Consider the following 61,434-nt stretch of genomic DNA (forward strand, 5'->3'; position numbering starts at 1 on the left):
ACCAACAGAGCTATCTGGTCACCCTTTTAGTTGTTCGAAAGCTCACTAATTAACAAGTTGTGTATCGTTTGTTTAAACCGCACAAAAACCCAAGAATAACCACAATTCTTACAACCCCTCTTGGGAGAGCCTTTAGCTAAAAGACTTCCAAATAAACAAATACAGAGAATGTGTTCAAGTCTCAGTCATGTGAAATGTTAAATTTAGACATGCTCCAGCTTCATCAACAGCTTCAGCCGCATTTCTCAAAACCACAAGGGGCTGTGCTATCATAGCTGGACAGCTGAGAAATATGTTCTCCTTCTGTCCTAAACACTGTGTGACCTGAAACTATCTCAAACTTTAACAATATGTCTGCCGCTGAGGTCATGGCAGGTTGAATAATTGATCAAGTTTTTTCCTTCTCTATTATATCTACCAGTCCTGAAATAAAATGCCTGAGTGTACAGTCTGTGGGGATTTTGGCAAGCCTTGAGTCAGTCAGCGCTGGAACAAACAGACAAATACCTTCAAGTGTAAATAGGCCATTTAGTGGTAGAGAGGACTTTGTTTTGTACTGCTGCCAATAAAAAGGTTAGCAAGAGGAATAAGTTATGGCCCCGTACTGTAATACCATACAAAAACAAAATGTTCACATGACATACACAGAACAATCAGCCTGGAAATGCTTTTGGTTTGTTTTATGATAAAATACTGGCTGCTGAGCTGCAAAGACAAGCCAACAGCTACACAGGAAATGACATTACAAGGCGTTTAACTTTACTGCATGCAATATTATATTAAAACAAAAACATTGACTAACCCAAAAACAGACAATCAAGTCACACGTGAGTCCTCTAACATTATCAGTTTGTATTCTAAGTAGGTTTTGCTTTTTGAAAAACAGTTCATATCTCATTTGGACTTTTGATTGTGCAGGATGCTGCGAGTGCTACCGCGAACACTTCCATTATAATCAAGTTCACGCACTGTCTCAGTGAAATACCAGCCTCAGCGGTGTAATTCACTATAGTGCTATTAAAATGATGAGATTTGAGCGTAATCATACTTGAACCTTGGGGACGGTCGTGTAATTCAACCACAGGGCAGGAAAAAGTATCCGTCACATCTTTAATATCAGCACAAATCTAGCAAGTTTGAACACTTTTATCAGCTCATTAACTGCTCAGCCGCTCTCATTAGATCTTTGCTCCCAGCTCAGGATTTTAGAAATGCTTAATACAACCCCTAAAGACACTTTTAACTTTCTTTTTGCCACTTGGTGGCTGCAGAAACAAGCTAGAACATATTAGCCATATTATTGGATATTAATGCCCTGTCTACATGTATACTGATATTTATGAAAACTGATATTTTATGTTTTGGCCTCTCGTCCATATGCAGCCTGAGTTTTAGGTCACTAAAACAAAGATTTCTAAGGTGCAGATTTTAAAAAAAACTGCGTATCCGCCTGGCTATGTAAAAGCGTCCTGTGTTTGTGTTTGGGAAATGATGACATCATCTTTTCAATTTGCACATGCCCATTGTAATGAGCATGTGCCAACAATGGCAACAACAATGGCGGACTACCGGTTTGTTTGCATTTGTTACAAAACTAACGGAAAACAACTTCTTGGCCGAGGTAATAAAAATACAGATTATAGCAGCTTTAATAAATACTGAGGCCATGGCAGAACTTGAATGTAAATACACTTAATTGCAGAAAAATAACGACCGTAAAAAATTGGTTTTTGAAAGAGTGTAAATCTTACGGTTTATACACAGCTGTGCAATTGTAGAATAAAGTGTCTTCCTCAGGTTGTTAAAACCCCCGAATTGTCTGAACTCGGTGTTCCTGTTCCACACCACAATCGGCAGCCCTCCCCCCACACCGTCTGAGGATGTTGAATCACCTTCATCATCATCACCTCGTGTCCAGCGTTGCTCTTTTCAGGTTAACTATTACAAACTCAAAGATGAAAGACTTCAGATTGGTTCCATTACTCAGATACATTTCGTATTCCTTTCAGAGCGACAGGAAGAACAATCTGCAACTTAGCTTTTAGCAGTCCAATCAATTGTCTTTTTCAGTCCTTGTTAAGTCCCAAAATGCAGCTGGCTGTAAGTCTTTGTCTCCTATTAGGCCAGACCTACTGGGCCTGAAGTTTTAAACTTTCATCTCCTCTGTGTCAGCTCCTCTTCGGCACTTTTGTTGCTTTTTGTCCTGCTGTTGTTTTGCAAAAAGCTCTTTGTGAATAAAGTTGCTTTGATCTGCCTGCTTGCTCCCTGCACTTCCTCTTCCCTCGATGACTTCAAGTCCGACTGGATAATGTGTTGCAGCTCCTGTTGGTCAACGGGGGCCCTCGTTGGCTAAAGCAGGCTCCTTTTAATCACTGTAGTTGACTTGGTAACCCCATCTGCCCTCTGTACACACACACACACACACACACACACACACACACACACACACACACACACACCCCTCTATTACTCTCCACAGCCGCCCTCCTGCTGGCAGCAGTCCACCCAGGTTAATGCTGATTGAAGGAGAAGAAAATAAAAGTGGAAAAAAAACCTTGACGCTAATGATCTGGCTTTCTTTCTGTTTTTCCAAATTATGACTCCTGCTAAATACATATAACAGCTCACACATAGCCAGGCAGTGCAATGTTCTGCAGAAAGGATAAAAATAGATTTGAGGAGAATTTTTCAGTGAAATTTTCTTCAACATTTGCGTATTCATTTATCTTAACACGTTTCTTGTGGATTCTGGCAATATTTGCAACATTTGGATTAGAATCTTCACTTCAAAGCTATAGTGCGTAATTTCTGTCTCCCCCATGAGGAATTCAAAGTAATGACAACAAAACTGTTGGCGCATCCACACAATACAAGCCACTGTCACTCCACAATGCTCTGACACAGACACAACACAACATTTGCTTTTCAGGCGCTGAGCTGACACTTATTATCCAGAGTGATTAACGGCGTCCACATTTACAGACCCACATTTAAACTAGGCCACACCCGTACACACACCATACTCTGATTATGTTGGTGAGATTATGCTTTTAGCCCGAGTGAGTGTAATTGCAACATACTGTTGCTATCAGGCGATTTGCATGTTTTAGCTTAGACAGAAGGATCTAAGATAAGAGAAATGCAAAACTCTTTGGTGAATGAAAGCTGTTCAAAACTAAAACAAACAAACAAATAGACCATGTTTTAATGGGCCAGTCAGAACCTACTTACGTATATTCTGATCTAATCCTTAGTATAGGAGAAGAGCCACTTTACAGAACCATATACTCACCTTGTAATTAACCGGGAAATAGACAGCCAACACACTCCTCTGATGGACACCTTGTTTTGTTCTAATTGATCTTGTGACCTGATAACAATAAGATGGGGACAATGTGTGCACCCCTGACACCGGCTACAGACTTCACTCACTGCATTATTCCCCTAGAATGTTAAACACGTTTAGTCTTCAAGTCTTTCCCTTAAACTTTACCTGATGCAAAAGAAAAAATAAAGACGTAGTAATTGTGCATCTTTAAGTGTATTTCATTGATGCACATGGCAATTAATAAAAAGTAAGGAATGCTATGAATGCTTTAACTGCTTCCTTATGTAACAGGGTGAATTTGCATTGAATTACTCATGCGGCCTTAATGTTACGAGTTGTGTGTGTTTTCTGTGTTTGTGATTTGCACGCCTTGTTTTCACTTACGAAAATATGCACATATATCCAATGTTTTATAAATTACAATTGTAGATTCTATCTTTGGATTGTTTTTTAGGGGTTGAGCATCGCCATGGTACATTGGCAAGAATGTATGAAGGACAACAGGTTTTTTCTTTCACGCACAACCATAGGATTTTGCCTCTGAATTGTGAGGACAGAGAGCCCTCACATGCTGCCTCATGTTGCTGCCAGCCAGGACAAAAGAATAGGGGTAGGCCAAGATTAGTAGTGAGTGAAGTCAGGTGAGTTTTGACCATGATTGGGAATGAATGAAGATAGGTGAGAATGGTTGAGTCCATGCCATGAAATTGGGCGGAGGGTCACTGAATGGTATGGCTCTATTCTACAATAATGTTTCAGTTCACGTCCTTGTGCACATCTGATCTTGTAGAGTATGAGTCCTTACAAGTGCCTCATTTCATTTGATAATCACGATTGCATAATATAAAATTGAGAAACTGAGGCAACTATTTGCTTTCTTTTCTCTGCACTCAGAAATGTGAGTTATACATACAATCCTCTTACAACTTGCTGTGAAATCTGCATGTTGATTTGTGAATCGGCCTGTACTTTCTATTTCTACTCTGTACCTTAACATTGTAAAATGTATTTGGCATAAGGCTTTTGTTATCTCATCTTCCCCATTGTTCTCGGGTTACACCCTTGCCTGTATAAATCTGCCAAGCACTGCTGAGACACACACACACACACACACACACACACACACACACACACACGTGGATGCATCCCTATCAAGCCCTGATTAAAGACAAGTGGATTTGTTTGATGCTAAAAATCAAAAGGATATCAGAAATAGCTCCACTGCAGTGAGCGGCGCAGACGTCTTCTTTAGCCCCATCTAAAGAGGCTTTGGTGAGAGCTGTTGTTTGTGGGAGGAAGCAGGGGGAGGGGACGAGGAAGGAGAAGGAGAAGAGACATGAAACAAGTAAAACTTACTAGATCTCCTCAGGGATTATAGTAGCATACTGTTATTGTCAATGTCGGTCTTTACAGCAGCATGGATGTTTGCATGTGTTTGTGTGTGTCTGTGATTTGAGACAGCTGCAGAAAGGGAGGTGCAGTTTTATTTTCCTCTGGCAACGGACAAGGGGGGTGTGTCCCTGCACGCGATTGGCCCAGTGGGCCCAATGTAAGTGACATCACAACTTCTTACCTGACCTACTTACAGTGTGATGTCACCGCTGTCTCTTTCACTCTGTCTCTCTTTTTCTCTGTCCCCTTCATTACTCGCTTATCCAACTCCTTTCTATCTGCCTTTTTTCGTCTCAGTTCTTTCTCTCCCCTCTTTCCAATTCCCATTAGTTTCCTCTTTTTTGCATTCATCTTCTCCTTTTCTTGCTAACAACCAGAAATATAGAATACAGCGAGAGGAAAGAGAGCAAAGAGGCAGAATCATCAACCGTTGCCAATAACCCGATTTTGATGAATATTAATGTGTTGGAAAGCAGCACTGGCCCCGACGACGTGACAAATGGGAAGACAAGCGTCGACATATGGTCAGAAAGGCCCAGTTTAGATGTGGAAAAAGGTGTCTGTTTCACTAAATTTAGAACATGCAAGCTGCAATTTGCAACATGAGATAATTTCCTTTTGCGTTCATGTTGACATGTTTCACTAATCCAAAAAAACACCATACCTGTACTTGCGCTTTTGTGAAACAAACCCCAGGTCTTTTAAATGCTTTAAAAAAAAAAAAAAAGTGGTTATATTTAGTAACTCTATTAAATCAGGTAATAAAGATCTCTTCTTTCAAGAGGGATTACAAGAAACTAAAAACAATTAAAGTCAGACAAGCATGCAACCAGCATACAGAAAAACAATCAAGCAAATGGAACTAATTGAAACAATTACAAGTCAGAGACATCTAATCATTAAAGGTCCTCTGACATGCTGCTTTTTGGATGCTTTTATATAGGCCTTAGTGGTCCCCTAATACTGTATCTGAAGTCTCTTTTATATAGACCTTAGTGGTCCCCTAATACTGTATCTGAAGTCTCTTTTATATAGACCTCAGTGGTCCCCTAATACTGTATCTGAAGTCTCTTTCCCGAAATTCAGCCTTGGTGCAGAATCACAGCCACTAGAGCCAGTCCCACAATGAGCTTTCCTTAGGATGTGCCATTTCTGTGTCTGTAGCTTTAAATGCTATTGAGGAGGAGAGAGGGGGGGCAAGGTGGAGGGTGGGGGTGTGGCCTTGACCAACTGCCATGCTTTGCTTGTTTTCAAGCCATGATGTCTCTCTCTTTCTTCTGGGTGGGCCAAATTCTCTGGGTGGGCAAAGCAGAGAAAGGGGAGGTAACCTTCCTCCTTATGACATCATAAGGAGCAAGATTCCAGGTCAGCCCATCTGAGCTTTCATTTTCTCAAAGGCAGAGCAGGATACCCAGGGCTCTAGTTTACATCTATCGCCATTTCTAGCCACTGGGGGACCATAGGCAGGCTGGGGGAACGCATATTAATGTTAAAAAAAACTCATAAAGTGAAATTTTGATGCCATGGGACCTTTAAGCTTCAACGTCTGTACGTGGGTAGTGAAAGCTATGTGCCGTTCCTTTTATTTCAAATGTGCATAGCACCTGATTCCAGACCTGTTCAGCTTAGAGGCAGTGTGCAGTATATATGGGATATCTAATTAATGAATCAGATGGTTACAATATTTAAATAGGAGAAAGATAGTGAGGTAGTTGGAAAGCTTTAGAGCTTTATAGATGATGACGATGTAACCCAGTCATCTATAACTGTTGTTTTAGATTGGTATCAATCTTCTCATTTAACTCTCAGCAAGAAAGTGAATCAGCCTATTTCCAAAAATGTTAAATTATTCTTTTAAGTGAGATTTTGAATGCAGGATTTGCACTTCTCATTTAGTATTTTCACATTATAATATTGTTACTAGTACCACTGATGTCCCCCACACAGTGCTCTCAGCCACAAGCAGCCGCATCATCGCGCTGTGCATGTATAAGTGTGTTACGGTGGAAAACAGATGCACTGGCAGATCTTTTTCTGTTCCTGAACACAGGCAGATTATCTGTGCGAAGCAGACACGCTGAGGGCTGATTACAGCCGCTGGGTCGGATCTAATCTGAGGCTACAGTCAGATCAGACAACAATCGCTCTGGAGCGAGAGAGGGGCAGAAGCAAATATTGGAAGGAAAGTTAAATGGTTAAGGAAAGAGTGGAAGAAGGAGAGGGACAGAAATATGGAATGAATGGGGAAAATGGAAGGACACAGGGAGAAATAGTAACTGGGTGATGTAGGGCGAGATAAAGCCGAGAAACAGAGGGAGAATAGTGGATGAGGATGTTCAAAGGATGCACAGATTTAGATAAAAAGAAGACAGAGAGAGGGACTTGTGAGAGAAACGAAAGGGAGGGAGACAATCCAACTTCTCCTTCCTTTGGTGACATGGCCAAAGGGAGAAAAAGAGGCAGGAGGCAAAACAGCCTGAAGCAACAATTCCTCCTCTCGACCTCCTCCTCTTCTCCCCTTTTGTGTTCAGTGGTGGAAACCCTCTTTCTCACTCATTTATATTCACACCAGCTATGGGGGCTAGTCACAGGGAAACCGCTACACAACACACACACACACACACACACACTAAATTGCACTAAATTAAGTGCAACCAAGTGCAGCCACAACAGGCTCAACCAAAAAAAAGAGGAATGTTTCTTTCATCACAAACATGCTTGTGTTAAATGGTCTGACAAGAGGAGAACTTTTTTGTGTCCCACAGCTCTCACATACAGTATGCACTGCAAAAAGAAAAACAAAAAGAAGAAAATCAAATAGGCCTTGGCCTAAATGAGCAACAGGGATGGATTTTCAGGTAGCCAAAACTGTTTCATTGCTACTCTATGAAAAAGCAAAAATGCCCAAAACTGCTATGAACCAGAACTTTGGGTTTTGGACTGTTTGGTGCGACAAAATCAGTTTGAAGACCTTATGTGTTTGGGAACTTCATGGGCATTTTAAACTACTTTTGCACATTTTAATAGAGTAAATAATAAAAACATCAAATGAAAAAAATAATGAGAGATTAATGATTAATAAAAAAGAATCACTATATTGTAGCTACAGCCCCATCTGGACCCAAATAAACTAGCACTGTCCCAAAGCTCAACTGCTACTAAATGGTGCTGACATTTTTTGTAGCCACAGCCACTGTTTTAACATGTAGTTAGTATCCTGTTCACCTCGAAATACAATCTTTTATATGTTATATTAATAAAGTGTTATATGTACACTAGACACCTAACAAAGCCCAGTTTTAAGATGACTTCTGGATGTTGTTTTAATCACCAAATCAATACTTACTGGATTAGCTTATGATTAAAGGAATAGTTTGGCATTTTGGCAAATACACTTATTTACTTTCTTGCTGGGAGTTAGATGAGAACATTGATGCCAGAAGCCGGTTAGCTTAGCTTAGCACAAAGGCTTGAAACTGGGGGAAACAGCTAACCTGGCTCTGACAAAGAATAACAAAATCTGCCTACAATCCAGTCTTTGTGCCAAACTAAGCTAACTGGCTGAAGTGATGAAAAAAAAGATATGGCTCATACTCTACAGTATATTCATAAAAGTGACAATTTGTCTAGTTGATGCAGCACTAATTACAAAGTATTTTAAAGGGACAGTTCAACCCAAAATAAAAAAAATACATATTTTCCTGTTTCCTGTAGTGCTATTTGACATCATGACTTTGTGTAAAGCCATGATTTTCTAAAGCCAAGTGGCGTGTTATCTGTACGCATTTTGAGCTATCCGCGTGCATGTCTATGCTGTATTGAGAATGAGGACATACGTCATGGTAGCTTGCTGTCACATGACGATTTGGGAGGTGTCTGAGCCCGCCCACTATTTTGGGATCCTACGCTATCGGTTGCTAGGGGCAACAGTGTAAGAGTGACACAGAGACGGAGCAGGAAAGACAACTCGAGGAATTACCATCACGGCGAACGGGTTGGGTTTCGGAAAAGAAGAACGGGACGGTTGGGTTTAGGAAAACAATAACGGGACCCGGGACAACAACGGCCCGGTTGGGTTTCGGAAAAGAAAAAAGCAACGGTTGATAACACGCCAAAGTGGCATACGAATTGGCGTGTCATACATACGCCACATATTGAGATCAGTCTGCTACATGAAATTGCTTACAACCAGGTCTGTGGATTATCTTGAGTAACCGGGTCATAATTTTTGGAAAGAGACATTGCTGTTAAGTTTGGTTGTATTTTTTTGGCGTTTGAGGACCACAAGCCAAGTGCCATCTAGTTGCATTAATTGGAGAGAGAAGGAGACGTCTCTACGACTGATATCTCCAACACTGCGCAACTCACACCAAAACAATCTAGATTGATAAATAGCACTACTAGTAAATGGAATAATATGTATTTTTGATTTTGGGGCGAACTGTCTCTTTAACAATTACAAACTGCTCTCATGGTGGACATTTAGACTTGTCACACAACAAGGCTGCCATTAGTAATGTTATTTGTCACACAGGTGTAACTAATAACATCTCTCGCACAGGGCTCAGCTGGCAAACCTAAATGGAATGCAGCCATTATTAATGTCATTAAAGCTATTTCCTGCCATGACATGACAAAGTGACCACCATGAGTTCAGGTTTGCACCTGTTGTTTTGTTGCTGAGTGATTTTGACCTGTACACACTGTTTCTTAAAGGGTGACTACCGTTTTTTTTTTTCAATCTGGACCCTATTTTCCTATGTTTTTGTGTCTAAGTGACTGATGGGAACAACAATATTTGACATTGGCCCAGTATTAGGCAAGATCACTGCATTCAGCAGCGGCGACACAAGCTACAATGTAAGTTAATAGGGCAATTGTCCAGTTTGTATTTACCTTCACAAAAGTGCTCATTTTGCCACTGACAGGCTCAGATTAATATTCTAAGTGTCTGCACGGGCTGTGCAATGTTTTCCCATATAACTGCCGATGCGTGAACCTCCCACTGCACTGTGCTTTCTTTAATTTCATTAATTTTCATTTAGCTAAAGTCGTGCATGCATTTACATCTTATACAGCCTATTCGATGTGAGCGAATGTTTCAAGGTCAAATGCCTCGTCTGATTTAGATTTGTTTGACGGCTTATTTTTAAAGTGCTGTCATTCATTGAAAAAGAATTAAAGAGCGGCAGTGTTTCAGGCCTGTTGTGGAATGGGAATAAACTATACAATCTGTTCATATGATCATCTAAACGTAGGCCTATCCATATCGTTTCTTTGAAAATGCATACATATTTTCAGTGACAAGCAATACAATCCAATAAAACATTGCACAACAACCACAAGTGCTTAGACAACATTTAACCAAAAGGTACTGCTCTGCAATCACTCAACTGTTCCACACCATTTCCACTGTTGTGGCTTGTTCACTCTATATCCTTTCATTATCCATCCCCCTCTGTCTGTTGTTCCCAAGTTAATCACAGTTCACCCTGAATACGCCTGCTTATTGATTATCCATCTTTCCTTCCTGTTGATCCCTGCCGGCTCTCTATTCTTGCCTTCATTACGGAGCTACAAGGCCTCAGCAGACTCCCGGCAGGATGCATATTAATAAGGAAGCTGTGTATTGATTGCCATTTGGTCATTGGTAATGAAATTTTGGACGAACAAGCTTTTTCGCTTGTTCAAGTAGATGTTTACTCTTCCAGAGTTTAGGTAAGAAATGTGTTTTTGATTAGGTTCAAGTAACTTAAGGGGTCAGATCACCTAAATTACAAACTAAAACATATAATTTACTTACTTTAAATGGTAGCCTATTTAGCACATAGTTTTTTTTTAAAGATTATTTTTTGGGGGCTACTCCCTTTATTTGTGGTGACAGTGGATAAACAGGAAAGGTGGGAGAGAGATGGGCGATGACACGCAGCAAAGGGCCACGGGTCGGACTCAAACCCGGGCCGCTGCAAAGGACTCAGCCTGGTACTCCGCTTACTGGGTGAGCTAGAGGCCACCCCATGCACATAGTTTTTGTTGCACCTGTTCACTAAATAAAACAGATGATTTTAAACTGTGAGGCTCAGAGGAAGAGACTTAAGGCAAAGATCCTGCATGCGGTTTAAAAAGCAAGGTACTTATAAGTGCAATTATCAAGTTTTTTTTACAGGTGTACTTTGAGACTACAAAGCTTTGATTTTGTGTTTTTTAGCGCCGATTGCCAGAATTTGCAATGTCATTCCTTTTTGACATAACTCAGTCAACTATGAACACACATACATGATACACATATGTTGACGTTCAGTGTGACTTACACTTCGAGGTGGTACCATTATATCCGATGCCCATCGCGAATAAACGTCCATAAATTCATTTAGAAATCGTAGGAAAAAAAAAAAAAGACGCTCCTAAAACTCCAGAGCTTGCCTGAGAATCATTATTTTAAGTTTTCTTCAGTAGGCTATTAAAGTAATCAAGTGATAGTACAGATGTACATACATGCATATAGGTGTATTCCAAACAGGAATTGGTAACAGCTAATTGGGCATACTTTTAATGGTGGCTTATTTGCCAAAATGTAAACAAATATAAGCAACAAAACGGTGCTCAAGTTGTAGCCCACATCAGCTTACATACTTCCTGTTTACATCTCCCAAAGCATTGTGGGACCTGTGCTTCAAAAAGTTGAGCATGATTATCCCCCAAATCGAAGAACCAATGTCTAAAATTTGTCTGAGGGGGCCCACAGTGTCAGACTTTGAAAAAACTGTTTTGATATATCCGTCTTTTAGACTTTTGCCTTACCCTGCTGACAGAGTTGTTGTACAAACATTTTTAAACACATATTTCAAAACCTGGGCAAATAAAAGCAAAACTAAGCCTGCATGACTCCATCTAAAGATACATGAGAAAATACCAGCCCAGCAAGAAGTTTTGTGAGGTAATAACTTCAAGTTCAAACCAGCCTCAACCTGTGTGCTCTGAACTTAAAAGCTACACCCACCCAACATATATTTTAATAACACTCTCATTCTATTGCACCACCCATAATTTATTTTTTCTATTCGCCATTTATAAAGCTCCACCTTAATTGCACGCAAACGACCCACAGCATGCAGCACCATGGTAGGGTTCACATTTTGTACTACATTGTAATCTGCAAGTGATTTATCATTTCAAGTGGTAATTGTAAAAAGAAATGTTACACTGCACCTGAATGCGTCCATGTAGGTTTTCAGAAAGAGTTCGTACAGGTTCCAACTTGGAAAACATGTTTATTCACTTTGACTAGTGCAGTCGAATGACAAACAAAACATCAACAGAAACCGACAAACATGGATAACACTGCATTACATAGTCAAGATCAGTCAAGGCTGCAACACCTCGGCGACAAACAAAACTATTTTTCAGAGCAATGGGGATTTTGTCTCAGCATTTGCGCAGCCTGATGCGAGGTTTTCTACATGCTCTTGTTATCTGACAAGCAGAAGGGTAACAGAAATAAGTCCTCCTGTGTGGCCCGTTATTGTGATACACTGCCACCTGCTGGTTAGGGGCAGCTGTACAGCAGCTAGATCAGGAATATATTTCAAATCTTATACATTTTCAAGCCTAGACTGTAGTACCATGTCTGGTATTTTGTCTCAAGCCTGACTTAAATTCAAACCGAAAATCTTGTCATGTCAGCTACTGCCACGTGGTAATTTGTTCAATTATTCTTTTCATTTTTTTACATCAACTAAACGGTCATCTAAAAAAACTATTTCTCAGTCAATGTTACACTGGAGTGGCTTATAGCCCTGAATTAAAACATACAATGCTATACAATGTTGCATTTATCCTCAACTGAAGTTACATTTTCTCTACACGTAGCAGAAAATATCCATAAAAAAGTTGAATAAAAGAATGTCAGAAAAAGTAGGAAAAATCAAATTACCAACTTCAAAGAAAATTGGAAAATCCAGAAACAAGTAATTGACATATTTATGAATGTGTGTGTGTGTGTGTGTGTGTGTGTGTGTGTGTGTGTGTGTGTGTGTGTGAAAGCAATAGCTACAATACACTGTTTATAAATGTCCAGTCAATTCAGCAGCTATGACATGACCACTGTGTACAAGTCTGGTGTGGAGATACACTCAAACACAATCTGTGTTATGTATGTATGCGTTTGTGTGCCTGTGTAATGTTTAGGACTCGTCTCCGTTGGTGCTATCTCCGTCGTCCTCTCCTTCCTCCTGCTCGCCTTCCTCCTCCTCTCTCCCTCTGCATTTCATCTGCACAGCAGAGAAAAGTGGACAAACACTTTATTCATCACACACAAGTTCTTAGCTCTTGCCCTGGTTCCCTCATCAATACCCCCACTCCTCACCTCGTCTTCATCGTCCAGCAGATCTCCCTCCTCGTCTGAGTCGTTCAGGCCCCGTTTCAGGCTCTCATCTTTCTTGCTGGAGGTGGAGGAGTTGAGGGGGGACACCTCACCTGGTTCTGGTTGGCAGCTCTTCATCTCTGAGTAAATGGAGGGAGACCGTGGGAAGAATGTGATGAATAAAGCAAGGCAACTCTTACAGTAACCTCAAAGCTGGTTTACAAAGGTTTTTTTTCTGATTGAACTAATCTCTGCACTAGACATCTTTTACATTTTCTGTCTGTCTTTCATGCGGGTATGAACTGTACGTTACAATCAAGTCATTGGGGCCCACCTGACTTCTTGCTGTGGTCCTTTTCCATGCACTCTAGGCTCTCCAGCAGGTAGTCCACCTTGTGTTTGATCAGTGTGAGCTCTCTCTTGATGGTCTGCAGATCATCTACCTTCACTGTGGAGGAAAAGCAGTAGAAAAGTCATTACAACATTAGCCTATATCCAGGACGTTCCACTTCCAGGATTGCTCCGGTGCCGCTGGAAATTCCACTTTTCGGCCGGACGTACGGTACCTTCCACTTTCTTTGTGTTGGAATTTTAAACTCCAGTCGATTTTTGAGGAATATGGTTAACTGCTCCTCAGATCTCTGCAGGGTAAATCCAGACAGCTAGCTAGACTATCTGTCCAATCTGAGTTTTCTGTTGCACGACTAAAACAACTTTGGAGCGTACACCTTCCTCCGCAGCGCTGTGGAGGAGGGTCTGGCAAAGACAGACTATTACAACATGGATGCGGTTGTGATGGGAGCGGCACGGGACAGCTGACTTCATAATTGTGCTACCTACTCGCTCGGGAGGTCCTCTGGCTGGTCTTGGAGGAAGAAAAGCTGGTTTTGGTTCGTCGGCTCCCTCCACCACTCAGACTGACCCTGGGACGCTTTGTGGGAATGACAGCACGGGACAGAGGTGGAGGGGGAGGAGGCACCCGGGGCTGGTAGGAGTACATCCTGAAATACAGAGGTGCAAAAATATAAAAGGTGCCTCAGAAATGTGTGTGTGTGAATGTGTGTGACAACGGACAGAGAGACTGAATAACAGAAAATGTGTATCCATCTGTGTGAATACTACATCTGTGTGTGTGTGTGTGTGTGTGTTTCGCTGTCAGCATCTAATGTTGATTTTTCACAAAGTATTTGGTTAGTAAAGTACTAAAAGTAGCCATTTGAGTTTGCACATTGACACATTAAACCTTAATTCAAACACGGCATTACTGAACAAACCCTTAGCTGACCCAAACTATAAACTGAAGGTGTAGAAATTAGGATTATTCATAAATAAACCATAAAAGCCAGGGTATTATACACTCTGGACAATAAGGACTTCAACAACAACAACAGATAACAGGTATATAGATAACACACATGAGCAATCATTCCTAAAAATATAAAGAATAGACAGCTTACCTATCATAGTAATCTCTTTGAAAGTCATAGTCCAAATCAACAGATGAACTGTGGAGAGGGTAGAAAGATTAACTACAGCAAAGGGCACTCATCTTTGACATGAAGTTATACTTTCTGACTTTGCGCTTCGAGACCTGTTGGAATACGGGATTACTGGAATTGTAGTTGTGAGAATAATCGAGTGTGTACACACCTGTACATGTCTCCTGCAGAACGCTTCCCTGTCTTCGATCTGTGAGGTTTCGGCTCGCCTGCCAGGTTGATGTCTGGGGGAGGAAAAACACAGAGTCAAGGAGGAGCTAGAGTTGCAAGGAGTAGGAGTAAGAGCCCAAAGCATGTTATGAACCGAAAGTGTGGAATTTCAATCAACGCATTTTATCACGCCTTCCCATCGATGGTATTTCATTTTGGAGGACAAACGCAGGTTTTAACCCCTACCAGGTGGTATTTGCAAATAATTACTAGGGCTGGGACCATATGCTTTTGTCCCGATTCAATACTTGGGTGCCGATTTGATTTGTATTGCAATTTTTATTTATTGCGATTTTAGAAGTATTGCGATTTGATAGTATTGCAATTTTAGTTTCCTTCTTTAACACAAACAATATATCATGAGACATTTCTGAAACCTAATTGTTTTCTGAAAAGAATGCACATCCCACATCAGTCAGTCAGTCTGACATTTATTTCATTTGTAAAGAAGTACATAACATGTATTTTCCTCTTTTTTATGCTTTTGGTCTGTTTTTTTTTTGCTGGAAATGGATATAATGACGTCAGTGGTACCGTATAAACAGATAATATTCAAAAAAATAAAAATCGGCTCTAAAAATATCACAATGCATACGATTTTTTTCCCCCACCCCTAATAATTACTCACTAATATGGACCAGAAAACAGCTGTTTCTTTGTCTTTACTTTATGTGAGATGTTGATGTTTTTAAATGTCAATACAATCCTTTAAAGTTTTCCATTCAGTGTTGTTTTGAAATTCCTTGTTTGGAGCACTAGAGGGCAGCTCGGCTCCGCTGTCTGTATTGCTAAACAGAAACTTAAAACTTTAAAACTGCGACAGATGTGTCTGTGAGAGTGAATAAATGTTCTAAAAATTCTGTTTGTGTTATGTAATCTAAGAATTGTGAAGCCTTGGTTGACTTTCTTCTTCTGTGGAATGTTTTTCTCTAACTTGTGTGGACAAGAAAAACAGTCGGTTTCTGACTCAGTGAGCTCATATTTAGTTTATCTTGCAAACAACATCCTGCACACAGAGCCGTCTGTGACATATTTGTATTTAAAACACAATGTATCTGAGCACTTATCTTGTCATTCAAAATCAGCATAGAGAAGGGCACACTTTATTTTATTACCAGGTTGATGCCTCAGAGAATATTGAGTTAAGAACATGTGACTTTAGACTATATTTAGAGAAAAACATTTTCTTAGACACTTCTGGTTAGCCTTTTTTTCCCTAGACAAAAACAGAAAAGTAATGTAATAAAAAAATATGTTATTTAAAAATATGTGGGTTTGATAAGAAAGTTGCACTTCTTTTCTCAATATCGTTTTCACCAAACTTTCTTAGAACAAGTGACACTTAAACTCTGCACATCCCCAGTATTAACATCTTTTGATTAAAATTTTTCAGAATAATTCTTACAGCTCAAACAACTCAACATGTTTATCTGTGTGTCTTTCTCTGTCTTAGAGAAAAACATTTTTTTCTTCTACACTTACTTGGTTAGCCTTTCTAACAATTCGAATTTAAATGACTTTTTCTTCTTTTCATGTTTTCAGAGTCCAGTACTGAATTTAAGGCCCTGCGTGCCAATACCCATATAACCATACTATTTAGTATGCCAGAAAAAGATTTAGTCCCAATGCATAGTCTGTCAAATTCAGTATGCCAAAAATACCAGGATGTCCTACTGCATTCCGATAGATTTTGCAGTATGCAAGCCGGCATGATTTCCTGGCTATTCTGACTCTTCTATTCCCACAATCCCTTGCGCAGCATATATGAGCAAGAGGGTCAAAGTTCGAGGTGCAATGTTATGAAGATATGGTATGTCCCTATTGTATGCATACTGCATGCAACAGTATGTACTTTGTAGGGGCAGCTGCAGTACATTCTAAAAAGTCAAAATGTAAAAAAGTATGTGATGTGGAACTCAGCCTCACTACTGGACTCCCTGACTCCATCCTTGCAGCTCTTATTTATCAACCACCCCCCTCCACCTCACCTAGCACCTGTCCCACGATCATGCGGCCGTCCTCACTGACCACAGCGGCCCGGGCGTTCCTCTCATTGGCGTACTGGACGAAGGCGTAGCCCTTGTGGATGGAGCAGCCTAAGACTTTGCCGTACTTGGAAAAGATGGCCTCCACATCGGCCTTGGTGACCAGCAGGGTGTTGAGGTTGCCGATAAAGACGCGGGAGTTGAGGGAGCGAGGGTCCGTCTTGTTGGTCACGTTGCTGGCCATCGGGCTGGCGGATGACGAGGGAGGTGAACATGGAAGATGGATAAGGGATGAAGAAGAAAAAAGAAATATGAGACTTTTTTGTTTTGCACTAAAATGTGTAGATCTCTGCATCCAGCACTATGTGAGTTTTGACCTTGTAAGTTTTGAAGCTCTTTTACCACAACACTTTGAGCATGTTTAATTTAAAGAAGAAAGGTGGGCTTAAAGCGGGTGAAAGTCTGCAGAGAGATGCAGCTGTTACTGAGTCTATAAAATGTCAGAAAATGGCCATCTTCAAATTGCTTGTTTTTATTTTTACAACCAACAGTCTAAAACAAAAATACATACAATTTAAAGTCATGTAATATAGAGATGAGCACAATTCCTCACATTTAAGAAGCTGGAATATCTGCTTATGAATCACTTAACAGATTAATCATTACCAAAATTGTTGGCAATTAATTTTCTGTCAATCAAGTCAATAAATTGACCAATTAAATCCCTTAACTGATAATAATGTTACAACCACTTGTACCAATCTTTATATTAACAAAAAGCCATTGTAATCATTGATATACACATTACAAATATTCAAGGTGTTACTTTCTGCCTCCTACGATACAGGTGGATTCAGAGAAGAGGGGTACTTTTGTATATTACACACACACACACACACACACACACACACACACACACACACAGTGTGTTTGCACTTTCAAATGGGAGACAGGAGCCTCTAAAAGTGGATATGAGACAGCAGAATAGACAGTTTGACCAGGTCATGAAGCAGCCAGCACTCACTCCATGTCTGTGTCTGTACTCGGGTTGGTGGAGGTCTGCCTGCCTGTCTGACTCTGTTGGAGAGAAGAGGGTTGTCCAGGAACTATGAGAGATTTAGTCAGTGGGTAGACATCTACACCTCCAAAAGGTTTGCTCTTTTTTCTCTTTCTTGGATTTTTGGCAAACCCAAGAAGTGCTTAAAAATGACAAGTGGTCGGTCAGGAGGTGGTAGATTATAACATGTTTTTAAAAAAAAAATGGAGGTGGCTATAAAAACCTGTGGGATAAATGGTTGTTTGTTATGACAAAATATTTGTGAAACTGCTAACTTCCTTGTTCTACGACTCTACAGAGGGTGATGAAAATAATAAACACTCTGAAATCTCCCTGCAGTAAAGACCACTTTACTGAATCCGACAAATAATGTCACACAAGGCAGTGTGTTTACAAGGACATGAGTATGCCCTAACCTTACACCGAAAAATCGTAATTCATATCCCCGTAGGCCTGTACATGATAAACACTAGTATCCCGGTTACTGCATGTTATATGCGCAGGCGCCTTAATCATTCCTGCTTCAACTTCCAGACCATGGTCGGGAAGCACAGGGCCGAAGTTGATATTCAGCCTCTTTCATTACCGAGAGAAAAAACTCCGTTTCTTCATCGCTGTGGAAGTGCGACGCTATCGCTGCCGCCATTGTTTTTGTTTATTCTGTTACGTCAGTTGTCTGAAGCCGCGCCTGCGCAGATGGTCGGCGGGGCAAGTAACCTGGATTAACCCCACGGCATTAACCCGTAAGAATGCTCGTGTATTACGGTTCGGGGATTACTTCAACCAGCATATGGGGGGGAGGGGTGTCTCATTAACAAGATATGATTTGTACATGCTTAAACATAAAAACGGGATAGGCTACTTAAAAAACCAGATCATAACCAGTTTACTTATGTCAATGTAAACCAGAATGGGGCCCTTTGCTGCTGCACGTCATGATCTTAAAAAAAAAAAAAAAGCATACCAGAAAGCTTGTATCAATATTCGATAACAGCTCATGAACCTATGGTTTTTATAATCCCCTTGAGTTTTTTTAGTCAGTGAGGGTCTACTGGTAGCAGGAAAAAGAGAGGGGGTACCCAGCTAGGCATCTTCCCTGTAGTTTTTAATCAGGCAATACAAATGTTCAGGTTCTTGTTCCTGCCTCCTGATGATTTTTGAGACATCTCTGCTGCTGATCCACATAAAACGGCAACTCCTGCACAATCAAGTCACATTAGCGTGTTGCACAATTAGCAGGGTAAAGTAGCCTATGTCAGATTTAATACGAGTAGAAAGAAGCCAGATTGTCGCTGCCCTGCAAAGTTATGCAACATTGCAGGGGACAGGCACTAAGGCACTTATTTGGTATTTGTTTACTAAAACTACTGACATAGACAATGATCATCATGCAGCCTTGGAAATAAAATATTCGCTTAGCCTAGGCTACTGCAAAGTGTTTGTTATTTTGTCCACCCCCTGTCGATTACATTATTTGCTTTTTTAGTTGTGGGATTTTCTTTTCAGCATCAGGACACGTAAACCCCACACCAACACTGACTTTAGTACTCATAGACCTTTTGGGTGTCTATCTTGTATTTTCCTAATTCCCTCTCACCCTGCGAGTATCTTATTCAATGAACCACTTCAGCCATTACCAAGCCATATCTCACCTGCCAAAGCACAGCACTGCTGCCAGCTGGGCTAAAACTGTGACCCAGCAGAAGCCTCTCTCTCTGGCCGGTAGCTACTAGCAGGGGATTACATGGTTTGCAGCGGCTGCCTGGCCAAAGCTTATAGTGCTCTGCTCTCCTCTACATGATTTGGCCGGGATGTTTCTGTTGCTTGGCAAGCTGACGGAGTGGCCACAACATTGGGTGTGTTTAATAGGGACTATCACAGGCAGCTTAGCGGGTGTTTCTAATTATTTGTGGGATATTGGGGTTCAAGGGGGAATACCCAGGGTTTATATACAAGCCAGTGAGTTTCATGACAGAGACTGATGCTGAACATAGCCAGTAAGACTATGGGGGGAAAAAAAAAAAAATAATTCATATTACACAATAACAGGAACAATTAACATGTAAAACCCCTGTGGATGAAACATGCCCATATATGGTTTTTGTTTGGGTTGTTAAGAGGTGTTGATTTAACATCATCTATCATTTTTCTGCCAGTTATGATGATCGACCAACTTTCATACGTTTGGCACATGCAGCCCACTTTTTGGAGACTTTTTTTCTCCATTTAACATATGATTTGGCAGCGTTTGGGAGCTGTCTGTAAAACATAACTATGTTACAGTATGTTGGCAGTATGCATCAGCTTTAATAAGAGTTTGACATTCACCATGCTTATTGAGTTTCTTTGGTAACCTCCTGGCCGAGAAACAAGGCCATCAGTTTGAATGAAAACTTGATATTCTCAATAAACTGAACAATATAAGCTTCATAGAGGTGGTGCTTATTGCAGGGCTATTATATTGGATTGCACTATACTGTAAGGGCTCCCTGGTATTTTCATTCCAAATTAGACATCTTAATTAGGGGCTAAATGCTTATTGTGGCCCCTCATATTAAGAGTCCATTCATGGTATATTACATATTTAGTTATAACTGAGATAACTGTTCCTATCCTCTGCCTCATCTGGGCTTTATTGTGCGACGGCCTGTAGCTGAGACTTCCAGACATATAATGGTGTTTACTGGAAATCTTTAGTTTAATTTTGGCTGGCAAGTGGGTTCCATAAATTCGATCAGTTAAGTGAGTGAGCTTTGGTTTAATGTTTGTGCTTTGACTGTGAAAGACACTGCAACTGCAGCCGTCAGGACTCATGCTTGAAGACAGACGAGACAAATCGACAGAGAGCAGTTTGTATAGATGTGCATGGAGCTTAACCTTTGAGGTTTAACAAGGTTTTAAAGGCTCTTTAACTGAGAATTGCTTGTGAGAAATCCTCAAAACTGTTTCCAATGAAAACATCTGGATTTCATAAAAACTGTAAGAAAAAGGCATTTTAGTCAAATACAATCATGACAGCGATTACTGAATATGTTAGTAATTAATGGTATTCAATAGGCATGCTTATTTTAATGGATACAAACTTACTATAGGGGGTGATAATGTTGACATCATTGTTATTATCAAGAGCAGGTATCTTTTGTCTGTGTGGGCAATAGACCAGATTTGACTCCATCAATGGCATGCAAACTAAGGAAAAAACACATTACAAAGCAAAGGCAGCACTTATTTCGCCTTTGCCAGTGCAAGTAGTTAATCCAAGGACTAGATGCAGGAGGGAGTTGAGGGAGTGTTGAGTCAGCAATTAGCTATAAACTGGGCTTCTCATAATAAACAGAGCATTATGCAATAGATTAACATAAACTGGGAACATGTGGGAAAAGCTCTTGTAAGAGGCCACTAGTGTCAACAGTCTGAAAAATTATGCAGTTGATTTTCTATTTTCACAGCACATAAAAACTACATGCTATTTGCAAAAGGGGAAGAAATGGGCTGAATCACAAAGGGGTAAAAACTAAAGTGGAATATAAAAAAAAAAGAAAAAAAAAAGTGATGCAAAAGTTGAGGTGAAAAAAAAACCCAAAAAAAAAGAAGAAAAAAAAAAAAGTTTGAGACCAACTTACGATTTGCAGCTGTTCAAAAAAGTGGCTTCAAAAACTAAACAGGGGGAAACAAAAATGTAATATTAGAAAAGAGGCCATTCTAAGAATGAAATAGGAACTATTATTTCCACAAACAGGGAGGGAAATGTATGGAAAATGAGTTACAAAAAAAGATTTGCAAAATGATAATGCCCACAATCACATTTGAATTTGTTCAAACTAAACAGCTATAATTAAACATTCATCTAAAACCAACATAATGCATGTGTACATCGAACGATGTTTGACAAAGCTATCAGCCAGACTTTGCAGGCAGGCTACTACAAGACGGAACTCATAATAAAGTAAAGAATAATAAATGGATGTTTATTACACTTCATGACACTGATATTGATACTGGCTTGTTTCCCCTCTAATGCTACAACTGCTCCAGATAGTGATGTTTAAACTCTTTATAAACTACTAAATTATAGTTTGCCTGTGTAAATCTTAACCTGCATATTTGTGTACAGACATGCAAACTGACATCAAACATTATGAGCAGGACAATATCAGACAGACACTGGTGTCAACTTCAAAGTGCACCTCAGAACATCACCAGTCTGAGGGAAGTGGTGGCTCTGCACTCTTTCCCCCTGCCTACTGCCCTCCTCGTAGGGGCCAGAATAAAGGGTCAGCCACAGAGTAGCGCCCCTGGAGCCTGGAGGGACTCGTACTCAAGGACACTTCCAGAGGACACACTCGGAGCCAAGGGGAAGGCGGGGTACAGTAGGGAGTAAAACATGGATCTTGCAGTTTTGGGGGCCATCGTCTACTGCATGTCTACCCTACCTTTCCACTGTAAACCTTTGATGCAAATCTGATTATAAGTTGTTCACAGACATGTGTAGGCCTACAACTGATCAGCCATAAAGCTACAAAATTATCAATTCAAGAAAGGAACAAAAACAATTTAGAGGTGTAGGCCTGATTCCAGCTCATTGTAGGCCCCTCTTTAGGCCTCCCTCGTGGGTCTAAGCAGCTCCGCAGCTCAGAATAAACTGCTACTGAACGAATGGGTTTCTACATCTGCAAATAAACTTAAATGATTTTTATCAGATTTACCGAAGGCACACATTCTCTCACACCAATGCTACAGCAATCCCAGGTGTTAATGTTCCTTAAAAAGCCGCCCCAGCTTGTCACTGAGGAAAAATAACATCACTCCTGAAAGATTTGCTGCAGAAAATATACTGTCTCAGCACTGCCAAAATCAACAAAGAAAACAGGACAAAAACACTTCTTATGAGTCAATGTCAACGACTGCGAATCGAGTTACAGGTGAAGGCAAAACACCGGACGAGATTAAAAAACCTTTTAAAAACATATTTCCAGAAAAAGGGCGACCCGTTTTGAACACTGTCCAGAAAAGACTGGAACAATCTTCCATCTTTCTTTCCTCGAAAATACGACCACAATCAAATAAACAATGAGGTAACACAGCAGCCCTGAAAAAAATGAGGTTTTGAAATGTCTCATTCGAAAAACAAAAGCAAAAATCTTGTTGAGGAAGCTACTTAAAACTAGTTTCTGCGCAGCTCAATATGCCAACACAAAATGTACGCCACTAAAGCCAACACAGTCTCAGGAATACCAGCCAGGAAAAGTGCATAAAAAATAAAAACAAAAAGTCCCAAAGAGGTTCAAAGTCAAAAAACAAAAAAAAATATAGGGGAAAAAAATCTCTCGGTTAAAAATACTCACCAGGAGCTTAATACTAAAAACGAGTAAAATTCAACGCTGTTTATACTTGAGTAGGTAAAGATCCGTTAACGGCTCTGCAGGATGATTGTATCACCTTGAAACCAGTGGACACGAAATGGCGTCGACTCATACACACAACAGAAGCAGGGAAACGCCCACTGCTGCGTCTTCGTTTCTGATTGGATATTTAAACCGCCCTGTGTGGTTTATACCCTTCAGGGATTGGCAGATAGGTTTGCCAGTCCGGCTCGCGAATGACGACACACGTGTTGTGTAGCTACTCGATTGATTTGAATAACGCTCCCAATACGTTAGACTGCTGCCAACACAACGAGTGCTACCCTATTATTTCTCAGCTTTGAAAAGTTGATATCGATTCATTATTATTTTGTACACGTAAACCATGACAAAGAGCGAGATGTGCACGCGCTGCGTCCGAACACGTGCTTTGAAAGTGAAATAGCAACAGAACGTAGGGAGGTGAAAACAATGTAATGTAGCACAATGTACAATTATGAAGTGGAGGACAGCTATCAGTCTAAAACAGATTTTTATTTTCATCATGTTTTGAGGATTTATTTTGATAAAATGCTTGTGTTAATGCACACTGTTAATGTTTTCTTTTTAAATTACTTTAATTTACATTCACACACACACACACGCATACACGTTTGATTTAGATTTTTTTTTATCAAAACAGACTTTAATGCATCTTTACAACTCAAACATGATTAATAAAAATTGAATGGCATGTGAAATCTCATGCATCTGTCCATTTTCTTACTGCGAAACAACATCGTGCTGCAAAAATGTCACTTTTAACAACAATGTCATAACATTTACAAACAATTTTGTTCAATCACACCAGTTGGTGAATGGCTTTTCAAAGTATATCAGCAGGGTCACCACTTTATTTTCCGTGAGATTGGACCTGAGATATAAACAGATGTGGTTTCAGTATGACACATTTGATCAATAAAGAGAGAACAAAAATGGAGTGTATAAAGTACCTTGGATGTCAGCCATCCTCCTGCGGTTTCGTGGCAGAGTGACATCCAGTCTTGAGATGGACTCAGCTGTTCTCAGCACTTCCTCCAGCCTACACTGCTCCTCATTTTCCTGGTGGATCAACACATAACGGGTTAACAAAATCAGTCAATCATTTTGTCCTGAATGGTGCTTCACTTTAAAAGCATCTGAGAAAAAAAAGAAGAAAAGAAAAACCTGTGTTGAAGATTGTTGACGTTTCCTCCTGCCTACGGCCGTGTTAGGGCCTGGGCTTTCTGCTCCACTTTTCTGTCGTTCCCTCTCTCTCTGCAGGACGATGACCTGCCGTGTGGTCCTGTACTCCAAAGAAAAGTTGCTGATGGTTTTACAGAAGTCTTCCACTTTGGTGTCTCTCACCATAGCTCGGGAGTAGCCCAGGAACAAGAGGAAAGAGTGGAACCTGAAGGACCAAAGATGAAAAGGAAAACCGAAAGATTTACTCCATAACTAAAACTTAACAACAATAAGAAGGACAACTTTTGGCCTCACTCTTAAAAAATGTACAGGAAAAGACAACACGGTAGCAACCAGGGGCGATTGTAGGATCAGACCTTTAGGGGGGGCTCAGCCCCTAATGAGAACGTGGCACGGATATAGTGCATGCAAAAGTGTTAACCCCCCCCCCCAGCCAAATCAGTAATTTCATTAGCCGATAATCTCTGAGCTAGCTACTGAACAACAACATCAGCTAACGTTTTTTGACACTATTAACACTATGATGGAACTAAACCTGACACTTTATAAGTCACAGTGATAATGACCAATTTGACACAATGTTCTAACATTCAGCAATTTTAGTTGCTTACGTTTCAATTTGGGTTCTAATCTGCGCCATTAAATTACCCACTTCTTCTCTGGGCACTACCAACGTTAAACTTCACAAATGCGCTACTGCTCTCCCTCTGACAGATTAGATAGAGACTCGGCCAAAGCGGGAGTCTGGCACAACCACCTCCGATTGGCCAAAACTACGTTTCTGTTAACCCTTTCCTTAACTGGGTTATGGCGACAGCAACACAGGATATTAAACCTGGTTCAAGCCCTTTGAACCTGTAATTGTTTCTTTGTCACTAACAGACAAGTTCGTAAACTCTAACTTGAACCCCTAAAATTGATTAAAAAAACATGTCAACAAAATGAAATAAACCATGTCCTCGCACCTATTTATAACCCGACGATGGACGGCTCTCAGGACCTTCAGCCGTTCCTCGCATTCTTTTAAAATCTGTGGCAGCCGGTGACGAAGCGAGCCCTCCGGGGCCAAAGCCTCATTTCCTCCTCCTCTCCTCTTCTCTACCTTTCCTCCTTTCCTCTTCTCCTCTGCCTTGTCTAAAAGCTTTAGCTGCTCCCATGATGCTTTGCACAGGGCCTCTAGCTGGGTAAGGTTGGACTGGACTAGGGAGTAGTCGAACTGTAAAGAAGAGAAAGAGTTTGTGCATTTTGGAGTCAATTCACAACGGATTGTTACTTAGATTCATTTTGAATGAATTAACATAGTTTATTGTCTGTTTGAAATAGGATTACATTAGTTTTAGTCCCAGGTTTGACTTGGTTTGCATTCCTTTTATACCTGATCTTGAAAATGAGTTTGAATCAATCGTGATCTTTTTTTAAAATCTATTTGTTATAGCCTCCCCTCCTACTCAGATGCAGCATAACATACACACTTAGGAGACTAACAAACACACACACACACAGGCTCAACTACGCACCTTGCCAGCTTTAGTAACAGCAGTGATGTCAGAGTAGAGGTCAGAGGATTGTGGGTAGAGCTGCAGCAGCAGCACACAGACGTGGTGCAGCAGGGGCTGGCGAGTGTGTGTATCCCTCACCTGGGACAGCTTCCCCAGGTAGCTCAGCTCAAAGCCACGGGCCTTGACATATTACAATGTATTGTGAGAATTTTGTGGGAAAGAAAAAAGTGCATTACAGATAAAGATTGTGATCACTCACCTTACATCCATTGAGAAAGTTACCGATCGCTAACACCGTTGCAAGAATACATCTAAAGGTCTGGCTGGCTGCGAGCTGTTCCATGGCCAACTTCAGATGGAAGAGAGGTTCGGCAATTTCCTGTCACAAGGAGGGACGCATTTAGAGTAGGTGAGCCAGCAAATTAATGTTTTATTTTAAGTCTGGTGAAATATTTGGTGAGTGGAAATCATTATGGTAATGTATTTGTACTGCCTATAGGGTTTACTTGTCAATCAAATGGTAGATTTGTTGATGATGTAGCTTGTGTAAGTGGCACCATGGTACTACCATGATGGTAGTCACACCCATGCTAGTCCCGCATTGCGAGATCTACCTCCACACACATTACAGGGAGGGAGAAAAAAAATGCTCTAGGTTGTTTGCATTTCTTTAAACCAATCACAATCATCTTTGGGCAATGCTAAGTTCTGGACCCAGCGATTGTGGCTTTGCTAAATGGTCTCAGTAAGGAACTTGTTTTGGTGGAACATTTGCACCCTGAATAAAGAAAGCGCCACATAAAATATTATATGAAGTTAACTGTTCACACAATACAGTAAAGAGAGCTATTTAAATTAGCTAGATACATGGTTAAATGTAATTTGCAGTGTATCGCGGTGTGTATTTTGTCTCTAGCAAATCCCTGCCAATCGGTCCCAAAACATCCCAGTTAAATAGAAAATGCCGTAAACATATTCTTTGTAAATCTTTACAAGCATTCCCCGAAAGAACCAAGCAGGCCTGCCTTGTTGCACGATCCAAATTTTCTTCTAAAAGGTGCCTTTTTCAGCGTGTAGCTTGCTAGCTCGAAGTTTGTTGTTGTTTTCCGAAGAGAATGGAGTTAGACAGCCGGATGTTCCGTTGATCCAGACTACACTCATGCTAACTACATTTTCAAATACAAATGAAGCAGTTTCTACGTGAAGCGTGTAGATTGAATCACTTTTGCATCATTTAGACGGTAGCAAAACAAGCATCCATCTTTACCAAATACATTTTCAGTGGCATGTTAATTTCACTTTAACTTACCCTTTCTAAGGAGTCGTAGTCCAGAGCAAAGGCCCACAGCTGAAGCCTGGCGTTCAGATGTGGGATTTCCCCCAGCGTGAGCAGGCAGAGCTCGGCTGGGGCCAGAGGGGAGTGGGGGTTCTGGGCCTTGGCCTCCTTGATCAGACCCAGTTCCTCTTCTGTTGGGATCAGTGCTTTAAGCCGCTGTTTTAGAAGAGAATGTGGAAAAAGATGAACTCATACTGCACTATCCACCCTATCCAACAAAGGCAAACATTCAATGTTAAGCAAATGCTGAGGACTTGACCTCTGCTGTACCTGAACGTCCTCTCTGTCCAGCACACTGCTGTCCATGCTGTAGATAGCAGGGGGGAGGAGGCGGGGAGGGGGCAGGCTGCTCAGGGCGATGGTTATGATGTTACTCCGCTTCATCCCCAACACTGAGACTGACGGCTGTTTCTGTGGAGGGATACAAAGAAGTATATGAGACAGTTTAATAAAGTTACTATAAGTATTTCTCTAAGTGCATTTTACGGTTGAATTGATCATAATAATAATTTGTCAAAAATGTAAATAACATTTCTCATTATGAGAAATCATAATCATCATATTTTATTTAATGAACATTTTAAAATGTTTTTGTCACTATTTCCCCAAAAGTTTACATGTTAAGAAAAACTGACATGGATTGATCTAGTCTCGCATTGCTAGACCTTCCTCTACAGCGCTGGGATGGGAGAAAAACGTGCTCTGGTTTATTGGCATTTCTTTAAACCAATCACAATCGTCATGGGCGGCGCTAAGCACCGGACACAATGACATTGCCTCTGCAAAATAGCCTCGGGAAGGAACTCGTTTTGATGGAACGTGTTCGTTCAAAAGTTGTTTTAGTCGTGCAACAGAAACCTCAGATTGGACAGATAGTCTAGCTAGCTGTCTGGATTTACCCTGCAGAGATCTGAGGAGCAGTTAACCATAGTTCTCAGAAATCGACCGGAGTTTAGAATGCCAACACAAAGAAAGCGGAAGGTGAGGGTAATCCGGCCGAAAATGTGCGGAAATGGCGGATCTTCCAGCGGCACCGGAGCCAGCCCCTAAATGAATCGCCGTCAATTTATAGACTAGGATTGATCTAATGGGGTAAAAATTACAATTGCTTCATACATCTGTATTTTCCATAAAAGAAAATAGATACTGCAAAATGTAGAAAAGATATTTGTTAACACAGTTTCACTATATTGCTGAGGCATCATCCTGCCTCATTGGTCTTACCTGCCTCCCAGAAGCCACATTAAAACTTGTGCTACTGCTCTTAGATTCAAACAGGTACTCCAGTCGGTTTGTGTCCAAATGAACTGGCTCAAGTCCGGCCCAAATAGTCTGAGTCCCAAAGCGGGTCATCCTGGGAAGGGGAGCTAAACTCTGCAGTTCCCTCCAGTGGAGCTTTAAGGTGCGGCATTTGATGGCTGCACCTTCATGGGAGGCAGAGGGCAAAGGTGATGCAAGCGGAGGAGGGGGAGGAAGAGGAGGGGGGGCTGGAGGGGCTCGGAGACACGGCGACGATTCATTGGTTGAATGAGTTCCCTCGTCCTCTGTACTGTCTTCCTCGTCCCACAGGTCTGAGAAATCCAAGGTGTTGAGGCAAAGACGTGCAGCTGGTTTTAAGAATGAATTCCAGGATTGGTCAAAATCCCAAGTCAGGGGGTTATCCTTGGTTTGGTCCGATTCCTTCATTGGTCTTTCAGAGCTGACTGAAAAAACGGTTCTGTTGATATTTAGTAGCATTACCTTAACAAACCAGGTTATAATTTCTGCTTTGTGTTTGAGAAAGAAGCATGCTCCTTCCTCATATTAGATAAAAATGCTTTTTGGTTCAGACCAGATTTAGTGCATATTTGCTTTTGTCCTTATGTTCCACACAGCAGCTAAACTTGATCCCTTCCTTGTCTCTTCTTCTCACTGTGCAGTCCGCAAACCCATCAGACACTGTATATGAAGTGCATCTGAATGTCTGTGATGCTCAACCTCACATGTCGACCACAGAAGCGCATAACTCACACAACCAAATCCCAATCTTCGAACCACCTGTGGGTGTTCTCACAGCACCGTAACCTGCAATTGCCTCGGGTGCGGTGTTTGTCCATCAAATCTAAAAATGACTAGCTGAGTCTGATGCTTTGATCCGAATGTCCACTGTGGCCTCAGTCAAAGACATAAGAATTCAAGTGAGTTCTGACAGGCTGTGTTTAGTCCTGCATCCAATTCTGATGAGAAAATCCAAGGAACGCCTTTCTGAAGTGCTTCCAGAATATCCAAATGATGTGCTTCTGCAGCTATCCCTTGACTCTCATCTGTCTCTCTCTGATTCTCTTTCTGTAAGTGGCAGCGAGTGAGAGTTTTGGAGAGAAAACAGAAAGAGAGAGAGAGGTGCATTGGTCCGTTAGTGCATCCCTCTTGCTTTATTTGAGTTGCACCCTTTCCCTTAATTTCCTTATCGAGCCTGCATCTCCTGTTTGTATTGCTACTTGTGTATACACAAACTTCTCTATCTGCCTCTGAAGATCTGTTACTTCCCTCCCCTTCTGCCTCCCCAAATGCATAAAAGAGCACGATTGACCAAATGTTGCCATGCATCCCTTTTTTAGTTACGTGCAACTTTGGGGATGACACATCAGCAAACATTAACGCAATCATCAAAGCTGCCTTGATAAGACAAGGTATAACGTTTTTAGTGTATCTGTTGACACACATGGTCCTAAATAGGTCATTATGCAGCAGAGTGATTATGGACAGCAGTGCCAAAAAAGGAAAAAATATTCCTCAACAAACATTAGCCTGCAGTTCAGCAATTGCAATAGCATCACAGCGTAACTGGGTGAAACTAATTATAATCAAAAACATTGTGAGAAAGCGTCTGCTGAATCCCATACAGTATATAGTTATGTTCACAGGGGGCATTTGCATGGTCGACATGCAGCCATAATGAGGATCCCTTCCTCGGCCATTAGGTTGCCCCTAATTATACTTTATCTCGTTCAGTTGCCCCGCTGTCTAGAGGCGGCAGTAGGCCTCATGGGACATTTAGGCCAAAATGAGCTCTATTTGGAAAGCTTAAGCTCTTTTTAACATTTATTTATATATTAAAGTGTTTTCAAGCCTGCTGCAAAAGAGGATTTAGAAAGTAAATGCTCTTTTTCAGCATCTTGTTTGTCTTATTTAGGGTTTTGTAACTGACTAATCTACTGAATAATGATAATTAATATGTGTTCCATTGGATTTGACCAAGATCCACTTACTAGACACCACCATATCAACTGTTCTACTGTAGCTGGACAGTATTTTAGTGATGATGTGGCGCAGTTACTGAAACAGACAGATTTCCCATGGGGACAGACATTTCCGGGTGATTTTCTTTGATCAAACTGGCCTGGGACTTTCTCTGTGTGTCTGTGTGGCAGTGGCTGTCTATAAATGTGTGCATCTCTTTTCATCTGTTTCTCTGTCTGTCCCATCATAATAACCACTTACTGAACTCTGTCGCTGAACTCTCTCAGGGCCTTCACAGCACAAGATAAAGATCAGGGCAAAAATGACAATGGAATCACTCCCAGTTTGCTTTGAGAATATTAAGTGTTTTTAAGTTGTGAGGGCCAGGAACCAGAGCTTGGAGTCTGTCACGTAAAGGTCATTTTGAACTGGGACATGCATATTCATGAATCCTATTAAATGAAATGGATTTTACACTGGCTTTTTTGTATGCTAATATAGATGATGACTTAACATTATTATGATGTCTGTGAGCCAACAAGTTCTTGAATTTATTGCAAAAATGTAGCGGAGTTGTGCTTTGAGCGAGATCTTAAATTCAATTCAAACCACGCAATACACACCTTTGAATGTGCACCATTTTTCTCTAAGCAACTAAACGTCTCATTTTCCTGAAAGACAATACCATACCGGTGTGCCACACAGTACTGCTATGCTGCATAGTTGCAACAATGCAGTGGAGGTTGTGAGCGATGAAGGTATGTACGTTGCCTCCCTCCTTTGGACCAGATGATTGGTGGGTTCACAAAACCACTTTCAGATTATGATCTAGGGGCGAGAACCCAGCCAGAGGTAGAAGAAGACCAAAAACAAGTTTAGCTTTTCTGAAAGTAGACTATGCAAGGCTGGATAACCAATTGTAGGAGAAATGTGAATATGCACTGCTAAAACACAGAATCAAAAATATGATATGCTCCTAAAGGTCCTGAAAGCAGCTCAGTTTTGTCATGGGACCCCATAACAGATCAATCCACTGGTATGATGGCGATGGTAACCTATGATTTATATTTGTTGCTGTTTGCCTATAGGGTCAACTGTAGTTCACTTGCATTTATGTTTTCATATATATATATATATATATATGTGTATGTATATAAAAATACATTTTCACAGCATATTCATATATATATGAATATGCTGTGAAAATGTATTTTTGAGAATAAAGCACTGTATTTAATTAGCATTTTTGTGTTCAAATCCAATATTATGCCATAAACATAAAATACATGCATAGGCTACATAATAACACAATACATGTATGATGAAAATAGTGATTTATATATATATATATATATATATATATATATATATATATAATAGGCCTGATTGCATGCATATTATTATATGCATATTATTAAACAAACAAACAGTATATTGAAACCCCTACCTGTTTGACTTAAATACTGACTTTTATTTCGAAAGTCCCGAACGGAAGTCCCTCCTGCCGTTTTCCGCGCTCCCGCGTTGCTTTGGGAACATCCCGGTGAGCGCGCGCTTGCCGGACTGTAGCTGCCTGTCATCGTTTGGGCTGACATCACACAGAGGATTTGCTACAATGTCAAACATTTACAAGCAGCGCGAGCTCATGGCTTCCCCGCGTCACGATGAGAAGCATCGCCGCGTTCTCCTCCTCATCCTCTAAATACAGATACCGAACTCCATTCACTTTTTGTATGGGTTTATTTCATGTTCTTGGACAGGATGCGATTGAGGTAAAATGGGTTACTCTGTTCTATTTCATTGTCGCTTAGAATTAAGAGGGTTTTTTTTCTCCATACGTGTGTGTATAATAATAAATGTAGCATGTGTCTTTGAATATCATTAAAAGACACGATCTCTTAATGTTGACAGCGTCTTTTCCCCTTAGCATCTTTATCTGAAAAGTTGTCAGCCTTTAACGTTGAATGTCGTAGGTTATTACGTAATGCGAGTGCAGATGTTACTGTGAGGTTGACTGCGTAAAGACAGCATCATCTGTAGGCTGTACTAGCACTAAGTTAAAAAACTAAAAACAATTCTAATTTCTTTGCTTTAGAGAAAAGGAAATTGAAAATGTGCACCATTATCATTGGCTCAGCCATATGGGAATTGCAGGATTATCAGTCCTATATTACCAGTGAAACTGTACTGTAGCCTATATAAAGATTTATCAATCAAAAATAAAGCCATTGCTCAACGAACTCTTTATACAGAGTGCCTTATTAGAACCCGGTACCAATTAGAATAAATTAGAATTTGCTTCATATTATTAATTGGGACGACACAATTTTGTAAAATGATTTAATCATGATATGATTTCACCCGTGATATTGAATATTGTATCCTTTCTATCACATTTTTTACTAAAACGTTCATAATGTTTGTAAAACAAACAACAAGCCTCCCAAACCTCAAATCTTCAATTTCCAGGAGGTAAAACTTCCACAAAAATGATTGATTAATGTTACTGAGCTACTTTCTCTGCTGTTAATGTGCCGCAGCAGGTCTATGTGAGTGTGTGAGCCAGGTCGGAGGTCATGCTACAGAGGGAATCTGACTCCCACGGCCTCTTTTCCTCCGGAGAGACGTCTGAGAATGACTGTGAGGTGAGGTCATTTATTCATACTATGTTACCTCCTGCATACTTTGAGAACCTGTATTATGATATAAAAGCAGGCTTAGAAGCACATTTGGTGGCCTGTAATTGACACAAAGCTACATTTTAACATTAAATGCAAGTAATCTAATGATGAAAGAATAAACGGGTAATTTATTACCATGTATTTGATAATTGCTCTGATGGTCTCTGGCTGAATCACATGGATTCATCAGCCTTCATATCTCAAATTGTTGGCAGTGCCAGTCAACTCCTCCACTTTTGAGCAGTTTAAAATGTGAGTAGGCGGAAAAGGTTAAAAGCCAGGAATCGCATCACTGAGTAAATGAGAGGGATGCATGAAATAAACACTTTTGCTGATATGCGATAATATCTTCATGTTCTTACATGATATTGATGCCGTTGTACTGTACATTATAAAAGTTTGTGTCCACCAAGATGGCACTCCTTTCCTTTAACTTACTTTGTTAATATGCTGCTGGCTAACGATAAAAAGGGACGAGAAGCTTCACATAAGTCAACAGTTTATGCTCTCTGTCTTTGTCTCTCTGTCTCAGATGGGGGCGAGTTGTGGAGAGGTAAATGTAGTGTGTCTGTGCGAGACCAGTCCCTGTACACTTTACTCAGAAGCACACACGCCTACGCCGGTGAGTGCTCAGGCTTCCCACTGAAGTGTCTGTGGCCGTGGCTCAGTGTTTCTTCATCTGTAATCGTGCTCTAATTACATACCTTTAACGTCCTGCTGACATATCTCTCTGCTGCTGTGTCTGTGTATTCATTACAGTATGTTTTAAAGGAACTGTCCATGATGTTGTCAAATTATTCAACTTTCTGTTCTCAGGAAACACTGCTGTGTGAGCACTGTGGAAAAAACAGGGTAATGATAACCAGGTACTCTGAGGGATACGGCACAGAGGTAATGTGTGACTTGTGTTTCTTCATGACAGGTGTGTGTGAGTGCAACTACATATTTCAGACGCTTGACTAGAGTCTGACCTGCAAGTGTCTTTAGATATAGATGTATTATAGCAGGCAGCTGTGGTTTTGCACGCCTGTTTCAAGGTTGCAGCATGTAATGCATACGTGACTAATACCAAGGTCCATTACACAAAGGTCAAAACCAAGAAAGATATTTTGACAACAGAGTAATGACATAATTTATGTTCGAGGTCAGGACACAACATTATACATAGAAGCCATATTACTACTTGAAATATAACTGGTAGGAGACTTTAGATTTGTTTCCACTGTTTTATTTAAAATAATAGTTCACTCTCAACTCTAACTGTGAAATATAAAGCTACAGCCAGGAGACTGCTAGCCACACAATCCCCTGTAAAACCACAATGTGTTGTTTACTTTGGTTTTAATGCAGATTAAACAGAGGAGCTATAAAGTGTTAATTAGTGAGAGGTGTTGGTAGGCAGATTTTTTATAACCTTCTGATAGAGCCAGGCTAGCTTTTTCCCCTTGTTTCCAGTATTTGTGCTAAGCTTAGCTAACAAGAAAAGAAAAAAAGGGAAAAAGCATATTTGCCAAAATGTCTAACTACTCCTTTAATCGTCTAAATTATAAGGAAATAATGTACGCTTAATATAGTTCCCGTAAGTATTTCCATGAACAAAAAAAATTGCATTTATAGTATGCAATGCTTTGGCAGATATGCAATTACTGTAATTCAACAATACACCTATCTGTATAGCTGGGCATCATTGATGAACTATATATATATATATATATATATATATATATATATATATATATATATATATACACACACATTAGGGCTGGCAATCTATTAAAAAATGTAATCAAGTTAATCACATAAAGCACATTTTTCAGATCATATAAGTCTTTGTATTTGCCTGTGAGCTCTCAAAGTAAAATCAGTAGGAAGCAAACCACCAGATTAGGTCTTTCTGTATTAGTCATGTAGGTGTCAGCTGAATTATGCATAATAATAAAGGTGTTCATAAAAAGTGACGCATGAGAACACGCACCCAGACAAATGCCATCATTAAGTGTTGTTGCTTTTGGTTTACTAATAGTCGCGGACGGTGATGATTCACTGGGGCTCATCTGTGTTTTATCAAAAAATACAAGATACAATACATATACTGTATATTTTATTTGTTTGATATGTTTCATTCGTCTGCAGGAGGAGTGTGTAATGTCTGACCCTCAGGGGGACAGTGATGCAGATGCTGATATAGAGGATACAGATTGCAGGTGTGATGTGCACAAACACACACAGACACAAACTCACACACACACACACACACACACACACACACGCACACACACACACACACACACACACACACTCTCACACACACTCACAGGATCTCTGACCTTGTGCCTTCAACCTGATTGGTTCAGACTCCAGGAGCCAGGTTCTCTCCAGCGAATCAGCTCGCGGAGACGTAAGCGGCCGCGGGTAGCGCGGCAAGACACCACAGAGAGCGAGGACGATGGTGGGCAGAGCCACAGATCACATCGCTGGAACCTCAGGCTCAGTCCTGACAGACCACACAGCAGGACCATACTGGAGGTAGAAAACACAAAAAGGCAACTTCATTATATTTGAGCTTTGATTGTGACACTTGAAGGACTCAAGAGTCAAAACTAAAAGTTCTGTTACTTAGTATCTGACTAACTTACCTGCGGTTTAGAAAAGGTTACGCTAAACCGAACTTTAGCTGTGGCTAAGTTGAACCTGACTGTTCCGTCAAAACAAACACAGGTTCAGATGGACCACAGCTTAAAGGTGCTGTAGGTAGGATTGTGAAGATCCAGGACTTAGCCAAAAAATTTGAACATCAACAACTTCTCAGTCCCTCCCCCCCTTTCCGCTAAAGCCCAAATCGGTCTCCTAAGCCCTTCCCCCCACAAGGGAGAATGAATGCGTGTGCATGAGCAGTGATTGACATGCAGTTAGACACCCCCCTGGCCCTGATTGGTGCATCTGAACAGGGAGCGGTGGACTTTTGAAAATCACACTACAGTCTGTAGGTGGTACCAGAGGAGCCAGATTATTTTTTAAATGACCTGCTTCATGTAGTTCTACTCGAACATAGAGTCAGTTTCAGCAAATATGACACAAAGTTAGTTTTATAAGGATTACCTACTGCACTTTTAACTGCCGGTGAACCGAATGTATTAACAAATAACCAAAAATACATTTTTATCAATGCACACTTTAAAATGTGAAAATGTACATCATATCATAGATCATTATGTCCATACAATAACAGCCTCTTTCTTCGTTGTCTTCCAGGAGAGCATATCACAGGTCAGGCCACTGGTCATCTGCCGGCCAAACGTCGAGAGGCAAAAGAGTCCGGTCGAACTGCCCAGAGGCTCTAAACGCTTGATGTGTCTGTGGCCATCTTCGCTCTCCCTCCCTCTCATCCTCCTCCTCTTGCTGCCTCTCTCCCTCTCCCTCGTCATTGTTATTGTGTCCTTCCTTCTACCCTGGGCCAGCGCTTGACCCAACATTTCTGTTTCAAGAGAATAGTTTCATTACAAAAAGTTCCACCAACTCCGACAATGAAATGGATAGCACAAAATTGAAGCAATAATATGGTGCTTTACACAGGATAGTAACTTAAAGTTGTTAAATAGATGTGACCCTCCATATTTTGGAGCAATGTTCTTTTTCCTTCCAGAAAATACAGATTTTAAACATCTTGACTCTTGGAGACAGTTGGCCTTTTGGCTTCATTAAAACCAGAAAGTACACAGGTTCATATACTTTGATTCGGTGCCTGTTAAAGCCACTCTCTGTACATTTACATCCAGATTCTCTTCACGATAAAAAAATAAATAAACTCAATGCTTGCTTTTGCCTCATGAAATCTCACCCTCCGTCACATTCTCACCCCCTCGTTTGTAAAAATAGACCTCTCGTCTCGCTCCTTATTCTAATGAGCCACCGCAGTGATACGTGGCGGAAAGGTTTCAGAGCTGCACAGATACATTCGAAAAAGAAATATAACGGGCTCAGTAGGAAAATACGAAAAAGATGATGCTGCTGAACTATGCAATTCTTCTGTTCCTACCGCGGCATCTTAGCCGCTGTCAAAAGAAGTCTACTATTTCTTTGGCACTGTCATCACCTTCTTGGTCCCTTTCCTTTTCTCTTTGGAATACAGGGAGTTATGGTTCTATACTAGAGCATGACCCAATTTACAAAGCAATAGCAGGAGAGTTCTGATATAGCTCATTATCTGCAGTACATCTGCTGGTTTAATGAGTGGATTACATTTATTTTACTTGTTGCAGCATTATTTAAAAACAGGTGGATCCACCTTCTTCTTCTGCACTTGTGTATGTTTTTAGTAAAATAAGCTGACCTCACAATAAAATGAAATGGAACTTAATTATGTTAAAGCAATTTAAACACTTAAAACACAGTTACAGTTGATTACTATTATGTTTAATTATATTTATGTTATATATATGAATCATGCAAGTAGAGAAGTAAGCTTGACAATCAGTCACGCTACTTATTCCAAGTTGAAATAATTGGAAAAAGCTGTGGCTTTTCTGTACTGTATGTTCAATGTTACGTTGTTTTTGTATGGTTTTTTTAAGTTGTGATTATTATTTCTTTTCACATCACACTGGAGTTGTATCCTTTTAGAGAAATATTTGTTCCCAATTAAGATCAGCTTGTACTGTATGAGATCATTTGGTTCGTGTATTGCCTGTCTTACATTTTATCTCCATGTGTGTTCACCTCTGTGTTTTATTGGGCCATAGAAGTTCAATAAAACTAGATTGTATTTTGACAAAAAAAGTGATGGGCTATGTGTGGGACTATTTCTTAGCCGGGCACAGTGACTTTTTGGAGTCTGTGCTGGTTGCCTGGCAACATCACGGTGCATCAACCTGGACATAACACCACTACTTGTTCAGTTTTTGTACGGATTAAAAAAACAACCGAGACATAAAGTGGTAACACACCAGCATCAAAATTCGCTTTGCGTCACGTTACTTGCATAAGTTGAATATTGCAACAAATATGTCAAACAAAATTACTTTTACAGGATTACTTTTTTTTTTTTCACATTGGCTTTTATTTTAGAATAAAAGTGTTCAAACAGCTTTAAAAAAATAGGACTGAAGGTTGAAAACAATGAGCTATCTATTTCTGCTGCTATTAAGAAGAGTAGAAAGAGGGTTTATCTGTGTTCTAAGCCCCCAACGTCTCCTTCCAGGCAGCACTGCCTGGAAGGCACTAGGATTAGGCAATGGTTATGGTTAGGGTTAGGTGCCTTGATGTCAACAGTCACAGCGCTACCTTGAAGTCGATTAGGCAATGGTTAGGGTTAAGGTTAGGGTTAGGTGCCTTGAAGTCAACGGTCGCAGCGCTGCCTGGAAGGAGACGTTGGGGGCTTAAAACACCATCGAGCAGAAAGAGGAGCTCGGCCTCTTGTTCCAGCAGTGTTCGCTGCTCTCGAGGAAAGGGCCTGAGGGGGAGGGTCCCATAACAAGGTTAGCGCTCTTCACTCCTCCTCTAACTGCGTGCGTCGTCATGGTAACAATCAGGCCTGCACAGGAAACAGACTTTTCATAAGTAGATTGTGAGCTGCTGCCCAGAGCGAAACACTCACTGCTGTAAATACTGCAACATCTGCACATCTGCTGTGTTACCAAATCAGAAACATAGTGGTAAACAAACATATTTATACTTTGTTAATGAAAATCCCAGAATACTTCAGATTGAATGAAATGCACCTTGCTATGTGGCACTTTATAGCACTTTAATGCTTTATTTCTGAGTGTCTCAAAATGTAAAATATTTAGTTCAAGTTCTCAGTTTATTTAAATGCATTCAAATTCTATTTTTGGGTAGGGTAGGGTTGAATAATAACTTGTATAAACTGCACGTGTAAACCTCCCTGCGTGTATGTACACTAAACATGCACGTGTGTGTGTGATGCCTCACATGTGAACGGCTGTGAAAAGAGCCGTCACTGTGTCCTCATGTAGGAGTGTGATTTAAAGTGAGGTGATGCCCACCAGTTTGATTTCCACTTCGCCCACTCACAGTGCTTCAACTTTAAAGCATCTCTACAGAAACTCACCCTGTGTTGATAAAATTAAAAAAGCTGTTATTTTAGAGCATTTAGGAGCCCACGGTTAAAGACAAGATCTTTCATCAGTGTACGTGGATTTGTACTTGTACCTTGAGTAAACAACTGCCCACCTAGCCATCAGTTGAAAAAGCAATCAACCAATCATAACAAGTGAAAAAAATAGCATTCATAAATACAGTACAGTCATTAAACAACAGCAACAGAAAAATGTTAAATTGTCAATTTAGGTCACTAACAACCACTACCGCTGCTTAAGTGTCAATTGAAATTGATATCAAGCTGGCTACCTCTCTCGCTACTGATTGGTAAAAGCAGATTTACACACCACTAACATTGTTACTAAGACCATTTTTTGTTGGTGCAATCCAATTTAGTAAATCACTAGTTTGAAACTAGCTAGTTACTAAGAATTTAGGAAGGACTCAACAGACAAACTATATTTCAAGTCAATGTGACCCAGCTGTTGGCTTTCTCTGTCAGCACAAGGCAACAGGTGTAAATGTGTTTTGTGGTCTCCTTCTTCCCCTCAATGACCCAGATGCCACTGTCTTTGGACGTGGAGAAGCAATGTGATCCCGCTGGTGACCGTCAAGGCATTCAATAGTGATCTCAGAGTCATATGGTCCAGAATTAGGATGCCAAGACATTTTGGTTAGGATGGGCAGAAATCCAGCTGCCTCTAGGTTTAGATCATTCCCTGTTTCATTACTTGCTTAAGGTCAAATCTTTACAATATAAATTAAAGAACTGATCACTAGAAGAATAGGTACAGGAACAATATTAACAATGGCATACATTGCATGGCCTGTAAATATACTGTGTATAATAAATGATGAAAAATAACTTTCAAATTGAGGAAACAAAGGGGAACAAAACGATGTAGTAAATCTGAAAAAAGAAAATCTGAAAAATTACATTACATTTAATACATTTAGTACATCAACCCACCACAAACCTTTGTTAAGTTTCAGGTTGACATTCCCAAAAGTAGAGATTCTGAATATAGCAACTTCTTTGGTCATATGAAGAATCATGGGTTCACATGCCACTCTCAAACATGCAACACATGCAGGAGGAGGGAGAGACAGACAGTAGAAAAGCAAACAGACAACACAGCTGGTGACTGCAGGAGGGTAAAGAGGTGAAGCGACTTGCAACAATAACAGCAGCATCCAAAGAGTAGATTCCCACTGGACGTACACGATTTTCTCTGTTCTTCTTCCTCATAAACTGTGCAAAAAGTAAGTGATCTGCAATATTCCGGCTTCCAGAGGTGTAAATGCCTTGAGAAGTTAAAGGGGGTAGCACACATTAGAGTGATATTGGACAGTATGGCAGTAGAAGTTAATCAATGCCTCCTGGGCTGGGATGAGTGGAGAAGAGAAGTGCTGGACAGGAGGGAGAGGGTGAGTCTCTTTGAGAGGGAGGTTATAGAGAATGGGAAGTTGGATGAGATAAAGGATGAGGCACAAGCTGTTGAGAAACAATATAAGGATCCCGAAGAACGGGAAGATCCTGATGAAAAGTTGAGGAGGAATGAAAATCGCATCCTAGTACCGTCGACTTCTAAGGAACGAAAAGAAGAGGAAGATGAAAGTACGAAGTTGAAAAATGAGAAAGAAGGAGCCGCATCTCGGACAACTCAAGAAGAAGAGTTTCAAGATCATCACAAAAAGTTTCAAAAGAAAAAGCCTACAGATGATGATGAGGAAGCAGAACATTCAATGGATGAAGAAGCAGACAGTAATGACGAAGATGTGGTGAAGATTTACTGCAAAGACGATTATCACATGGACATATTCCGCAACTTGGCAGAGTTCAGGGACTCTTTCCTTCTCACTGATCTTACTTTGAGCACAGAGGATATGGGGAGTTTCCATGTACACTCCCCCGTTCTGGCTGCTGTCAGCTCCCATATCCGAGAAGGTCTTAGTAGATGTAATGTGGGTAACGATACAGTTGATGAAAGAAAAGATACAAGTGTTGGAGTCCACAGGTGGTCAGTGTCTCTGGGTCCAGAGGTGGATAATGTTGGATTAAAGGCAGTTGTGGAGTTTGCCTACACTGGACTCATATCATGTTTGAACAACAACACTGTGCACCAGATTAAGGCTGCGGCTCAAACATTGGGCGCCCCCAGGGTGCTGGATCTCTGCAATGAGGAGGGGGGAAAGTCCACAAAAACTGGAGAGAAGAAGAAAAAGAAAAGGCTCTCAGCTGCAGAACAAATGATGGTCAGTCTTCAGTGCATCAAACAACTGTGGATGGACAGAGTGGGCTGTGATGTCATTCTAGAAGCTCTCGGAGGATCACTTCATGGTGAGTAGACCACCAATGAGTATAATTATAGTATAATAGCAGCCACTTTAGAGGCCACAATCTTTTGATGCCTGGTTGCTCAACTGAAGTAGCCTTGTCAGGTGCGGAGCTGGTCCTGACCTCCCTGGGAGGGGACCTAAGCAAAATTCTGGGGGCTCTTTTACCTGACCTGTGAACCATGTAAACCATTTGCCATCGCCACACTGCATTGTGCTCCCACTACAACCCTCCCGACTTTGAAACTGTTTGCTCCATCTGTCAGTTTAATTAAGACAATCCTGAACCTGGTAGTTGGGATTAAAGTGGGTCTAAACTGTACTTATTACCATTGTCCCTTCAGTCCACAGAGTCATCCTGGCTGTGTGCAGTGACTACTTCCGTGGGATGTTCACCTTGGGGATGAGGGAGTCCTATCAGCCCTGTGTGACCCTTCCCTTCCTTTTGGCTTCAGAGCTGGAGGTTCTAGTTGACAGCTCCTACACTGGGGCACTCCCCCTCAGGTGGAAGTATGTCTTTGAGCTCACCAGCACTGCTCTCCAGCTCCAGTACCAACCCGCCCTCTCCTTGTGCCTTAACTTTCTGCATCAAGAAATAAATCCTCACTCCTGTCTGGATTTGGCATCTTTTGCTGAGGCCTACGAGATGGTGCAGCTTCTTGAAGTCGCAGACGATTATTTCCTGCGTAAATTCCAAAAGGTGGCATGCACCTCAAAGTTCAAGGACCTGCCAGCCAAACAGCTCCTGAAGTACCTGAACAGTCGCTCACTCTGTGTTCCATCCGAGTTTGTGTTATTCAAAGCAGTGGTGACATGGATCCAAGCAAAACCAAAATTAAGGCTGAAGTTTGCTAAAGAACTACTGAAAACCATCCATTTCTCCCTGATGACGTCCAAGGAATTCAAAGAGGTCCAATCTCTGAAAATGTGGTCTGATCACAGTCTGGCAAAGCTCTACAAAGCAGTTTTTGAGGATTTCTGCTCCAATGAAAGTCAGTGCCGGACCTATTTGCCGAAAGAGAGTCTGGTCTTGATTGGAGGTGACCAGAACTCTGAAGACAACCGCAGCATCAGCAGAGAACTCTGGTTTGGGAATTCCTTAAGGAACTATAAGATGGAGGAAAGGGACATGGAGTGGAGGAAGTTAGGAGAGATGCCAGAGCCAGAGAGGTTCTGTCATGAGGTAGCTGTCCTCAAAGGACAACTATACGTGTTTGGAGGCAAGAAGTATTATGGCATTAGCGACACTGTGAATTCTGTTTACAGGTAAGAGAGCTGATAATTTTTTTGTTTTGTTTTAAAGACATCTTTCAATGCCTCTATATTTATATTTGTCCCATTTGATCACATCTGTAGGTATGACCCCTTTCAAAACAACTGGGAGAGCCTGGCTGAAATGCAACAAAAGAGATGCTCTTTCTCCGTGGTTGTGCTGGACGGAAAGATATATGCCATTGGCGGACATTGTGACGATGAATATATAGAGAGTGTGGAACGCTTCTGCCCCACTGGAAACTCTTGGAAGTATGTTGAAAGGGATATTCTTTTCACCAAAACAAAGTGTGCTATATGCATCAAGCATTCTTGTTAATATTTCCCTGACAACCATTTACCAACTAGGTAACTTGTACCATATTGAGTAGATGTGGCTAGCTAACATCTGTTTGTTGTATAAGCAGTAGTCTCGCTTGGCCAGACCTTCCTCCACATTGCTGCGGAGGAGGGTCTGGCTAGTCCACACAGCATTCCGGGATGGGAGAAAAACGTGCTCTGGTTTATTGGCATTTCTTTAAACCAATCACAATCGTCGTGGGCGGCGCTAAGCGGGGGACAGAGCCACGGTGCTGCTGCAAAATAGCCTCTGGAAGGAACTCAGATAGATAGATAGTCTAGCTAGCTGCCTGGATTTACCCTGCAGAGATCTGAGGAGCAGTTAACCATAGTCCTCAGAAATCAACCGGAGTTTAAAATTCCAACACAAAGGAAGCGAAAGGTAACGGACATCCGGCAGAAAAGAGTGACTACTAGCGGAATTTCCGACCGCACTCTAGCAATCCCGGAAGTGGAACGTCATGGATATAAACTATATAAGCAATGATGATTGGCTGACCAGACATTATGATTTGCTTGTTAAATAATTCACATTACCTCAACATTAAATCAGATGCATTAATTCTTTGATAAAATGTTGATAAAGACGGGATCGGAAATTTGTCCCTCAGATGATACTTGATACTTGTATACTACTTATGCTAACTGTATAAGTTACAGATTTCTAGCCTAACACAAAAATTAAAATAAATATGCTTTAATGAAACTTAACTGGAGTGTTGGAGAGGCTGAAGTTTGTCCAGTGTAGATTAGCTGGGATCAGCGGACAGCAGTTAGAAGACAAGAAGGTTTTGGCAGGGGAAGACTTTAGCTTTAGCCATAAACTAGTAGCTGGTGGTTCTCGGCTGGGGAAGGCAGGAGTTGGTTGAGTATGCCCTGGTTATGAAAGGACAGAAAAATGAGAGGACTAAAAGTGTGAACAGCAAGAACATGTTTGACTAACTGGGTGGCTTGAAACTACCCTAAATAGTGTGGACAGTTAGAATTAGCTGAGGAGTGATAAGGGGAACGCCATGTAGCTGGAGCTAAGGCAATCCGATTCAGAGGTTCTAGCCTGAAAGAAACTTAGAAACTTAGTTGACACAAAAAACAACAGATTAGACTGATTGGATACTAGATATTTTTCTTCAAAATGCATGTAAAGCATTTATGAAAAATGCATACAGGTTTATTGAGCATAGTGTTAGTTTAGGCAGAACTTGTAATAGAAGAATCACAATTAGCCTACTGGCTACGTCTCAGATAAATGGTAAATGATGTGACATACTGTGTGTCAGACTGAAGTACTGTACATACTTTGAGATATTAATGTCTTCTCTTTCAGCTTCATGTGGCCCTTGGATCTGCCTCTGGGGGGCCATGTAGCAAATGTTTCACAAGGGCGGATCTTTGTCTCAGGAGGGTTGAGCGGCCACCACCAATTGCTTTCATCCATGTTTCTTTACCACCCAGAGACAGGAAGCACTTATTTGGCAAACATGGCCAAACCTCGAGCATGTCACTGCATGGAGACCCTGGGTGAATGTCTTTATGTAGCGGGTGGTTTCACTGCAGCTGATGACATGAGTTTTGTTGACCAGCTAGCCTGTGAAGTGTACAATCCAGCGGCTGACTCCTGGACTGCCTTCACACCTCTGCCAGTGCCACATATAGGAGCAGGAGGTGCTGTTTTGGAGGGAAAGTTTTATGTACTGGGTGGATACAGCCAGGAGCGCTACCGTGACACTAAGATGGTCCATTGCTATGATCCCACCACACAGAGCTGGCAGAACATGGGCAAGATGCCTGGGCCGAACAATGACATACGAGCAACTGTGCTGTATTTGCCACCACAGTTCCGACTGTAAGACATGGTGACATACATGTATGTCATTAGTGTATTGTTGTTCTATAGTTTGATACTAAATGTTAGGTTACCTATTGCATGTTAATAACAGTGTTATTTTTGTAATTTAGAAAACATTCTTCCATGATGTAAGGATGTTTAAAATGTATCTCACCACAGTTTGATATTTTGATCAAGGAAAATTTATCTTACACAGTACCTCAATGAAACCTAGAGGCATGCAAACGATAGGATATCTATGTAAGATAGAGCAGTTTTGTGCTATATATTCAAATTAACTGCACAGTGTTCAGAAGGTACTGTAATGAACATTTTCATGTTTTATTTCTATAACAAAAAGAGTACAAATATAGTTACACTAACTACTGCAATAACCAACTATGAACACAAGATGGAGCTATTCACTCGTGTTCATGGCAGAGTCGGCGCTAGAGCAGAGCTACTGGAGGGGCATTGGTTCATCAGCAGGGGGGCACTGCCGTTTGAGAAATATTTTAACGCAGTGGCGACATAGTAGTCTGGATGTCAGCCGAATTTAGCCCCGCCCACAACATTCGAGGTACAATCTGAGTATGACCACGTCAGGCTAGCGACATAGTGCAACACAGCAGAAATGTTGATCAAAACCGAAATAGGCTACGTTTTTCTTTATTATTATTATTATTATGATTATTATGAATTATTTTTTCATTCGCGAATTTCGTTATTTTTTTGTTAATTTCCATATCATGCCACCACAGATCTATCTAACTTTCCTTAGGCTACTCCACTTTAGGAGTTTGCGGTTCTCCGCGTCCCACTACTGACCATTTTTAAACTCAGATTGGTGAGAGGGCTCTTTAAGCTGCAATCAGTGTGAGTTGGAACATAGACAAGAATATAAAGGCTAGTCTCCTACTTCGCCTTTGTAGAATGGAATCGGTGAGTCTTCAATAATTCGTTTTAAGCTACATGAAGCCGAAGGGCCAGGTCGGCTCTCAGAGACCGTGGCTGTAGGCTACTGGTGGTGGCCGGATTGTCAGAGTCTTCTGCTGGAAGAGGCTGAAGAGGAGGAGGTCTAAGCCATTTTCGTTAATCCATTTTTTGTCGATAATTAGGCTAACTGCCTATGAGGACGGACAAACTTGTTAGTTGTATTCTTTTCGATTTCAACCAACAACTTCAAATGGATTCTGGGCGATGCAGCTCAACCAGTGTCGGCCGGTGTCGGCGCTATGGTGGGGCATTCGAGGGCCGCTGAGTAAACTTGAGCATTCACCAAGCCTAGTAACATGCTACATGCTAAATGCGCATGCACAACTAAAATGATGCGTTCTCTCCGTTAATTTCATTTTATTTATTTAAGTTCCAATTTGCACATTTAATATTAAAATAATAACTAAAAGGGATATTTGTTGTCACCCCATGGCCTGTGGTAGAAGGGCATCAATGACCGCTACGGGGGGCACGGCCCTCGAATGCCCCACCATAGCGCCGACACTGGTTCATGGTTGGCCTACTTTTAGTGTAAGGCTGGTGAACACATTTTGTCATTGCAGAACAAGCAGAAAGCTGTCTTTAGTCACCACAGACAGGAAAAGAGACAATGTAAGAAGTATGTTTTGCATTTATTGTTCTAAAGAAGCTTCGCACATTCATATTTTCATTAAAATTGACTTTAAAAAAAACAAAAAAAACATGCATGGGTTTTTGAGATTTTTCAATAAAGGTTTGTTTTCATTTTGGATAAGATAATCATACTTTGTCATTCTCATGTCAGCACCCTAGACTGGTCAGCACATGCTTTGGGACAGTGCCACAATATAAATAAAGCAGTTTCCCAGATTTTACAAATATTGTTGCATAAGCATCTCTCCTCGGTGTAAAAGCACAATGCAATGCTTTGTCTCTAATCATTTACAGACGGAAGACAAGAAAACCACTGAAGGTTGTGTGTCCATTCAAGTTGTCAAACACTCTGCCGTTATCCCACAGTTCCATGTACACTTCATCACCAGCAGCCAATTGCAGGACAACAGCGTTACTGCTACTGTCTAAGCTGTCAGCTAAAGGGATATCATAGGTTGAAATTTGACAAACGCCGTTTTCGTTAAAATGGCCCCCATGATGTGAGTATTGTAGCCATAGGTACTGAAGCTAAAGAAGTAGAGACGGTTCACTAGTGCCGTGAAGATTCCTGCAACAGAGCAAAGACAAGCACATGCAAGATTAGTTACTCAAAGTACAAACGGATTTGAGTTTTATTTCTCTAAATCTTCTCAGAGGCAGAGCTACTTCTGAGGTAAACCCTAGTTGGTGGAGCTAATGAATAATAACAATTTTTAAAATCTATATAACACCTTTAAAAAAAGAAGGGTTTAGACAGGCAAAGCAAAAGCAAACAAAAAGCCAAACAAAAGCAAGCGAAAAAATTATAAATAAATACAAATAAAAGAATAAGAACAATACAAAGACATCAATAAAAAGACAAAATTAGATAAAACCAAGTTGAGAAGAGATTTTAACTGAAGTCACTGATTCCGCGAGCCTTATCTCAGGCAGGTTGTTCCAAAGCCGATGGACCCTGATGGCAAAAACAAAGTCACCTTTAGATTTAAGCCTTGATTTAGGACTGACCAAAAAGCCCCCACATGAGGAGCTGAGGCTGCAAACTAGCTCAAATGGGGTCAAGATTATATATACTGTAGCTTAAGGCCAGACCTAAACGTGCTCTAAAAGTGTTTAGAAAAATCGAAAAATCTATTCTAAATTGAACAGGGAACAAATGGCCCCAACATGTTTGACTCAACCAATGAAATTAGGTCTGTCAATAAGAGTGAACCACTCATTTAATCTATTGTTTAAAAAAAGCAGCACTAAAAAACACTAGACCTGAGTCAAACTGTATCAGCAATTTCTTCTCTGTGTTTGTTCTTGTTTGAAATACCAGAAGCAGATGTTTGAGTTTTACAGCCTTAGGACATTTACAGTAGTCTACAAGCAGGCTTTCAGCCACAGAAAAAGAGCAATTGAATTTTAAGAATCTGCTTCAAAACATCTGTGGTACTGACCAAGCAGTTTTCTGTCGCAAACCCTTTAGAAATATATTAAAATATATGTTTATTATTTTATTTAACTATCTACAAGCACATGCACACATACGTTGTGCACAGTACTGTATACAGTACCGGTATTTTGGTCATAACCATGGCCAGTGTTTGAGAAGACCCTTTTGAAAATCAGGGCCTTGTCCGTGCAGGGTCCTCTGTAACTCTCCCCAGAGTTTGCGAGAGAGACAGAGAACGCAATCTGGGGAGCACCTGTGGACAGTTACATGGAAATATTAATATGAAGAAGCAAATCCAACAAAACATTCAGAGTAATTTGTCTTTATGTCAGTATCTTATGGTATGAAATACAGAGGTAACAGAAAATTAAACACTGTAAGTTTGATCATACCACTACACTATTTCAGCTTTTCCATCTCCTCCTCTGTGGAATCCAGTCTTGTTTTCAGGCCTGTAAAAAAAAAAAAAATAATGACAAAGAACAAATGCATTACTCACAATTGGGTGGGAATATATGTGATAATAATTCATCATCATGAACTTGTACCTTCATTTTCTTTCTTCAGTCAGTCCACTTCAGCATTTCTGTCTCGTCAGCTTGTCTACAGTCGCGTCGAGCTTGAGAGAAGCAAAGCACTGAACTCCATTTCCTCGATCTTTAAATCTGCAAGTCGCTTGGATATTTTCCTCGCAGTTTGCGGAAGGTGTTTTTTGCTCCGTGGTTATATACCTGCTCTCTTCATGAGAAGGGTCCTCAGATGTAAGTGAGTAAGCAGTGTTGAGGCCCTCAGGGCACCCAAATCTAGTTGTGTCACAACAGGCCTACTGGGAGGATTTTGTGTTTGCCAGTAAAATATCAATAGAGAATGTGACATATGTAATAGATATCACATAAACTACGGATAGTAAAGGACTTCGGTTAAAGTAATCGGTTATTAATATTCCCAAGTGCTATAAATCCTGCAAATTATCATATAATTTAGTTTGAAGACTTTTGCATTGCTTGAGCTTAAAGAAGCAAATGATGAAACAAAAAAGCAAGTGACTGATAGCAAGATGAAAAATGCATGTTCATGTTCTTTGTGACGTCCAACGCATCCACATACCTAAACGACAGAATAGGTTGATTGCCAAACTGACATACGTGCCCGTTCTATTTACTGCCGCACAGTGGACGTTTTTAACGCATGAACGTAACATGTGACCACAGTGACCGTTCTATGTCACATAACGGTCGCAAGTTTCAAAGACGTAGTTAAAAATTACTTAGGGTTAGGAAATCATTAGGAATTGGCTTAAAATGACTCACGTAAAACTACTAAAATGAGGACGACTGACTAAGGTCCATAAAAATCTGATAATTTCAGAAATTTATAGTTGACTTTTGGTTTCACATGCAAAATTCACACCTTGACATTTTATTGATAAATAACTTAATTATCAGTACATAGCAACTAGTATGGGATTTTATATTTGATCCTACACTTTGGTATATTATATTTTACAACGTTTACAACAAAGTCATTCTGGACTTACATTTCTATACTTATACTTAACCACATTAACTAACTGAATTTTAGGACTACATCACAGCAAAACATGTTTCTAAAAAACGATCATCTTAACCAGCCAGTTACTAAAATCTAAAATGTTGGGGCAATTGGAGCAGACAGGCCTGTATGTCAGTAACAGCCCCAGGTAGCTTGCCCATGTTCTCCCATCGCTGTGTGCTGGGATCAAACCGGTGGACCAGTCCAGACTCACTGTAATCGTCCTGGCAGTATCCTCCCAGTACATAGATCTTCCCCTCCAGGACGGCTGAGGCTGCACCCACATGGGGCGCAGACAGTGATGCGAAAGCAGTCCAGGAATCGGACACAGGATCGTATACCTCACAGGCTTGTTGGTCAGTGTAAAACTTTCTCAGCTTACACACACCACCGGCGACGTAAAGATGGCCTCGCAGGGGCTCCATGCAATGCTGGGCCCGGTCGTGGGTCATGTCTGCCAGGTAGGTGGTTCCTCTCTCTGGGTGGTACAGGTACATGGAAACCAGACATTCATACTTACAGTTGAAACCTCCAGAAATGAAGATTCCTCCATCTACGACAGTGACAGCATGGCCACTCAGAGCCTGGTCCAGGGGCTGGACAAAGCTGAGATAATGGAATAAGAGACATTAGATATGAGTATAGTGGAGGGGTTAAACAAATCAATCTTTTTAGTTTTCAGTCCAACTGACAGGATCTGCAGCTTCAAAGCTATACATTTTAATATCAGAATAATCACGAGTCATTTTACTTTATAATTTGCTATTAAACCTAATCACAAACATAAAAAGGAGAATGCTGTCATGTAGTAGTATTTATAGACAGTGTCAGGAAATCAGCTTCAGTTTGACTGCCGACATCATTTCTACCTTAAATGTTGTATCGTGGGAGAAATGGCATCCAACAGCTGCTTTTAATCGCAGTATATGTAGAGCACCCTATAAGGGTGTTGACCACACTCTATAGTGAGAACTTCACAGCTAAATGAGGAGCAGAATCCAAACCAACTGTAACAAAGCATAGAATTCACCAGATGTCAGTGCGTTCTCTTTTCACCTGGATGCATTCATGAGAAATCTGAATCAATTGTCAATATCACTTTAAAATGACAGTAGTGGTTTTATTTAGGCTTTTAAGAAACTATATAAGCAGAACGTTTAATGAAACCTTAACTGATATCTTGTCTGTCTTTTCAAGTGTTTTATATAGTCACAATGGTGACATCACCTGGCCAACCTTTGGTATTGCAATTGTATGGAAGGAGAGAGAGTCAACATAAAAGTGAACTCACAGCTTTCACCCTAGACATTTTGTTCAAAAATATATTATAAACATTGACCACTTTTAAATAGTCTATGTCTCTGCTTTTAAATGTTAAAAGACTTACAAAGCATGTTTACTCAGTACTAAGATAACACATCCCTGATATGTGTGATTTTGGGCACAATAAAGCTAGGCATTGATACATTTTGCCCCAATACTTACAGTATGCTTTGAAAGGTTGATACTGTGTCAAGTAGAATGCTTCAAGCGTAGCATGACTAATCCTACCTCCAGGAGTCAGTGTCTGGGTTGTACGTCTCGACGCTGTCTACGTTGGTGTTGATCTCCTTATCTCCACCAATGGCGTAAAGACGCTCTTCGTGTACCACCACTGAGAAATTGCTTCTGAACTCCTGCATGTCAGCTAGCCTCTTCCAGCTGTCCTGCACAGGGTCATAACTAGCATGTGTGCGATGAAGGTAAAGGTACAGATGGAAACGGTGAGACCACAGTTTTGAATCTGTGTGACAATAAATGAGAGAAGAATATTTGTGCATTTGTGTTTATTTTTACCTGTAGGTCGATTTCATCACGTCATCCTTAGCATAAAAGTAACATCCTCCAACCACATACAATCGTCCCACCATTGCTGCTACTCCATGCCTGAACTTTGGTTTGTCTGGCATCTCACCCAGCCTCCTCCACTCCATCTCCTTCACCAACCCTGTACCACTGCGTAGGGAGTTTGCAAACCACAGCTCCCTGCTTGGTATGCGCTGACCAACATCTGGGTTCAGCTGGTCTCCCCCAACCAGAATGAGAGCATCTTTGGGACGTCGGACTCGGCACTGATCCTGGGTATTTGGAAGGCTGAAACCAAATTCTTTGAGTGCTGAACCATAGAGTTCCACCTTCTTGTTTCCGAAGCACTCCAAGCGCAGGTTAATGGCCCTTACCTCCCTGAACTCTCGAAAAGTCATGAGAGGGAAGCGGACTGCAGTCATCAGTACACCAGCCTGGCCCAATCTTTCTTCGGGATCAGCCTCAACCCAGGAGATTACAGCTCGAAATACAGCCAACTCTGAGGGGACGCACAGACCATCACAATGGATGATGTCTAGAAGCTTCTCTGCTGGTAGGTCCTGAAACTTTGACGTTGCCGACACCTCCCAGAAGTTCTTCAGAACAAAGTCATTGGCTTCCTCGAGCAAATCTGACATCTCGTAGGCTTCAGCAAAAGATGCCACATCCAGGCAGGAGCTTGCCTCCATTTCCTTTCGCATGAAGTCAAGGCAAAGCGAGAGAGCAGGCTGGAACTGAAGCTGGAGGGCCGTGCACGTGATCTCGAAGACACAGTCCCAGCTGAGTGGAAGGGTCCCACTGTAGGAGAAACTAATTAGAGGCTCCAACTCAGAAGCTAACAGGAAGGGAAGGGCAACACAGGTCTGATAGGATTCCCTCATCCCGCAGGTGAACATGCCACGGAAGTAGTCACTGTTTGCTGCCAGAATAACTCTGTGGACTGGAGACAGACAAAAAAAGAGTACGGTTAATCACTATCAAATAATTGTCAACAAGATACCTATAGAAGGCATGAATAGCATGAATGTTTACTAACCATGAAATAAAGTCCCGTCCACATCTAAAATCACATCACACCACACGCGGTCTGCCCACAACTGTTTAATAGACTGAAGAGTAAGCTTCATCTCTTCTAGGGCAAATACCTTTCGCTCCTCCTTCTTAGGACTTCCATCTTCTTTTGTCGTCTTCTCTTTGTTGCAGAGATCCAGTACTCTAGGGATGCCCAGTGCTTGACCTGCAGCCATAATCGAAGCCATGCTGTCTTTGTTCAAAGACAATACAGCTCCAGTGTAGACAAACTCCAAAACTGCCTGTAACCCAACATGATCAACCTCAGGAGACAGAGACACTGACTGCCTTTGGACTTCAATGTTGTTATCATTGTCTGATTGTTCTCCACTTACATCCCTCAGCCTCTCTCGAACAAATGAGCTGACAGCAGCAAGGATAGGGAAGTGCACGTCAAAGGTGTTACCGTTATCAGTGGCCAGAGTCAAGTCTGTGAGAAGAGATGAATCCCAGAATTCCTTCAGGGCAACAAATACCTCTTGAGGATAGGTTTTGCTGCGGTATGTGTGGACATTATCACCAAGTCCTTCATCCCCAAATGCCTCCTCGCTCATATGCTCCCCAATTCCTTCCTGACTACTACCACTCATCCTGACCTCTGACCCTCCTTTCTTACCCCTCCCACTTGTCAACCCCATCTTGGAGTCATTGTAAGCCATGATCCTCCTCAGCTCGCGGTTGTCCTGTTCTATCCCATCTTCCCCACCTTCTTCAATCACTCTTTTCCTCCTCTCCTTCTCTCTCCTCCATCGCTCTTCCCATTCCATTGGCAGGTAACGGCAGGAAAAATCCATGTCTGTGGCTATAGGCTTAACTGTCTCTTTGAACTACTGCCTATCGTGGTCTTTCTGTGGCATTTATAAATACAGAGGACATCCAGAAAAAAATATTGTCTTGATAAATATACTCTTCTCTCATATTCATCTACTTTTTCTGCCTTCACAAAGCTTTCTGTCCCCCTAAAGTCCCCTTTTCTCTCTGACTTAACTTTCCTCACTGCATAAACAAGCAGCTATTAATAACTAATGGGTCAGAGAGATTCAGTTTCAGCTGAACCTTGGCACTCACTTCATTGTAATGTTCATCAAGGAAGAAAATGTGGATGAACTTCAATGGTTTGAGTTTAATGGAGAGAAAATAGACAGGTAAAATATTTACCAACCATTGACCGAGTTTAACTTTGATCTTGACAAGTAGTATTATTGGAATAACAAGTTCTGAACAGCAAACAACTGTCAAGGAGCCATAAGGAAACTGGCATAGGTTTACTTATGATAATATAATGTTCATGCTGTAAATTCTGTTAATGATTAATGCTAAATGGACAAAATTCACTTATTAAGTGTCACATTTCAAGTCAAATGTCAGGTGTTGTAGGATATATATTTTTTGTGAGAATAAAGTGAGAGGTTTTAGAGTTCATGAAGCTGACCTTGTCGTCTCTGCTTCCCTGGGTTATGAGAGGCCATCTGGTTTTTTAGAAGTGATAAGATATTATAAAGGGAGTACGGGATATTGGCCACAAGGAAATTATTGGAAAGTTGAGAAAAGGCCTCCTCTGACCACGGGAAGCGGAGATGACAATGGAGCAGTTATTCGCAAGCGGTGAGAAGTATGGTGCAGGTTGTGAAATGTCCTTGACTCTCAGTATTCCCTTAGTCTGCAGAAGATAAAGAAAAATACACAGATATTCAGTAATATGAACATCATAAAACATTTTGTAACCAGTGTATATATTTGATAAATAGAAAGCAACCATAAAATATCCCAAGAGTAACAAATGTCTGTTGGAGTATCAAGGTAACATTTCATACATTGCGTTAACTTGTGAAGGGATCCGACAGGAACCGAGAAGATCTGGACTGTATCCAAACTGATGACAGCACCACCAAAAGATGGGACAGAAAATGGATAAAAAGACAGGTTTCTAACTGGGCGACATCAGATGCTTGGGAAGACTCTGTCAGTTTGTTAGGAGAGATAGACTTGTCTTGCAATATCTAATCCGTGTACACGTACTTGTATTATTGCAATATCATTTTTCACTAAAGTTTGTTATGATTTTAACTGAACGAATCCTGAGTTTTATTTCTGATCTACCAGTCAACGAACACTTAAGATTTGAGGGTGTAAGGTGTAGTGATCTAAGTGGAGTCAGATAGCTTATTTTAACCTTTTTGGCCAGACTGGTCATCGGTCAAATTTTTAACACCAAATCTTACATGGTACAATTCTGAATGATAAACTATGCTGCTGATTTTATTCTAGTTTCTGGTTTCATACCTTCATTTTCTTCATTATGTTTTCCACTCCATGGCCAGGGGATACCATGTATACTCCATGTCAGTGGTAAAGCTCAATTAGGGACCGTTCAGTATGGTGCTACAATTAGCCCCCCAACCCTCCACTTCCTCAAATCCCCTCCCTCTAAACATTTGGAATATAAGCAGCTAGCTTTTAATAGCTACCAGAGAGTAAACAAGTTTAATGGTACCTCACTGGAGAATCACCACCACCAACTGTGCACACCTTTAATATTTACATAATGGCAGTGGATAGAAGCACATTGATTATTAAATACGGTTGACAATGTGTTCTAAAATTGGATGGAAACCTGGTAGGGGCTGTTCTGGGGGGGGGGGGGGGGTTTATATGTGTATCAGTAGTCTTTTGTAGAACCAAACCCATGGAGGGTTGGTGATATGTAACACTTGTGCTTAATATATTTGGTACCCCTAAAATCGCATGTGGCCCCAGCCTGGCCCCTCCATTTAAAATGGTCTAGAACCGCCACTGAAACCTGGACAGTGCCTAAAGACTATTACAATGCACTTTGTTTATCAAGGAGGACATTAATATTATCTTTCACTTCATACTCCAAAATATTGTAGGGCACATAAAAGCATAAAGGTAGAATTGAACAAAATCACAGTGACCTTGACTTGCTTTGATGTAGACCCAAGGTTGAGTCATAATTCAATAAAACAATCCTGTCAACTACTGTCAAGATGCCATAAGGAAGTAGGGTAAAGTTATTATTTTTGCTGCAGCTTTGATTTATGCATTGCTTTCTATAAACAATGATTAACCTGGACTTACTTATAAAAACATACTGTACATCTCCTCACCGTCAGTAAACCGTCATTTCAATAAGAAGTACCTTCCAAGCTGAAGAATGGAGACATTCTCAGCGATTATGGTTGTGTGTTTGCTTGCTGGTCTATCTGAATGCCAGACTGGAGGTGAGAACAATCAGACCAATATCACTAGGCTGACACATGAAGACCTGGAGGATAACTCGGTAGAGAAGGATGCTCTCCAGAATTTAAACCAAGGGCTAGAAACGCTAGCCATTTTGACAACAGGCTCAACAACAACAACAACAACAACAACAACCCAGCCAAGCTGTGAACCACCCATCTACACTGTGCTGAAGGAGCTGAAGGAGCTGGGGGCTCTGGGAGAAAGGCTTACAGCTACTGTGACAGCCATGGAGGAAACAAACAAAAAGCTGGAGGACAATGAAAAGAAGCTGACTGCACTGGACAGGAGAGTGTCTGAACTGAGTGCAGTGGATCAAAGTAATACAATATATTATACTAAAGCAATGATTGTGCAAAGCCATAGTTTGTCATGCCAATCACATGTTCTGAGCTGAATTATTTGGCTACACCACAATTGTGGTTGGACATAGTTTCCTTTGGCAGAAATACATGTACATAATGTTACGTCTTAACAGTGTTTCAAATTATTCAAATAATAACATCTCAAGGCTTCAAATTATGAGCAACTTTCTCTCTTACACTCGTTTGGTGCAGAGAGCCATAAACTGAGTTTTCTTTTGAGTGGAACTCAACACTAAATGGGGTTTTGCTACACATAATCACATAGATGTTTGTTGTAATTGTATGTAAAAAAAAAAAAAAAGAAAAAGAAAAAAAGAAAAAAAAGATTTAATGTGTCTGCTTGGATTTGAAAGTTCCACAGATGGTTAATATAGGGTCAGTTCAGGGATTTGTTGATAGAATGATGGTAGGCCTGCATGAGCTTAATGGCATGGGTAGAAACCTCCAAACAGAAGTAACAGAGTCCATAGGTAAACAGGAATGGGGGCAGGAAAGAGATGCAGGCAGGCAGGATAAATATTCCAGTTAGATCCAGGTATAGGTGCAGGTACATCTGGCAGAGTTTAGGTGGCTCAAAAAACAAGGCACGATTCACAACAATCTGGCAACTGACTGGGGAAAAGGGGCTGGTATATATGTTATGACAGGCAAATGAGGGAAATGGATAACAGATGAGCAGGTGGGCAGGGAAAATCAGGTGATCGGAATGGCTGAAAGGGGTTATGGCAGGGCAGGAGGGAATGGTTGGATGTAGGAGTGAGGTGGCAATGAAGGGGGCTGGGGAAGTGGAAATGTGGCTGGAGGGAGGGACAGAGAGGCAGACATGACAGAAAGTTTGGCATGCATGAGTAAGGTTTGACATTGTCAGTCCAACTGACAGAAGAAGCTTCTTGGTCATTTTTCTTTTCTTGCTTCTTATCAACTCTGCCTTAAAGATTATTTGTGGGTACTGTATGTTGGAAGAATAATGATGTATTCACGTTTTTATCCCTCAGGACATCATCGGGTTGCATTTTCTGCTACATTAGGCGAAGATGGCACCATTGGTCCTTTAAATATTCTTTATTCTCTGGTGTACAGAAATGTTCTGTCCAACATTGGAGGACATTACAGCCCAGTCACAGGTCAGTATTTAGTGTTCCTCTCCTATTCCAGGTAACCTTTTTTTTTTCTATCCCATTACCCAAGTGTTGTGTGGTAGATTGAATGTACCAAAGATAACTGTTAGTCTTTCTTCTTTTTCACTCCATCTTATTCTGTTACAATTCATTTAAAATGTAATTGCTTTTAAATCAGTTTCTTCTGTTAAAGGTGCAATATGTAATACTGACAGCTAGTGTTTAAAATAGCTACTGCAGTGCAAATTTAAAATACTGGAGAGCTTCGTCTCCCCTGCCCCCTCCTCCCCAGACTCAGAGTTCACGGAGGTTGCCAGGCTGAGACCGCAGCATCCATCGTTTTGCTTTGCCAGACCCTCCTCCCAAGCACGTTGAAGGAGCATCCACAACAATGTTGCTAGACGCTTGTCTCACATAGCCAGACATTACTTCACAGCACAGCGGAGTTGCTAACGTTAGATGCTGGCTATACTGACAGTCATAGAAGCCTGTGCTCACTTGGAGCTCTGTACCCAACTGACAGACACACTTCCTAGGCTTAGAATTATGGTGGGAACCGCTAAAAATAACACTACCTTGCCGTCCTCTCCACCCGACTGAACACAATTTACTGGCTTAGAATTACGGCAACAATCGCTGAACACACTGCAACCTCACGGCCCTCTCTTCCCAAATTACAGCCCCCCTCTATCGGCTTAAAATTACTCACTGTTGTCGGCTATGGCCGCTGAACAGTCTACATGTTGTAAAAAGCCGTGGCCCGCTTGCCTGGTCCTCCGGTAACGTTAGCATTGTTAGCATGGCGGTGTTAGCCAGGACCAGTCGGGATCACTTTACTGGCTGTGTCTCAATTTGTTTTTGCGAGTAACCAACTCAGGTACTCTAGCTATATAATTCAATGTGAGTACACAAATGTTGAAATGACAGCCGTGATAAATTAGCCTGAAGCTAATGCTTAGCTACCTGTTCAGGAGGAAATTAGCCAACTCTGTATCCTTTTGGGCTCTAATCTGTCTCCATCTTTTAAATACATCTCCAGTATTTACCCAGGGTTTGTAACGTCTCCGGTCACGCAACTGTTTTTTTTTTTTTTAGGTCAGGTAGAATTTATATCCGTTAATCCCGTTGGTTTGTTTGCTGCTTTCATGGCTGTCCTAATGTTACAGCTGTAGCACGCTGGGTTTACGTTTTTACAGGTTTATCTGGCAACCCGGCCTGGCTGTCAAATTGGGCAGGTGATAACACACAGGCCAAAACACAAACAGAAATTTCGTCATGGAAGGGAAATTTCAAAAGGAGAAAATACTGGCATTAGGACTGTTGTCAGAAAAGATAGTATTTCAACTTAGCATGTTTTCTTAATATCTGATGAGGCTTTGGGTTCATTTTTGGATTTATTACAGTAACTATATGACATATTGGACCTTTAAGTACTTTTCTGTTGCTGCAGGTTATTTTACAGCACCAGTGCAAGGAGTCTATTACTTCACCTACACTTCCTTCTTCTGGGGAGGTGATGGAACCAGTGGTGGCAGTTTGTACCAAAATGGAAACAAGATAGTGTCATGGTATGGTCATGCTCCATCTCACCCCATCACTGGATCTAACAGCGCTATCTTGCAGCTACAAGTTGGAGACAATGCTAATGTTCGTCTTTGGGGTGATAGTAGGATTAGTGATAATGGAAATAAATATTCTTCATTCAGTGGATATTTGCTTTTCCCTGTGTAAAGTGTTTCAAACAGATCAAACTTTCAATAATGGCTAGATTAGTGATGTAACTTTCTGTAGCTGTAAACACTATGTTGTGTAATAAGAATGTGATTCTTGTATTGGAAAGTTTTTATCTGTTATACTGATGTGTGATCTTTCTCCTAAATCTGCAGTTTCTATTTTCATACGAATATCTAGACAGAACGTATAGATGTTTGCATATACCTTTGATATCCATAACTGCACGCTTTTCATATTTTCTATACTCTATGATCAGTATTCTTTTTACTCTGTTTTCTATATTATAATCAATCAGTTATAGTACCCATTATAGTACTATTATTTGTAAAGGAAACCATAGCTTATTCTGCCTCCATCACACTAGGCTACACATCTCCCTCCCTCTCGTGCTCCTCAACAGTTTGCAGCCTCTGGCAAAAGGCCAATTTCAATAGCAATTTCTTCTAAGAGTGCAAGCTTAGGAGGAAAATCAGCAGAATGAGCAAGTGTACGAAATGTAGAGTCAGCAAAAAGGAACCACAGAGAAAGAGGGGTCTGTACGCCCCTCAGAAGACGTCTAAAGGAGCCATTGGACCAGGATTGCTGAGTCTACAAGAAAACTCCTCCACCTGCATGCTCACACATAAAAGTTTTCTTTGTTCCTCGACGCACTTTTGCAGACTGCTTAACGCTCTACTAAACTGCCTCCTTCTACTTGCGTAAGAGAATAAATAAAATAACATAGATAACTCCAGTGTTTCAGACAATCCTAATTTCCAGCTTCATCACCGTACACCAACACAGTCTCACTCCCTACTTGTCAAATGTCTGACGCATGGTCAAGGACCCCTGGCTTTAAGTTTGAACGACAGAGGGGTACCCGTTGCGGTATTTTTCAACAACGGGATCCGTCAGCTAGACATTCATGCTATCACTCACAAAAAACACGCCCCACTTAACTTGAAATCTGTGGCATTTTTATTATTGGTATTTTTAACCCAATAACAGCTGTTTTAATCAACATTTATTCACGAGATCTTATCATGGTTTATATGTATTTCTCTTAATGTTATTATTTTGGTCTATTTGGCCCAGGGAAGCTGGGTTGCTTTATTGTTTATTTATATTTTTAAAACTATAATGCTACATCTTTCAACATTTATTTAGATGTTATCATGGTATTCATTTCTTTATTTTAATAATATTATTTTGGTCTTATTACTGGTGAAATATTACAGTATGCTGTAATACAGTACATTATGATATGATCTATGATATGATCCAAGCTAGATGCATTCAAAGCCGATATCCCACAATGCAATGTGGGCATTCATTCACAGAATCGGACAGCGATTAGCTGGTCTTTAACAACAGTACCGTAATAACGTTTAAAAACATCTGCGGAATACTCCGGAAGTGACGTGGCTCGGCAGATAAGAAGATAAAAAAATACATAATATTCGTAATATTGATGTTTTTGTCTAACGTTGTATTTGAGGATGTAAACAATAAAGCTAACAATAATAATAAAATATAGTTTCATGTATTTGTCTCATGTACTGTGTGCTCGGCCGGCCGGTGGGCGGCGGCAATCTGAAATGGAATGCAGCGCACTCACGGCAGACAGCAGAAACACAGGAGCCGAACATGTCCTCCCACCCACCCCGGAAGAACTACATGTGCACAGGCTTTGTAACAGCTTCGGTTTTTTGGGATGGGGAACACACTGCTGTCATCAGATTTAAAAAATTGAATCGTTAAAGAGGTGAAAATAGCTTATTACCATATTTGACAGTGCTTACAGTGGGTAAACTTTGGTGACCATATCTACATGACAGCTGAGGTCCAGAGCGTTCTATAACAGCTGGTCCTATGTGTGTAGCACCTCCTGTGGCTAAATGACAAGCCTTCAAAGATGTACTGGGTTCAAGGATCAGAGGTCAATATTTCAAAGCAGGAGTAATGTATCCTCTTCAGACTGACATACAGTTGTCACACTTCACTAGGACAGGAACCCAAAAGCGGACAAGGTAAGTAGAGTGGAACAAAAAAAGGTAAGTATTTATTTGGTTTTGGGTACGTGGAAGCAGGGGAATCCAGCTGGTGAGGCAGTGGGTGGAATTGAGCCGGCTGACGGATTAGTGCAGACTCAGTAATAAAGGTGATGCAGACGACCAGACGGTGATGGAGAGAATCTTCCAGGTCACAAAACTGAAGACAGAGGAACAGGCAGATTAGCAACGGTAAAACGTCACAAAAGAGCAGAACAAACTTCTCAAACTTACTGACACTCTAGCAAACATACTGGTGAGGATAACGATCCAGCAGGGAATGGATGTCAGTTCACGGCTTAAATGGTGGAGAGGTGATGATCAGGACCAGGTGTGCAGATTGCAGATGAGATACAGGTGAGTGTGATTGCAGATTCTCCCGCCTTGCTTCGTCGCCAGGTAACTAG

At 41.0% G+C, this 61,434-nt stretch overlaps 5 protein-coding genes across 12 annotated transcripts; 2 read left to right on the plus strand and 3 right to left on the minus strand.

Annotated features, from left to right (window-relative positions):
• Window positions 1-11,971: 11,971 nt before the first annotated feature.
• hnrnpcb (heterogeneous nuclear ribonucleoprotein C b) lies at window positions 11,972-23,294 on the minus strand. 7 transcript variants are annotated; one of them, XM_078275584.1, is made up of 11 exons: window positions 23,179-23,294; window positions 21,457-21,490; window positions 20,921-20,976; window positions 17,801-17,853; window positions 16,780-17,024; window positions 14,733-14,805; window positions 14,540-14,587; window positions 13,923-14,083; window positions 13,417-13,530; window positions 13,086-13,222; window positions 11,972-12,990 (listed from the first exon to the last, which is right to left on the minus strand). In XM_078275584.1, exons 3-11 carry the CDS (start codon window positions 20,945-20,947, stop codon window positions 12,904-12,906), a joined length of 945 nt encoding a protein of 314 aa, XP_078131710.1. In that variant the 5' UTR covers window positions 20,948-20,976; window positions 21,457-21,490; window positions 23,179-23,294; the 3' UTR covers window positions 11,972-12,903. The 7 variants fall into 7 exon arrangements, with proteins under 7 accessions (XP_078131710.1, XP_078131711.1, XP_078131712.1 ...); XM_078275585.1 differs by having other exon boundaries at window positions 20,921-21,022; XM_078275586.1 differs by lacking the exon at window positions 21,457-21,490.
• A 554-nt stretch (window positions 23,295-23,848) lies between these two features.
• LOC144534391 (FH1/FH2 domain-containing protein 1) lies at window positions 23,849-29,613 on the minus strand. The gene is made up of 9 exons (XM_078276300.1): window positions 28,480-29,613; window positions 27,526-27,666; window positions 27,229-27,411; window positions 26,179-26,298; window positions 25,938-26,099; window positions 25,386-25,636; window positions 24,403-24,625; window positions 24,189-24,297; window positions 23,849-24,109 (listed from the first exon to the last, which is right to left on the minus strand). Exons 1-9 carry the CDS (start codon window positions 28,990-28,992, stop codon window positions 24,081-24,083), a joined length of 1,731 nt encoding a protein of 576 aa, XP_078132426.1. The 5' UTR covers window positions 28,993-29,613; the 3' UTR covers window positions 23,849-24,080.
• Window positions 29,614-32,020: 2,407 nt separating this feature from the next.
• On the plus strand, window positions 32,021-37,933 carry LOC144534444 (uncharacterized). 2 transcript variants are annotated; one of them, XM_078276369.1, is made up of 7 exons: window positions 32,021-32,246; window positions 33,015-33,119; window positions 33,688-33,777; window positions 33,972-34,046; window positions 35,289-35,359; window positions 35,510-35,681; window positions 36,408-37,933. In XM_078276369.1, exons 2-7 carry the CDS (start codon window positions 33,051-33,053, stop codon window positions 36,618-36,620), a joined length of 690 nt encoding a protein of 229 aa, XP_078132495.1. In that variant the 5' UTR covers window positions 32,021-32,246; window positions 33,015-33,050; the 3' UTR covers window positions 36,621-37,933. The 2 variants fall into 2 exon arrangements, with proteins under 2 accessions (XP_078132495.1, XP_078132496.1); XM_078276370.1 differs by having other exon boundaries at window positions 33,018-33,119.
• A 2,632-nt stretch (window positions 37,934-40,565) lies between these two features.
• Window positions 40,566-45,007, plus strand: LOC144534603 (kelch-like protein 33). The gene is made up of 4 exons (XM_078276609.1): window positions 40,566-41,553; window positions 41,894-42,815; window positions 42,906-43,073; window positions 44,485-45,007. Exons 1-4 carry the CDS (start codon window positions 40,566-40,568, stop codon window positions 45,005-45,007), a joined length of 2,601 nt encoding a protein of 866 aa, XP_078132735.1.
• A 4,682-nt stretch (window positions 45,008-49,689) lies between these two features.
• LOC144534443 (kelch-like protein 33) lies at window positions 49,690-53,313 on the minus strand. Its single transcript, XM_078276368.1, has 4 exons — window positions 52,485-53,313; window positions 51,440-52,388; window positions 51,155-51,325; window positions 49,690-50,209 (listed from the first exon to the last, which is right to left on the minus strand). Exons 1-4 carry the CDS (start codon window positions 53,311-53,313, stop codon window positions 49,690-49,692), a joined length of 2,469 nt encoding a protein of 822 aa, XP_078132494.1.
• Window positions 53,314-61,434: the final 8,121 nt, after the last annotated feature.

The sequence above is a fragment of the Sander vitreus genome, chromosome 19, assembly GCF_031162955.1.
Source record: "Sander vitreus isolate 19-12246 chromosome 19, sanVit1, whole genome shotgun sequence".
Taxonomy (NCBI): Eukaryota; Metazoa; Chordata; class Actinopteri; order Perciformes; family Percidae; genus Sander; species Sander vitreus.

What these genes read in the sequence shown, in the direction of transcription:
- hnrnpcb (XM_078275582.1), bottom strand. Translation starts at nt 18,479, where the DNA reads ATGGCGGCAGCGATAGCGTCGCACTTCCACAGCGATGAAGAAACGGAG. An exon ending in AGTACAGACACAGACATGGA is followed by an intron (nt 17,025 to 17,800) that starts GTGAGTGCTGGC and finishes GTCATCCGCCAG; the next exon opens with CCCGATGGCCAGCAACGTGA. An exon ending in GATCGTGGGACAGGTGCTAG is followed by an intron (nt 14,806 to 16,779) that starts GTGAGGTGGAGG and finishes TTCCTCCCCCAG; the next exon opens with ACATCAACCTGGCAGGCGAG.
- LOC144534391 (XM_078276300.1), bottom strand. Translation starts at nt 28,992, where the DNA reads ATGCTACTAAATATCAACAGAACCGTTTTTTCAGTCAGCTCTGAAAGA. An exon ending in ATGTGGCTTCTGGGAGGCAG is followed by an intron (nt 27,667 to 28,479) that starts GTAAGACCAATG and finishes ATCCCTCCACAG; the next exon opens with AAACAGCCGTCAGTCTCAGT. An exon ending in CATCGTCGGGTTATAAATAG is followed by an intron (nt 24,626 to 25,385) that starts GTGCGAGGACAT and finishes TTGGTCCTTCAG; the next exon opens with GTTCCACTCTTTCCTCTTGT.
- LOC144534444 (XM_078276369.1), top strand. Translation starts at nt 33,051, where the DNA reads ATGCTACAGAGGGAATCTGACTCCCACGGCCTCTTTTCCTCCGGAGAG. An exon ending in AAGCACACACGCCTACGCCG is followed by an intron (nt 33,778 to 33,971) that starts GTGAGTGCTCAG and finishes TTCTGTTCTCAG; the next exon opens with GAAACACTGCTGTGTGAGCA. An exon ending in ACAGCAGGACCATACTGGAG is followed by an intron (nt 35,682 to 36,407) that starts GTAGAAAACACA and finishes GTTGTCTTCCAG; the next exon opens with GAGAGCATATCACAGGTCAG.
- LOC144534603 (XM_078276609.1), top strand. Translation starts at nt 40,566, where the DNA reads ATGGCAGTAGAAGTTAATCAATGCCTCCTGGGCTGGGATGAGTGGAGA. An exon ending in ACTGTGAATTCTGTTTACAG is followed by an intron (nt 42,816 to 42,905) that starts GTAAGAGAGCTG and finishes TCACATCTGTAG; the next exon opens with GTATGACCCCTTTCAAAACA. An exon ending in CCCACTGGAAACTCTTGGAA is followed by an intron (nt 43,074 to 44,484) that starts GTATGTTGAAAG and finishes CTTCTCTTTCAG; the next exon opens with CTTCATGTGGCCCTTGGATC.
- LOC144534443 (XM_078276368.1), bottom strand. Translation starts at nt 53,313, where the DNA reads ATGGATTTTTCCTGCCGTTACCTGCCAATGGAATGGGAAGAGCGATGG. An exon ending in GTGATGAAATCGACCTACAG is followed by an intron (nt 51,326 to 51,439) that starts GTAAAAATAAAC and finishes CACACATGCTAG; the next exon opens with TTATGACCCTGTGCAGGACA. An exon ending in CCAGACACTGACTCCTGGAG is followed by an intron (nt 50,210 to 51,154) that starts GTAGGATTAGTC and finishes CCATTATCTCAG; the next exon opens with CTTTGTCCAGCCCCTGGACC.